We start from the raw sequence: 72,089 nt of genomic DNA on the forward strand, positions 1-72,089 counted from the left end.
AGGAACGATTGGGTAAATACAAATTGGAGCAGATGCGGGATGTGGATGGTGTGTGTATGATATTCACAGAGGAAATATGTGCAGCATGTGATGTGGTGTGTGGGGTGAAGAGAAAACTAAAGGGGGTGCAAGGAACAGTATGGTGGAATGAAGAGGTGAGACAGGCTGTGACACAAAAGAGGAAAGCATATAATGAATGGATGAGAAATAGGGGTGTAGAAGAAGTTGAGAGACGGAAGAGAGAGTTATATGTAGAAAGGAAGAGAGAGGTGAAAAGATTAGTAAGAGAGAGTAAGGAGTGAATGAGGAATTTGGAAGGAATTTGAGTGTTAAGTGGAGGGAATGTAAGAAAATGTTCTGGAAAGAGGCGAAGAGAGTCAGATAGGGTGGCAATGAAGTTAGGGGAGTGAAAGATTAAAACAGGAGATTATTAGTTGAGAAGGGAGAAAAAGTGAGCAGATGGAGAGGACACTTTAATGAACTGTTGAAAAAAGAGAATGAAAGTAATGCGAGTATAAGTGGCTGGTGAATGGCTGGGAGAAGGAGGGAGGTGAGAAGAGGGGAAGAAATCAGTAGGATGGAAGTTGTGCAAGCACTGAAGAAAGTCAAAATGGGGAAAGCCCCAAGGATTGATGGGGTGTGTGGTGAAATGGTGAAGCATGGGGGAGAGATATAGTAGAATGGATGTGGAAGATGTGCAGATTGGCTTGGGAGGAAGGTTAAGTCCCAGATGATTGGTAGTTAGGTATAATTATTCCCTTGTACAAAGGGAAAGGGGAAAAATAAGTGTATGTTAATAATAGGGGCATGTGTCTTCTCAGTGTAATAGGCAAAATGTACGGTAGGATACTTATTGACAGAGTTAGGGAAATAACAGAGGAATCAGTTGGAGAAGAACAAGGAGGCTTTAGGAAGGGAAGAGGTTGTGTTGATCAGATATTAATTCTTAGATCTTTAGTGGAAAAGTGTCTAGAGAAGGGAAACAAGTTGAATGCAGCCTTCATGGATTTGGAGAATGATATGACAGGGTGGATAGACAAGGATTGTGAAAAGTGTTAAGAATATAAGAGTAGATGGGAAGTTGTTGAATGCTGTGAAGAGTATGTATGAGGGTGCTAAGGCTGCAGTGAATGTGGATAGTGAACTGAGTGAATTTTTCTTTTTGAAGGTTGGGTTGAAACAGGGATGTGTCATGTCTCCATGGTTGTTGAATCTATATATGGATGGGGTTATAAACGAGATACAAGGTAGGGCAGTGGATGCTGGAGTGCCCCTAATGAGAGAGGGCAGTGTTTGGAAACTCCCTGTACTGTTGTTCGCTGATGATACTGTGTTGTTAAATGAAGACGAAGCGGAGCTGCAAGGCTTGGTGGATTAGTTTGGGAATGTGTAAGAAACGGAATCTAAAGGTGAATGTAGGAAAGAGTAAAGTTATGGTCTTCAAGAGAAGTGAAGTCAGTGAATGTACAGTTAGGTTAGATGATGAGTAAATGGAAAATAAGAGTACGTTTAAGTACTTGGGTAGTGTGATGAGTAAGGATGGAAGTTTGGAGGGTGAAGTGCTTGAAAGGGTACAACAAGGAAGAAAGGTTGCTAGTTCCTTGAAGGCAGTGATAAGAAACAGGGAAGTGAGAATAGAAGTGAAAAAGTTATTATATGACAGTATTGTAATACCAACTCTGACGTATGGAAGTGAAGCTAGGACGTTGTTGGAAGGACATAAGTAAAGAGTGAGAGCAGCGGAAATAAGTTATTAGAGGAGCCTATGGAGTCACATGGAGAGACAGACTGACAAATGAGGATGTGAAGGAGCGTTGTGGTGTGGATGTGGATGTGATAGGAAACATTAAGAGAAACACGCTGAGGTGGTTTGGCCATATGGAGCGGATGGAGATTGAGAGACTGACGACGAGAGTGTATGTGAGTGAGGTGGAGGGGGGAGAGAGGGAGGGGAAGGCCAAGGATAGGATGGAGGGATGGAATGGAGAGGTATATGAGTGAGGGCAGTGTGAACTGGGAGCGGGGCAGTGTAATGACGGGGGACAGGGTGACGTGGAAGCGATTTGTTTGTGGCCACCTCGTATAAGGGATTAAGGCTTCTGGCAATAGACAGATAGATAAATGTCTTCCTAACCTTGCGTTGCATTTCGCTACCTTTGTTCTAGCTCAGGTGTACGACACACACTTCTCATTACGAGCACGTGGGTCAGTTTTTCACTGTCTTTTCATATAAATCATTACCTAATCTATCACTTTTTATGAGATACACAGTGTATTTCACCACAAAAAAATGTAATTGCACCTGTTCCTAACCTCGGGTTGCATTTTGCTACCTTTGTGCTAGCTCAGGTGTACGAGACGTTATCTTTCTTATGAGCACATGGGTCAGTCTTTCACGTTATTTTCACATAATACATAGCCTTATCTATCATTATATGGGACACATAGTATATTTCACCAATAAAGTATAAATGCACGTGTTCCTAACCTCGCGTTGCATATCGCTACCTTTGTGCTAACTCAGATGTACGAAATGCACTCTTTCCTACGAACAGTTGGGTCAGTCTTTTACTGTCTTTCACATAAAACATAACCAAATCTATCACTATATGAGATACACAGTATATTACACCACAATAAGTACAAGGACGTGGCCCTTACCTGTGTGCTAAGGTGTAGCGGATGATGTTTCCCTTACCTGAAGACGTTCAAGAGTTTACGATTTTGTTTCACAATACACATAATCAAATCCATCATGTTATGAGACATGCAGTATATTTCACCACAACAGTACATGAACGTGCTCTATATATCACATCTGCGATATCTAAGGCATCGCAGACGATATTTTCTGATGAGCACGTGGAGCAGTGTTTACGTTCATCCACACAAGCATACGAGAAACATATCACCATAACACTCATGCTTTATTTCACACAGAAAGCATACAGAATAAATATAACAATATGATAAAATCAAATATACCTATAAACCTCCTCTATTTTATCCCCTCCTGACAACGGCGTGTAAGGCATATGTGACTCCTGCCCTAGCCAATATTTCATCACGTACACTCGTTGCACTATACTCCTATCTATTGCACAATAACACTATCTACCATATATCAGTATAAAACAAGGATTTCATCAACACCTTGGCAAATTTTCCATTCAAGACAACGCAGTGTCGTCAGGTGGTTCCCCCCCCCCCCGCTAAACAATTCACCATGTCCTTCCTCACTAGCTATTGCACACTATATTCACCTGATTCGCTGTCACTGTTGATCAATGTTGAATACTTATATTGGGTGCAGGGTAGAGGGAGTGTAGTTGGGAGATGCCAAAAAACAGGGTAGGCCTAGCACAATCTTTGTTGGGCTGATAACGGCCAGGAATGATTCACAAACATCTAATTCCCTATTCTAAACATCAAATCTAATCACAATAGTGCCCAAAAAGTAAACACAAGCCCTTGGGTATAGTGAAATATGACGCACACCTAGGACGGAGGTAGAGTATGATTTAAATGCCCTGCCTCGCGCTACCTTCTCCCTCGACAGTTGCCATGGAACTAATCAACCAGTCTGGGCTGCCGCACGTCTCAGGCCCTAAGGCTGCCAAGTCATTACTTTTGATGAGAAGCAAGAGAACTATGATGCCTCCAAAAATGATGCCGATCGACCAAAACCTGTTTCTCTGACGAAAGTTTTTATATTAAATGAAGACAAACGCGTCATCGAGTATAGTCGCAGCCACGCCCATAAGATGACAAATGTGTCATAGTGGGTGGAGGGGTTAAACTGCATGCAGAGCAATGAAAAGGTTAGTGTTATGTTTTTGAGATATTATACAATATGTCTTCAAGAAGAACTGTCTGTTTTCAGAGAATATAGGAATGTCATACACAGGGTCATACAGACAGATCTGACATCACAGGTGCCTGTAAGCTAGCTGATTATGAGAAAAACAGCTGAAAATATTGACAGAGATGGCTGGTTGAGAGCATAGCAACTCTAAACACCTACCAAATGATCTGGCAACAACCAATTTACATTTGTATACCATTACATTCGTTTTCTTTCATGCTCCCATTTTCTCTCTCTTATTATCCTTGATATCACAGCCTTTGCACGAGCCGGGGGCGGTGAAACTACCTCTCACATTCTCATTACCTTGGGTGACTCTACACTGAGCGACACAAGAAAGGTTTACTTGTTCACAAAGAAAATGTTTATGACATTGCATGTACTGCTCACATAATGCCTCTTAGGGATTAGGGACATTGGTCATCCTTGACTTAAATGTTGGGACTGAGTATCCTAGCTTCAGGTTCCTACGTTCCTGATGGGGGAAAAAGCACTGGAAAACAGACAGATAGCCTCTAGGCTATTAAGGTATCCATGACCAGACGTCAATCTGGTAAAATAAGAGGTGGCTGTGAATAATTCCGTGTGACATCTTGATGTAAATCGTAAAGAGAATGACACACAGCAGATGTGCTTAATGTGTTGCATACTGGCATACACAGATTTTTTGTTTTGAAGGGCTTTTTTATAATAATGAGTAACTGGATGAGTTGCTCCATCTATGCATTCAGCATCTGATCATTTATTGCCCCTCCAAAACAATAGCGGTACAGGTCTAAGCTACTCACTCCAGGCATAAGAAGATAGAGTGATCAGCCACCAGCCATGATGGGAGAGCCTTTTTGCTTAAGTAACTAATTTCTCTGGATTCCACAACATACTAAGTGATGGACACGTGGCTCATGCGGTAAAAATGAGACACATTCCTGTGAGATGGTCATGGTTTATTGCATGAATCATACAGGTTTCTTTCTCTTCAGTACACATGGAGTTATAATTATCAACCTTACAAGGAACATCAGCCCCAGTGAAGGTGTTTGGCTGTGTAGTCTTTGTTATGTACACTACCACCACCCATTACTCAGAACTTTGGAGCAAAATAGTTCAGCGGCCGTATTTATAAAGATTCCGAACCAATTTCTGCATGCAGAGGCATCTCTAGAAGCAGATATGCCCTTCAGTCACTCGCTAAGCATTTTCGGAAATAATCTACCCCATAACTTTAAAAGAGCCCTATGTTAGGGCCGTGTGCTCCAGCATAAGTTTAGTGCTGTTGTACATGTTTGATAGGCAAGTCTCCATATGTCTACTATGGTCATAGGGTGTTTAGGTTTTTCCAGCTCATTCACTTTCATGCTAATGCTAATATAATTATGAAGTGTTTGGTAGCTTTATTAGTGAAGGTAAATGTTTATTCTAAACAAGGAATATAATTTACAAGCCTGTGATCGTTTACAAATACGGCCCCAGATCTATAAAGCACATCAAGTACTGCAAGTATGCGGTGGATTGTCTGAGAAACAACTGTCAAGCATGTGATTATATAAACAATAGTTTAACAGTCATAAGTGCAAAACAGAAAAATTATTAGAAACTGAACAATGTGAAGTGAACTTAACCTAGTAGCAGGAGGAATAATAATCAGTTAAAGCTTTGTGTGGAACAATCTTAGTCTTCTGTCTGATAAATGAAAGCATCTTCCATACTAATATGGGCGCTCAGGGTGGCCTTTCAAACTGAAATAAAAACAAATAAAAATTATGGTTTGTAAACTACAGGAGGAATATAGTATGACAGAAAATACTACATATCAAGAAAATCCAGTCCCAGAAAATCCCTTGCGTGGTGATGAAGTCTGAGTCATCGCCGTTTAAAGAAAGATAATCGGTGACACATGCATCAAGTTATTGCATGTGCAAAATACTTTTTTTTACTAAATTTTCCTGTAGAACTCCCTGGCTTGTGGACATACGTAAATTCGGCAGCCTCTCCAAACCAATGACAAAGCACTTGCTCTTCACTCAGACGTGTGCCTAAGGCCACTTAAATAGGAGGTGGCTCATGGTCTTGTGAGCAGAATGTCCCAGTCCGAGTCATGAACCTGCCGAAATTGCAGCACTGAACCACGAGAGATGACTGGGAGTTTCGATTATTGAAAGTAAAAGTGTCTTTTCATCTACGCATAAATACGAATCTGCCAGACTGTTTTAGCCAGGCATTGGGCCCTATACTCCAGATAGGTAATTTGGTACTGGTGGACTCATTATTTGTCATATCGTAGTTTAAACATAATTATCATCTTCCTAACTCAACTTACCCTAATTTTCTTTGGCTTGAAAGATCCTGAGAATGACTATTTGCTTTTTAATTTATTTATTTTTCTATTTTATCAATCTAGTTATTTGGTGATGGCGGGCAATACACATTCTTGGGCGAATGCTTTGGCTTTTATGATTTACATCTGATCTACCCTCCTTCAAACTTTTATCATACCACTGTCATTCAACACTCCCTTCTGTTTCAATTGTTTGTGTGTGTGTGTGTGTGTGTGTGTGTGTGTGTGTGTGTGTGTGTGTGTGTGTGTGTGTGTGTGTGTGTGTGTGTGTGTGTGTGTGTGTGTGTATAATTTTAAAAGATGTCAATATTCCCATATCCACTACAATTGATATCCTACGTGTTACTCTAAACCCCAACCTAAGCTGGACAGCTTATATTAAATCCCTTGCTAAAAATGCTTCCAAAAAATTGGGGATTATGTACAGAGTTCGTGAGTTCTTCACTGACGAGCAGATGGCCACAATATACAAAAGTCATGTGCGTTCTCAGATCGAATACTGTTCACCACTGTGGAGTGGATGTGGAGCGGTTGCAATAAGGCAGTTGAACAAAATTCAAAATAAAGTCATTACATTAATCAATAATCCTGCCATCACGCAAGACCTTCCTCCATTATTAGTATGTAGAGATGTTGCTTCTTTAGCATTATTTTATAGATATTTTTACCGTAAGTGTTCAGACGAACTGGCTTCAATTGTTACTCCCCTTCACATTTTCTCCCGAAATACTCAAGCAGCTGGGAGAGCCCATGAACTCACACTCTCTCCCCCGCAATGCAGAACCTCTGCTTATCAAAATTCATTTATCCCCAGAACTACTACTCTCTGGATTTCACTTCCTGGGAGTTGATTCCCACAAACATTTAATCCACTTCAATTTAAATCCAGTTGTTATAAATATTTTATAAATGGAGAATGCCTTTAGGCACATGGACTTATTTTTTTATCGCTTTGTTTTTCCTTCCTCCATTCATTATCTATTAATATATCGATCTATCTATCTACCTATATCTATATCCATATCTATCTATATCTGTATCTATCTATCTCTATCTCTATCTATAACTATCTATCTATCTCTATCTATCTATCTCTATCTCTATCTATCTATCTATCTCTATCTATCTATATCTATCTATATCTATACCTATTTATCTATATCTATGTATATCTATCTAACTATATGTATATCTATCTACAGTATCTGTCTATATCTATCTATCTATCTATCTATATCTATATCTCTATCTATCTATATCTTTCTATCTCTATCTATCCATCTATATCTATCTATCTATCTATCTATCTATCTATCTATATATATATTTATTTATTTATCTGTCTATCTATATCTCTATCTATCTATCTATCTATATCTATATCTATCTGTTCTATGTATCTATATATTTATATCTATCTGTATCTATCTATATCTATTTCTCTCTCTCTCTCTCTCTCTCTCTCTCTCTCTCTCTCTTTCTCTCCACACAGTCTACTGTATATTGCCCTCCTCCTAACCTATAGTACCAATATCAACTCCAGTTCCAGTTTCACTGTCTGTGCCTCGTATCACTCCTGCTTTCCTCCTAACATGAGCCATATCATTGTCAGTTACCAATCACTTCTGTCATCATCTGTGTCTTGTATCTGTCCTACTTCCTTCTAATCCCAATGTGACTTTTCCTCTTTTCACTATGAGGTCTTATTCTCCTTTATTTTGGTGGTGCTTCTAAGTAATAACTTAGAAATGGAGTAACAGTATTTCTCATCACTGTTGTTGTTTTGGCCCCAGGCTTATCTGGACGTGAACCTCATGAAATGCATGTTGAAACCGCTTTTGTCCTTCACTCCACCATCCTTCTTTTTTACAGACAAGGAGGGAGCTGAGGGACACTTATCATACCCGGCCAACAAAGATTAGAGCCGCCAAGAAATATTTGTGACACCACGTGAAGGCCTCTTGTCCCAGAGACACTTTTCATACTTTTTGACAACTAAGAGACTCATGTAACTCACTCGAAACGCTCAGTGGAGTTTATAATACGTCCCGCATCCCCTTCGTCCAGTGACTGCAGTGCGGCCATCTCCAAGTCAGTCAGTGTGAACCCCCACACCTGATAAATAAGTTTGGAGACACGGTTAGTCCTCGTTTAAAATCGCATCTCTTTGCAGTCGCCCCTCTATATTTACGGATTCACCACTGGCGTGTCGAGTTATAAGCCTTGTATTGAATCATCCCAAAATACACATATATCAGCAGATTTTAACGTCTATTGAAGCTTTGGTGCATTATAAAGGGTTTTTAAGTAATCCCATAGTTAAACGAAAGCTGCCGGGGCCGTTCTGGAGGGCGTCGTTCGTTTTCGGATTTTCACCATTCATGGGCATCTTAAAAATGCATCGCCAGCGATTATTTGAGTTGACTCTACCAGTCTTGTTGTTATGCTGTTGATAAACTACCAACTATTTACCACTTAATGCAGTCATGGCTGTGGTAGATGTGAGTTCTGAAGGTCTGATAAAGGTTATACTGTGAACATTTTTGCTCTTTACCCTTTCCGTCAGATGATATGCTTTTAGAGTTTTGTTCAAAAGTGTCACCTAAACTGAACAGTATCTGAAAAATACTTAAATGACTGACAAAAATGTTCCAAGTCTTTTGACTCTAAAATCTTTATATACTGAGCATGAAATGCAATGTCTTGTACATAACACGGTAACGAATTAATGTGCCTTATTTTCAGTTGATCTGTAACTTTGAAAAATAAGGCATTTCAGGGCTTAATTTGGTATTGCCATAAATGCATCGTTATTACTGTAATTCTATGTATTGATGTGTTAATTTATTAACTATACTAGTTTTATGTAAAGCTGGCCCAGATTTTCGTCTTTCGCAGCTTATTTCACGCATTTCAGTGGGAGAAAAATGCATTGCTATGGCTCTACATTCTTTCCTGAGCAATTTCTCGTGACTTACTTAATATTCTAGTGCTAATATATTCCTACAGTTCAGCGGCCTAGCTAGCACAAAAAAAAGCACGGTAGTCCAACGACGTACTGTTCATTGAGAAAGTGATAACAAAACTCCATGTATTTGATCCCTTCACTACAAGGGTGTCATTAGATTTGTAGTCATGATAAGATTTTTTTTTTTTTTATCAGCTTAGGATTGGCTTTTTAAACTTCATTGCTAGAGTTGCCTTAGTACTGTCAGTAGCAGAGATCATTCCAAAGATATTTTAAAATTCTTCTGGTGACAGCTTAGTTATGATGAAAAGATATTGTCCTTAACAGAGGAAATGATGTGCTACAGAATTGCACGTCAGAATAAATACAGCCATAATTTTCCCCGACACTGTACTCCTTGCCAACCAGAATGTCCGTAGATTCACACCTGATATTCACCTCTAACTGCCTACGTCAATTTCCTGTTTACTGATTAATTTATGATTTGCACCACGGTATGCTTACTTTTATTCATAAATTTCATTTTAAGTTGATGGTGGCTAAGAAAATGCTGCTCTACTGACAAGCGGGCTGGAGCAGAGTATGGCAGAGTTCCTTACTGAGTAATATAAAACAGCTTGGGTGTGGTCAGATTATCATGAAAAGATATCACTCAACTGAAGAAAATACTCAGTGATATGCCACTGAATTACATACATCAATATTGGTCTTGATTCGAGTCGGGTTTGCAGACTTGGGAATGACGATGACGTTGAGCTGCAGCAGGTAGCGGATGAGCACCTGTGCCGGTGACAACTTATGGCGCTCAGCAATCAGCCCCACCACAGGGTCCTCCAGCGGCTGCTTCCTGTTGGCGGTCCCCGAGGGTCTGTCCAGAAAGTAAGGTTTGTAAAAGAAGCGTTTTTATCAATTATCTGCTTTTATTTATTAATTTATTAATTTATTGTCTCATCGGGTGTGAAGCAGCCCTGGGCTAATATAATCTGTCCTGGCATTTAAGGCTAGGGAGGCCAGACCCCTACCCCCTACATAGCATTATGTGGGCAGTAAATCCTAACCCTCCCTCGGTTGTAAAATCATCTGAGCCCTGTTCAGCTGAAGCGTCATAATCTACTGTACATTTCTGGGAAAGTGACAAACCTGCTGCCATTGATATTACTGGGTGATCGAAAAAACTCCAGTTACATCTTAGAGATCAAATCTTTTCAAGGCTCTCATGGAGAATCCTTGTCTTAGTTTGCCTTTCTTTCATGTTCCTTTCTTTTCCCTCACAAGTCCATAATATCCTACAGAAAAATTCTCTATTTTTGCAGCGTTGCAAACTACAAATAGCGTTGCCTGAGGCACTCAGGACAAAAAGCAGGATGTTCTCGTTATAAAGCACATCTCTGACCCTGTTGTCATTAAGTCTACAGTATTCTTCAGAAAATGGGCTCTTAACCCCTGCACTACTAACACTTCTAATCCATTCATGCTTCCACCAGATAATTTACTTAGTTCAAGACAGATTCTTTATACTGAAGGGAAGTATCACATTAACTTGCCTATTCCTTGCCAGGACGTTCTCCCAAGCTCTCTTAAAATCGAGTAGAGGTAGCGTGAGTAAAACCTACACCTCCCATCGTACTGAAGTTCCTAAGTTATTTTGCTGTTTATAATGTGCTCTGCCTGTCACTCTGCAGAGAGAGTACAGTTGTTGTTGTTGTTGACTCACGCTCATCTGAACATAAACTTGATGGCCTGTGTGCACATTAAGTTCAAGCTGCCCTTATCATATAATCCACCACCCTTCCTTCACAGGATAGGTAAGGAGCTGAGGCACATTTGTATAACCGGACCAGTTATTTCTGTGCCACTACGTGAAGGCGTCACTCTTCATCACCAAAACTGCAGTAAATCCTTCTTGTTATTCTAATTCTTATGCTAATATAATTTTAAGAGCTCATTCAGTTCGATGGCATAAGTTTTCCTTTCATTCATGCAGAGAGCTATAGAATTTTTGCAGCATAGGAAAAAGGTCTTGTACTGAAGAGATTATCCATCCTGTTTGAAAAATCTCTCTTACATTATACACAGAGTAATCTTCAGAAGGTATCCGGAATAAAATAAAAATTATTCCAGTAGAAAGTGGTTAAGGTTAAAGTATACAGCACTAGAATTTTCTTTACTGATAATCTACTGCTTGTTCTTGCGACTGATAGGCCGTTCGAACGGGAATGCATTGTAGTCTACGCGCTCTGGTTCGAGTCCAAGAGATGACCAGAGGTACTTATATTATGTAAACGTTACCAGGGGCGTAGGTTGGTCTCCAACCCTTAAATGATCTGGATTTAAAGGAACCTAGTCTCGGATCCCTACTCTGTGAATGGGGCAACATGGGATTTAGCAATTACTGTTTTATTTTTTCCTCTCTTTTTAGTATGGGCACAAATTCCATCAGTAATTTGCCGGAGAAAACTAAGAGTCAGGCTCCTATGACTCATGTGAACGATATCTACCACTATGTCAACACCCAGGTTCTTATGACTCGCTCTCAGGTAAATAAAATCGTTGGCGTTAGCTGGACTAAAATACTATAGGCTTCCCATCGCATAAAAGGGTTAAAATTAAGGCTGATGTGTAACGAGTAAAATAAATAGCTTGATACGGTGTTTTAATAATCCCAAGCCAAAGAGGATAAGAGAAAAAAACCTGGAGTGGTTAGGGGCAGCTCACAGACCAATACGCTCCGTCCCAAGCAGCCATCATGATAACACTCGAGACTCTTATCACATGCTTTCCTTATCTTTGGAGTTTTTCCCACGTTCCTTTGAGTAATTGTCAAACATGGTTTTCTGGGAAGCACGGCCACTTCAGACAGAGTTCCTTCTTTTAATATGTTTCTGAGTCCGCTTCTCTCCATGATTCCTAATGGCAAGATAGATAATAATGATTGGGTCAGACGCTGACGAGACTATTACCCATGGAATTTTAACATTATAGCCCATGTCCGTTCCTTAGGCAATTAGCACAAAATTTATTTACTTATTCATTCATATATACATGGGAGGAGGGGTATTAGTCAATCTCTGCTCTCATCATTCATGGCAAACTGAACCATGTAACAGCTAGCACTTCGTAGCACATGTTCTTTTGCTATTCATTATGAATATTACACATAATTTATATTTTCCTCTTTCATTACTTAGATCTGTTTAATATCTATAGAGCTTGCACTAATAATGTGGAATATGATATCAAGGTGCAATATACTGTATAACTAAATCGCCTAGAAAGAAATATTACGAAATTTGTACCAGAGAAAATACGGAATGAGCCTGGTTTGGAGGGATGTATTGTTCCAGACTGGCCACGAAGGCTGCGTCTTAGGCTTTGCTCACCTGTTACGCCACGCACTAGACCACTAAGGACGTCAAAAGCTAACGTTAATTCCACTGTTGTTAACTGTCAATATTTTCCTCCTTGAATGATCTACGAATAGTGTCTCATGAGAGGTACTGGTGGTCGACTGGTTTGGGATGCTGCCTGTGTCAGAAGTGACGGGAGTGTCGATCATTGGCTAAAATAGGGCTTAGTTTGATTACTTGAATTTAGTTATAGCGGCTTTTCTTTTACTTCCACCAAACATACTTCCACCGTACCAACCCAAATGCCATTAAATACTCCTCCGCATATACCAAATTACCGGTAATGCATGAGACAGCGCTAGAGCGTATTCAGTATGGACGGTGGGTGTTAGTGCTGAAGCGATTACAGTTGAGAAAATGCGCACGTAGAACTGGTGAGCCTCAGGGAAAGGGTTGTTACGCTTATGACCAAAGGCGGACACGATGAGAAAATTTTCGCCGATCAAAGACACTTGCCTCGTGAGGGCGCTAGATTACAACATACAGTATAAAATGACTTTGTTTTTTACACACACTGAATGATAAGATATTCCACCATTTCTTCTTCAGTACTGTGACTATTTTATCAATGTTACATTTTAACAATTGTATTCGGGTTTAAAAAGGCCTCAGGTAGTGAAAGGGTTAGAACCAATCAATATTTTCCTTTGGTTTCAAACGATTATCATCCTACTGAGAAGCAAGTCCCTGCATTTAATATCCAGCAGTTAAATCACACACACACACACACACACACACACACACACACACACACACACACACACACACACACACACACACACACACACACACACACACGCACGCACGCACGCACACACACACACACACACACACACACACACACACACACACACACACACACACACACACACACACACACACACACACACACACACACACACACACACACACACACACACACACACACATACTACAATGTTATATGTTGTGTCACCAGTGCTTGTCGTTGCTGCTGTTTCGGCTGTTCTTTGTGACCGTACCATCTAAATGGCTTAGGCAGTGCATGGGGACATGTACAGAGAAAGCAATAAGTATCTTCCCAAAGTGTGACGAATACATAGCGGAAAAGTTGAACCATCTGAAACACACACTAGTAGACACAGGGTTTTCATAATATTTCACCAATTGTTAATTTCCTTCAGACGGAACTGGGAAGATGGTTCTTTGACTACAGTCGTGGACATAAGTACCGATTTACTTCTTCACAATAAATAACTACACAACACTCAAAGACAGCATACCTCCGCCAATACCTATAGCAAACAACTCACATCACCACCAAAATTAATAAGCTCTTTGTTGGCCCATAACTCACATACCCACAAAATTTCACTGAAATCTATCTGTAACTCTTTTGTTCGCGGAGGTAACGAGGTACTGAACATTATTTTCTGAAACCCCGAAGTACGATCCTCGGAGCCAGAAAAACTCGTTGAGATATTCAGTTATGTAATATATTTTCCCACACGTACAGAAAGACGAGATGGCAGAGGGAGTTTCATGGATCGTTAGTGGGCCTCGTCAAAGTTGCTGAAGTCTATAGACAAGGAACAGAACTCTGAGGGACATAAGATGAGGCTTCATTAAAGTAGTTAATGTCTACGAGAATGAAGTATCTCGTGTTCGATAAATGTTAGTGAGTGACAGAAGGACAGGATGACAGTTCTGTCAGGACACTAAAATATCTTAACACACTACATAATAGCTAGTGACATACATGCTGTTAATATGTAATACAGAGATTTGAGGAAAATCGTGCCAAAATTCGAGAGAGCTGGAGGAAAGAGCAGTGGAGATTCTAGCTAGAGAATTTAGGCATGACTTTCCTCAAACCTCGGTATTAACATACTAACAGCATATACAGTATGTCACTAGCTGTTATGTAGTGTGTTATGATATTTTCGTGTCCTGACAGTTCGAGGTGGGAGTCTAAAGAGTGGATCAATATTCTTGTCTGTGATTGTGGACATTTAACTCACGGGCCCATGACCTTTGTTCTGCCGGGTGATCCCAGTGGACTGTAAGCTGTGATATAGATGTTGTGAGCCTTGCAGAACCCATGCAGCTCCTTTTGTTGCAGATACACGTGCATCTCAACCTGCAACGACACGGAGACGAACACTAGTCAGTGCGATGGGTCATATTGTCCAAAGTCTAAAGAATATACGTTTATTCCCTGCGGTCCTATGACTTCCTAGTTTTTCATAATCTGTTTTGATATGTCGTGTCCAAACAGTTTTACTTAGCTTAATATTTTACCTCTTCTGCTTCTCACATTCCTCGCTGGATAATATTCTTATGGTTCAAGAGGCTTGGCACGTTTGTTTGCTCATAGGTGTTTTTCCTTGATATGATGCAGTCAGGAAGGAAAGTGATGGACATATTTTGGATGTGAAACAGGCAGTATGATATTCATCCAGCTTTCTACACTACATTCAGGATCAGTAAATAGCTGACACTTCCTGCTGACTGTGGTGATGTAAGATGATGTATATAGTATGTTTATGTGATAGGAATATGAAGGACACAACAAAGGAGCCTGAGAGGGAAGGATATTCTGAGTGAAAGGCAGGAGGCAATGTTGACAGGGAAATGTTGGTGAAGTTTAGCTCGTGCTAGTAAATCTAATATACTATAGCACTAGCCGTGTGTGTGTGTGTGTGTGTGTGTGTGTGTGTGTGTGTGTATTTTGGGCAGCCGAAACTACACATTCAAATCGCACCAAAATTGGCACAAAAATTGCAAGAAATTCACTGATGTGAAAAAAAAAAAAAAACTTACTCCCATCACGATTGAAAAACTCTTACTATATTAAATGAGTGATCACATTTTGACCAAAAACACCGCTGCCCCATAGGATCTCTATAGAATTTTTTGCCCACAGCTATAACTAAAATATATTACAGAAGCACGAGAGCCCTCCACAGGAGCGAGTGCGAGGGGCCCGAAAGGCCCACGAGCACTTGTCTAATAATACAATAGCAGTAGCCGTGTGTGTGTGTGTGTGTGTGTGTGTGTGTGTGTGTGTGTGTCTGTGTATTTTGGACAACCGAAACTACACACTGAAATAGCAACAAAATTGGCAAAAAAATCGCAAAAAATTCGCTATTGTGAAAAAACTTAGTCCCATCTCAATTGAAAAACTTTTACTATATTTCATGAGCGATCAAAGTTTGACTAAAAAATGCTGCTCCCGGCATGAGTGCTTGAAACCGGGGTTGCGATCACCGTAGAGTTTTGGATGGCTTTCAGTCTAATATACTATAGCAGTAGCCGTGTGCCTGTGTGTGTGTGTGTATTTTGGGCAGCCGAAACTAGACATTCAAATCGCACCAAAATCGGCAAAAAAATCGCAAAAAATTCGCTGATGTTAAAGAACTTGGTCCCATCACGACTGAAAAACTTTTACTATATTTAAAGTACGAGAACGCAGAGCACGCAGAGCGAAAGCCCTCTGCAGGAGCAAGTGCTAGAGTGCCTGAAGGGTCCACGAGCACTTGCTCTGAATAGAGAGTAATTTATGTATATTTGGTGCAGCTGACCTGGTTGGTGGCTGGTGGTATTTTGGCGATGGCACAGATCCTCCTCATCTGTGGCACACTGAAGTTAGACACACCGATGGATTTGGCCAGGCCTATCTTAACCATCCTCTCCATCTCCTTCTCAAGAGAAAGAAATAATAATAATAATAATAATAATAATAATAATAATCATAATAATTTAATGGTGATGGTGATGATAATGGAAATAGTAATAAAAATAATAATAATGCTGATGCTGATGACGATGCTGATGCTGATGACGATGATGATCGTAGTAATAATAATAATAATAATAATAACAATAATAATAATAGTAACCATCCATCCATCCATCATCCAGTCCAATGTTGCCTCATGAGGAGAGGAAGAGCCAGGGTTAGGTAAGTTGGTCATGACATTTAAGATGAGAGAGACCAGCCTCACTCATCCCTGAGTGGCATTATGTAAGCGATAAACCCCAACCACCCCATGGATATAAACCAACACAGGCTCAGTCCGACTGGAGCTCCTTAATTACCCACTACACTACCACGTGCAGTAATCTGATTTTCAGGTTACCACCCAGCGTTGTAAATGGTTTCCTGGTGTACGGGAAGCCATTTGGCTTGTCACGCAGTGTAAAGTCACCCAAAGGCAGGAGGAAGATGAAAGAATGAAGGAAAGAAAGAAGAAGAAGGAAGGATGAGAGAAAAGGGAAGACACTCAAAGCAGCGCGACATCGAGTGAGTGGATGGTGAGCGTCCCCACCTACCAACATAAGAACAACAACAACAACAACAACAACAACAACAACAACAACAATAATAATAATAATAATAATAATAATAATAATAACAATAATATTAATAATGAACAATAATAACAACAAATAAATTGAAAAGTAATATGTACATTTCCAAACTCTAATGTCTCTCCATGTTATTGGAGCACTTATGGTACTCTTCAAATTATTAAACCTAAGGTGCTAAACAGTGGCAGGAAAAACGTAAGGGCCGTTATAGCATAAATAATGTTCATCTTGAGAGAGTAAACCATGAAAAAGACTTTGAAGTTATAATAATATGTGATCTAAAAGCAAGACAACAGTGTCCAGAGGCTGTTAAAAACGCCAATAAACTGACTGGATTCAGAGGTAGAGCATCCACATAAATCAGAAAATATCATCCTCACCTTGTATAATTAATTAGTATACCTACACGTAAAGTACTGCGTCTAGTTCTGGTCACAATATTAATAAAAATTGATATGGAAAACACTGAAAGAGTACACTAAAGGGTTACAAAAATGATACCATGATTGAAAAATAAACCACATGAGGAACGTTTGGAAGAGATGAATCTGTTTACCTAAGCCCGACTACGAGGGGATTTAATTCAAGTACACAAAATCTTCACGGGACATGATAATATGACTGTTGAAAAGTGCATCACGGTAGAGCGGTCGAAATTGACGAATTATACTTATTGGTGATGAACATAAAATCGTTGGCAAGCTTTTTTACCACACGAAGCTGAGAACAATTTCAATTGAATTATAAATATAGGGAAGAAGTTGCCTCCTTATGTTGTTAACTGTGATTCAGTACTAACATTTAAAAACCGCATAGATACGCATGTGTCTTCTAATCCCCAGCTTAGCATGTTCACTTCTGATTCATACATTTATGAATTAAGATGTCATGCAATTCATAACTATGGAGGACGTAGCATTAAATGTAGAACAACATCTTCCTTAAGTTGACTAGATATGTTTCCCTTGCAGGTTAAACAGCATCGAATATGATATCGTTTCATCCTTACCCAAGAATATTCTATGACAGTTTTTGGATGCTGCATGGTATACAGTACCTTCTGACTAGTTCATGTCAGTCTCTGCTGGTGGGTTTGGTGGGTTGAGCTTTCCTGCTTTGCTATCATTGTCTTTGACAATGAAAAGTGACGTTTGTTATAACCTATTCCGTTATAAACAGCCCCCAAAGAACCAGTAAGTTACGTCAGTAATAACCTATCCCGTTATAAACAGCCCCCAAAGAACCAAAAGGTCTATTGCTGTTTGCTTTCTTTTGTACTCTTACATAATATTCTAAAAACTATGTTGAGCACCCTAAGTCGCACAACTTGGTCTTTGAAGACATTGTTAACTGCTGTTATTTATCGTCATGAAGTGGATCAGTACTTATGTCCTCAACCGCATCATCATCAACAATACAGTCGTAACTCCCACATAACATACTGACTACTGATTGCATTTAATGATCTTGGCAGCGTAAGATCAAAGGACATTCCTAACGTATCGCAAGGATGACAATTATGATAGGGATAAACATATATATATATATATGTACCACACATATGAGGTAGGTTGTAATTATTGTGATGATAAAATTCATCCCCATCATCATCATCCAGATCATAAGTATCACTTTAAGGTCGAAGTATCTGTATAAATTATCAACTGATTTCTCATACAAAGCAAGGATACCCGTAAATCATCACTACCATCGCAAATCCTAAACCCCGTAAGAGATGGAGTCAAGTATGGCTAAAAAAAAAAAAATAAATAAAAAAAAATAAATAAAACAAGCAATATAAATTAACGGAAAAAATACATTATCAATGGAAAACTCGAAGGTCCAAATTCACTATCACTTTTAAGACCACTGTTTACGAGTATATAACATATGAACCTAGTATCAGGGCTTATCTGCATCATCCACTGACAGAGAAGTTATCTGATATATTTATCTCTTATCAGCTCTTCAGAAATAATAAAAAACTGCTTGCTTTGGCCTTGCCCCAGGACTTTCCATCTCACTTGATAGATTACATGTTTATCTAGCACGTCAAGTCCTCAAGAAATTATCGCGTTTTTTCTGTCATATAAAGAGTTGCCGGAGAAGTATATCGGTCTCCTGCCCTTAATAAATCTGGGGTTGTAAAGGATCCTAACCTGTTTCTCTAATGAAGAATTTTCCAAGGCAAGTAACAATTTCGATATCCTTAATTTGTCTCATTATTATTCACATCACTGTCATTATAAAGTGTTTAATCTCCATATGAGCCAAGACAAACGTAAACTCATGGAATCTTAAGCATAACATTTAATTAGAGCGTTTTTTAATTCGGCGAGTGATGAAGCTAAAGGTGATGAAGACTGTGACGATTATGATGACAAGGATTTTGATGATTAAAATAGTAGTAGCAGCAGTAGTAGTAGTAGTAGTAGTAGTAGTAGTAGTAGCAGTAGCAGTTGCATCCCCAGGCAACAAGAGGACTATAAACTTAAGTTAACCTTCATCTGCAGTCCACCATCATCCTTTTGATGGATAGGGAGGGAAGTGAGAGATGTTTGTGGCCAAGCAGCTGAGCCACCTGGTCATATCGGTGTCACCACGTGAAGGCGATTTGTTTCGTACAGTACCAGTTAACACTGCTGCATAATCTATTTATATCACATTAATTCCAGAACACTATACTCCGTGCACTGTAACTTGGCCGTACTTTTCATTCTTTTGCTGCTTATTTCACGTAGCTCGGTGGCGGAAAAAGATAATAATGTCGCTCTACATCCTCTCTGTTGTACTCTTCGTGACTCGCATCATATTCTAGTGTTATTCTCGTTTTACATCTCAGTAATCAAGATGGAAGGATGGCAATTTCTGGTTAAGGGAAAGTGAACAGAGTATAACATCAAAAAAAACACACCAGCGGATGCTTTGGTAAAGAGTAACGAACACATCGATAAGCAAGGGGCGCTGCGGACGTTCCAAAATCATTTATAATACAACGAAAAGATTGTGAAGGTTATACCGAAGTAAAAAATATCGAGAATCATGAAGACAAAATGTAAGACAGCGCTAATGATAAGGATAGAGATGGTAATGACTCTCTCTCTCTCTCTCTCTCTCTCTCTCTCTCTCTCTCTCTCTCTCTCGTACTGACCTTCCAGATAGCGATATGGTCAGTGCCGTAGTCCAAAATAAATTTCTGGTTCTCATCCGTTGGTATGAAGTCGTCGTCGTCCTTGCTCTGTAAGTACAATATATATATATACTATATATATATATATATATATATATATATATATATATATATATATATATATATATATATATATATATATATAATGTGGAAAGAAATATGTCTGTTGAAACAAAAAACACATATGGAAGAGATACGCATAGCTGACAAACAGGAATAATTTCACATGTTGCAAGTAACCAAATACCAAAGAGCTATGTCTGCATGAAAGAGAACAGAAATATATAGAAAAACTATACGTGAAGGAAAGGCAGGTATAAATGAAGAAAAGATGTGCTGTCTGAGACAAAATTTCGCTATTTCACTGCGTCTGCTTTGAAATTAAGGCTTGTCTTTGATTTTCTTTTATGATCCATCCAACCAAAGAAAACAATTTATGGTCAGAAGACATTCCACGCCTTTCTCAGCATGGAAATAATGGCCAGCGACCAAAACTGAGTACAAGGGGAACTTCAAATACAAGCGTCTCCATACGTATACGATTCCTTACACACACACACACACACACACACACACACATATTACATATATATATATCCGCAATAGATCTTCCTCTTGGGAACCTTAGTCTTGTCAGGAAAAGTAGTACCAACGTTGTGATATACAGCATCTTTATTAATCCAAACGTTTCGGAGACAGTCTCCATCATCAGTGGATCTAAAAGTTTAAAAGACAACGGTCATCGATCAGTGTCAGGAGAAATATAAAACCTGTGTACAAAACATAAACTTAAAGAAGAAAAAATAAAAAGAGGGAAGCGATATAAAAAGAGGTAAAGTATAGAATTAATATGTTTAATCCTTGCAAAATCAGAATATCAGGACAAAGGCTAACTATGCTAAACATATATAAAAAAAATATATAAAAAAAGGAAGAAAAAGGGTAAGAGTTGACCTACTAAAGTAGTTACTGCGTGAATAGTGGGGTAGCGCTAGTCAAGTTATTGAGACTGGGTCATATTTTATGAATCAGGATAGATTCGGCAGTCATGAGGTTAGAGAAGGACTGACATGAGATTAGTATCCGAAACACTTTTATGCATGGTCGTGGAGAGTGAGGTTGTGTGCTGCCGACCTCTCCTCTAGCTTCCTAGGGCTGCCTCACCGGCAATTAGCTTTTTTTTTTTTTCACCCTTCTGGTGTGCGTTAGGCTAGCTAGTTTCTCACTTTCCTCCCCTCCCTGTTAGTTTGAAACAGTAGGTGTCTGTTCCTGTGTACTGAGATTACCTTTGCTTGCTACCCACGGAGGGTCCCCCCCACTGATCGCTCTGGGGCGTGAATTGACACGGTCGGGCATCCCTGGAGTGGTTTGAGAGGGCAATTTCAGCCACAGGTGTTTGGTCCCGGTGTGTTTTGTCCCTTGCTCGTTTTCTTCCTACTTCCCACTTCCCCCGTTAGGGGAGGGTGGTTACTATGTCCGACGCCCATGCCGCCTTCCCCCCTTTAGGGGGGGAGGTGGTCCTGACGAACCTAGGACTGTACCACGGACTGACCGCCCCCTGACTGAATGGCCCCTGACTGAACGGCCCCAGACTCGTACCGATCTGGACATTAATGTAAATAATGCACAGTTTGTTACTCTCCATGCTCTCGGTTCCACTCCCTTGAGCAGTATCAATCCTTTCACCATCAAGAAAGTGATTGATTACTGTGCTGGGGATTTGGAACAGGTGAAAAAACTTGCAAATGGAGACCTCCTCATCAAAACCTTCAACTCCTCCCAGGTAAAAGATTTGATGAAACTTCGTAAGTTCCATGAATATGATGTCGAGCCGAAGATCCCGCACGCCATGAATTCCTGCAAAGATGTTATCACCTGCAGGGATCTTATGGTTATGGAAGAGGACGAGATCATAAGGGAACTTGCTCAACAGGATGTAATCAATGCCCGATTTATAACCAGATTTTCTGAAGGCATGAGGATGAAGACTGCCACTATTGTCTTGTCTTTTGGAAAAGTTTCACTCCCAGACCAAGTCAAAGTTGGATACAAAATTATTAACGTAAGACCTTATATCCCTAATCCACTTCGTTGTCTAAGGTGTCAATTGTACGGGCACAGCGATAAGACTTGTCGGGCTTCCCAGTCAGTGTGTAGCAAATGTGGAACATAGGGACATGATGCTGAACACTGCACACCGGAGACGGTATGTTGTTTTCACTGCAAGAGCGCACACTCCACTTCCTCTAGCGATTGTCCCAAGTGGAAGGAGGAGAAGGAGGTCTGCGTAGTGAAAGCAACTGAGGGCATTTCCTACTATGAAGCAAGGAAAAAGGTGAAGGAGTTGCATGCAACTCCCACGCCGAATAGGTCCTATGCTTTGGGGGTACTATCCCGTTCCGTGATGTGTTCTCTTGAAACACAGACTGACCCTGAACCTGTTCCACTTGACACACACTCTACCTCTCCATCTGAGCCTCCTATCCAATCCACCTCTCAAACTGACACCCCTGTTGCACCTTGCTACTCTCAGGCTGCTGCTGCCTCTCAGTCAGTAAAGCCTAAAGAGAAGTCTGACAACTCTAGTAAGAGTAATATGACCAACCTTACGAAACAGCCACGTCCTCATGTCCTTCCTGCTCCTAGTCCAGCGAGGGAGAGAAGAGTTAGCTCTTCCTCGGGGTGCTCTGGGAGCCTAGTTATTGATGAGCAACATATGGAGGTTTCCATTAGTAAGCACCGGGATAGGTCCCCCGGTAGCCACTCGTCCGGCGGCGGGTGGCATAAAAAAGCTAAGCACACTGGCCCCTCTCGTAAATCTTAAACCGCCACATTCACTGTGTTACAATGGAATTGTAGGACTCTTGGGAATAGAGTCCACAATATAGCAATTTTGCTATCTCAACACTGGCCAGACGTTGTTTGTTTACAGGAGACGCGCTTGCTGGATCACCCTGGTCCTCCACAGTTCAAACACTACCATTCGTATAGAAGATATGATGGTCACGGAGTTGCCATATACATACACAAATCACACACACAAACAGAAGTGGTTCTAAATTCTACTTTGGAAGCTGTCACGTGCAGAGTAAAAATTAATAATACGTATCTGTCTATTTGTTATATCTACTGTCCTCCCCATGGTCCCATTATTAGTGATGCTTTCACTTCCCTAACCCATCAACCTCCGGGTCGAAAATTAATTTTAGGCGATTTTAATTAACGCCCATCACTGTCAATGGGGAAGCTTGAGGAGTGATGGTAGGGGGGAGTAAATAGCCGACCTAATATTACAGTCAAACCTCTGTCTTCTAAACCATGGTAGAGCAACTCGTGTAGATGACCGCACTGGCAACATGTCATGTATAGATCTGTCCTTGTCATCTCCCGATATATACACCAACATCTCTTGGGACCCATATGACAATTCAATGGGTAGCGATCATTTTCCAATCTTTCTTTCTTATACACACGACGATTCTCCTCCTCCTCCACCATCTTAATTTAACTTTAAGAAAGCAGATTGGGGGTACTACTCAAGGGTCGCCAATCTAGATATATCGGGAGATAACATTGATGAGAAAGTTGCACACCTACAGACTTCCATTATACACGCAGCTGAGGCTGCTATTCCCAAGACATCTACAATTCCAAACAAGCGTAGAGTTTCGTGGTGGACACCAGATTGCCGACAAGCACTCACAAAGCGCAATAGAAGATACAGGATTTTTGAGAAACAGCCAACAGAATCAAACTTTATTGCTTACACAGCAGCTAAGGCTTAGGCAAGGAGGACAATTAAAGCAACAAAACGACTGGCGTAGTTTTGTGTCCATGGTGAATCGCTCCACCCCACTAAGTTAGGTCTGGTCCACCATAAATATACTAAACAACAAGTACACCCAGTCACCGATCACCACACTTGAGGTGGCCGGAATGTCATTGACGATCCCGTGGACATTGCCAATACTATTGCTTACCATTTTGCCCAGGTAAGCAGCTCAGCCAACTATGATCCTTGCTTTCTCCACCATAAGCGTACGGCTGAGCTGCAAAATTTCGACTTCGCCACTGAAGACGGAGATACCAGCTACAACTCCAAATTTACATTAGATGAACTTCTTGCAATTAAATCCTGTAAAGGCTCCAGTCCCGGTCCATCCATCATTACGTACGGTATGATTCAGCATCTTACTCAGGCCAACCTGAGTAAGCTGTTAGCAGTGTACAGTGAGATTTGGGAGTCTTGCACGTTCCCAAACTCATGGCACTACGCGCATGTCATAGCGATACCTCGCCGGGATGGTTGCCTTACGAGTCCCAGTTCGTTTTGACCTATTGTGTTGACTGACTGTCTATGTAAGGTCTTTGAACATATGGTTAATAAAAGGTTACTTTTTGTTTTAGAGTCGAAGGGTGTGTTAAATGATCAACAGAGAGGATTCCGTAAATACATGTCCACTTTGGATCATTTAGTGCACCTGGAGCATTGCATAGCCGAGGCTTTTGCCAATCGCGAATTCATGGTAGGAATTTTTCTGGATAATCATAAGGCTTATGATACGACCTGGCGAAACGAAATACCAAGTAAACTCTATGCTGATGGTTTAAGAGGTAATTTGCCCATTTTCCTTCAGAACTTCCTTACTGACAGAACCTTTTCTGTCAGGTTACCCTGTAATGTAACTTCGGACATATTTGTCCAAGAGAACGGGGTACCACAAGGAAGTGTGCTTAGCCCTACTTTGTTCAGCGTTGCCATTAATGACATTCTGTCGTTTGCGTCCATCCCCAGGACGATCAGATACTCATACTGTGCTGATGACTGTGCAGTTTGGCACTCTTCCCGCAATGCACAGTCCTCGGCAGAGCAGATTCAAGTGGCGCTTGAATCTGTTCAGCGTTGGGCCCTGGAGTGGGGATTTAAATTTTCCGTCCCTAAGTGTGTCGGTGTTGTTTTTACTCGTAAACTTAACGTACCTCCTTTGCACTTGACTTTAGACAATCAGCTGATACCTTTTCAAAATTCAGTAAGATTCCTGGGTCTATATTTTGACAGTAGGCTCAGTTGAAAAACGCATATTAATCATTTGCTTGTTTCTTGTAATAAAAAAGTAAACATTCTCAAGTTTCTTTCTGGTACAGCGTGGGGAGCAGACAGAACGTCTTTATTGATGGTGTATAAGGCCCTTATCCGTTATAAGCTTGACTATGGCTCACAAGTGCATGGGTCGGCATCGGATGCTGTACTCCGTAGACTTGATGTGCTTCAGAACGTGTGCTTGCGTATATATCTCGGAGCCCTTCGATGTACTCGTTTGGAGCGGTTGGAAGTGGAGGCTAATGTGCCTCCCCTCCGTTTACGATGTGACCACCTGCTATTTTCTTACGGTATCACCACCCACCGGAAACGCTCACTTGGCCTTCCAAGTTGTCAGATCCTCCTACAGTGGGAATACCTGCTGTATGCGGCCCTCAAGCCGGTGGCTGTGAGGCTTCACTTCCTCTGTGAGGTGTTAGGGTATGACCTTTCTAATGGGGATCTGGTTTTAACATCAAAAATAGCGCCCTGGTAGTCTCTTGCTACCACTTTTAATACTGACTGGCTCCCCGTTGCAAAGTACAAGGCGCCGGAGGTGGAGGCACGACAGTTGTTCCGGATGATCCTCATTAGACACCTAGCATCATTTCACTTGTACACCGATGGTTCTAAGATGGATGAATGTGTGGGTGCGAGTGTGTGGTCTATGGAGTTCCGGATCCGTTTTCACTTGCCCTCCCATAAATCTGTATTCACTGCCGAATTATTTGCCAAAGATTAAGCTATAGACTTTGCTTTGCGTTCAGATCACAGCAGTTTTGTCATTTTTTCGGACTTTAAGTCAGCCCTTCAGGCAATTCATGTAGGACTGATGCACATGATGTCCTGGGCCGCATTATCAATAAACTGCACACATGTGCTAAATCCTTCTCTCTAATCTGGGTGCCTGGTCATTGCGGTATTTAATGCAATGAGCAGGCTGATGTACTAGCTAAATCGGCTGTAGAACTCAAGGAGACTTGGGACGTTCCTCGTGAGCTACAGTCTAGTCTCCCTTTCGGAAAGAAATCAATTAATCTTCTGTGGTAAAGTCAGTGGACCGACTTAGCAATTCCATCTGTCAAAAGGACCATGTGTGACTCGTCCAGTTCCTCCCGAGGAAACAGACGGGAGGAGGTCACTTTAGCCCGCCTCTGCATGAATTACACCCTATTGACACATATGTTACCATATATTAACAGACAATTTCCACCGCGTTGTACCACGTGTGATGCTGTGTTATTTATTAGTCACATCCTTTTGTACTGCAGTAGGTATGCTAGGGAATGTACTTCTCTGACTGCCTACTGTATAAAGAAAGAAAAAGGGTAGGAGTTGACCTGCTAAAGTAGTTACTGCGTGAATAGTGGGGTAGCGCTAGTCGAGTTATTGAGACTGGGTCATATTTTATGAATCAGGATAGATTCGGCAGTGATGAGGGCAAAGCAGGACTGACATGAGGTTATTTTTTAATTTTTTTTTTCTGGCCTATCGACCATTGGGGCCAAACCTCTGGTCATTAAGGTCATATATGTATATATATACATATACACATATACACATATATACAGTACACACACACACACACACACACACACACACACACACACACACATATATATATATATATATATATATATATATATATATATATATACACACACACACACACTGCCATGCATAAATACAGACACTTTCATGCACACGTATACTCTGTCCAGAAAGTATCGGTTCAAAATATGGATTAAATATTATGACACGTAATGAGGGAAACTGAAAATTGCGGTTCTGTCCTCCCACACGCAGGGATCTCAGACGACAGATGACTGCTATATCACATTCCTCTTGTGTCCTTTATAATGACTTAGGAATGCCGTAAATGTTATAATATATACAGGTAATAACGGGCATTCACTACCACATGGTCGGATCATTCCGGATGGCATCGGACCCACAGTGCACCCATACTTTCTGGAGCGAGTGTATATATATATATATATATATATATATATATATATATATATATATATATATATATATATATATATATATATATATATATATATATATATATATATATATATATAAATAACTTTTATTTCATTTGTTTTTTTGTATATTTATTTTTATTATTATTTATTTTTTAAATTTTTTTACTTTACATTATTCATAAACATGAATACCTAATCTAAAGACCCTAAAATTAATCACCTAACACACAAATCGCTAACCTATACTAAATCCTAGAGACAAATAGTTAGACCTACACTAATGGTAAAAATACCTCGACTAACAGAACACCATCGACTGCAGATATGTAATGCCTTTGTACATTACATACCTGCACTCATCACCTGGTGACTGTCAGTCGAGGCACAATCTAATATAGGGGACATCAATATATGAAAGGGAACCATACGAGTCAGGAACATTTCCATATACGTCAGCTGTCGACCCTAATTAGGACAACTTAATCAAGATGGTACAATATATTTACCTAGAATGTACAAAAAGTGAAGAACCTTGCCCAACATACCACCATCGACTGCAAGTGCCCAATACCTTTCTATATTGCACACTTGTACTCATCAACTGGTGACTGTCAGGTGAGGAACGGGGTTTAATGTAGGGGACATCATTATTAGAAATAGATCAGTGGGAGGAGGAACTATTTCAAATATGTCAACTGTCAACCCTAATTAATAGTACAATAAATGCATATTTACAATCGATAAAAACCAAAACCATATAGTAAAAAAGTCACATCACTCTGATCAGTCCGGTTTGTCTCAAGAAAGCCATCAATTTATCAGTCATAACAATGTCCCCATCACCCAGGATGGTGGAAAGGGTGAAGGGGACGTCTGCTGCGCCGCAGTAATTAAAAAGTGAAGCGCGTTCACGAATAAATCGCCGGCAGCACAGGATATGACTGATAGATAACACCGCATCACGGATGTCACAGTACGGTGGGAATCGTTTTTCCATATAAGGTTTCATGTGCGTAAGCATGGTGGCATTAAGCCGTAATCGTCCCAACACTTTTTCTTCCAGGCGACTGGGACGTTTGGCAGTGTCCCAGTCGCCCAGGTACGGCTTACATATTCGAATATTCAGTCTGGTCCACTGATCTTGCCACAGAAGATTTATTGATTTCTTTCCGAGAGAGAGACTCGACCGTAGATCACGAGGAACGTCCCAAGTCTCCTGGAGCTCTACAGTCGACTGTGCAAGTAAGTCAGCCTGCTCATTCCCATAGATGTGACAATGACCAGGCACCCAGATCAGCGTGAATGACTTGTTGCATGAATGCAACTTATTAACAATGCAGCCTTGGATCTCGTGTGAATCCGCAGTGCAAGATGCAATTGTCTGAAGGGCTGATTTTGAATCTGAAAATATGACAAATGAGTCATGCCTAGATTTGAGAGCATAGTCTATGGCTTTGTCAACAGCAAAAAGTTCGGAGGTAAACACAGATGTATGAGTCGGCAACCGATACCTGAGGGCACATTCAGTCGACCACACACTAGCACCCACACATTCACTCGACTTGGAACCGTCAGTGTACAATTGGTGGGACCCCAAGTGACGAATGATGATGTTACGAAACAAGTGGTGAACCTCCACCTCTGGTGCCTTGGTCTTTGGTGCTGGGAGCCATGATATATCAACAGTAGAGCTGGGTGGCTCCCAAGACGCTATATTTTTAAACACCAACTTGTCACAGTCACTGAGGTCCACACCAAGCTCCTGAGTTAGTAAATGGAGGCGAACGGCAAGTGTCCGACGCACCCCCCGCAGATGATGGTGGTATTGATGCGGGGGGGGTACAGGCTACATTGCCGATATTACTTTTCCTCGATGTTCTGAGGCCATAGGACCAAGCCAGGTGGTCACAGCGAATATGGAGGGGAGGCACATTCGCCTCCACTTCCATACGAGCTACACGAGTACACCGGAAGGCTCCAAGACACATTCGTAAAAATTTATTCTGCAACACATCCAGTCCTTTCAGTGTGGCATCTGATGCCCAGCTATACACCTGTGCGCCATAGTTAGCTTCGATCGAATAAGGGACTTAAACACCTTTATCAAAGATATTCTGTCGGCACCCCATGTAGTACCCGCTAGGTACTTGAGGACATTTAATGGTTTATCACAATGAGCAATCAAATTATTAACATGAATATTGAAGTTCAAATGACGATCAAAATGTATTTCCAAAAACTTTACAGAATTTTTAAAAGGTACCACCTGATTATCCAAAGTTAAGCACAAATTAGGTACATTACGAGTCGTTAAAAACTACAGCGGCACACTTAGGGACGGAAAACTTAAATTCCCACTGCAAGGCCCATTGGTGGACGGAATCAAGGGCTGCTTGAATCCGCCCAGCCGAAAATTGTGCATTATGGGAAGAGTACCATATTGCACAATCGTCAGCATAGAGCGAGTATTTGAGATTCCTCGAGATGGGAGCTGATAACAGAATATCATTGATCATAATGCTAAATAAAATGGGACTAAGCACACTTCCCTGCGGCACCCCATTTTCCTGGATAAATATATCCGATGTTATGTTATGGGGCAATTGGACAGAGAAAGTCCTGTCCCTTAAGAAATTTTAAATAAAAATAGGCAAATTTCCTCAAACAATAAGCATAGAGCTTCATTAGTATACCGTGTTGCCATGTCATGTCATAGGCCTTATGGATGTCCAAGAACACCCCCTATCATGAATTCGTTATTGGCAAATGCCTCTGCTATACAATGCTCCAAATTCATTAAATAATCTAGTGAACTTCTGTATTTATGGAAGCCACATTGTTGAACATTTAACAAATTCTTCGACTCTAAAACAAAAAGAAGCCTATTGTTTACCATTCGTTCCATGACCTTACGTAGATAAGAAGTCAACACAATAGGACGAAATGAAGCGGAATTCATAAGGCGACCAGCCACTTTGGGTATTGGTATGATGTGCGCAAAGTGCCATGAGTTTGGGAACGTTCGAGACGCCCAAATCTCATTGTACAATACTAACACCTTAATCAGGTTGTCCTGATTAAGATGCTGGATCATACCGTACGTGATGGTGTCTGGTCCAGGGCTGGTGTCTTTACAGGATTTAAGGGCAAGGAGTAGTTCATCTAGCATAAACTCTTCGTTGTAAGGGGAGTCTACGTCTTCTGTGGCAAAGTCGATTAACTGTAGCTCAGCCATCCACTTATGATGTTGGAAACGCTGGTCATAATTGGCTGAGCTACTTACATGAGAAAAACTTCTGGTGAGGATGTTAGCAACGTCCACGGGCTCGTCACAGATGGCGTTGTTCATCTGCAGGGTGGTAACAAGGAAGTATGGGCCTTTATTATTTAGTATTCTTATACTGGACCAGACTTTACTTAATGGTGTAGTACGAGTCACTGGACACAAAGAACCGCCAGGAGTCACGTTTGGCCTTTCTTATTATTCTCCTTGCCTCAGCCTATGCCTGTTTGTATGCAATGAAATTTTCCTCAGTGGGCTGGCTATCAAAAATCCTGTATCTCCTATTGCGTTTCCTTAATGCTTGTCGGCAATCCGGCGTTCACCAATGTGCTGTATGCTTCTCATGAACTGTAGAAGTCTTGGGAATAGCAGCCTCAGCTGCATGTAATATGGATTTGGTTAAATTTTCGACCTTAACATCTATGGTCTCCCCAGATACATTTAAATTGGCGATCCTTGAGAAAGATCCCCAATCTGCTTTCTTATAGTTAAATTTTGGAGGTGGAGGGTCCGAAATGATGTTGCATGTATAAGAAAGACAGATGGGTAAATGATCACTTCCCAAGGAATTGTCATAAGGATCCCACGAGAAATCTTGATGTATACCAGGGGAGGGTAAAGATAAGTCAATGGCCGAAAAGTTACCAGTACGATCATCTGCACGAGTCGCTCTACCATCGTTCAGAAGACAGAGGCTGGACTGTAGTATTAGGTCGGCTACTTGCTCCCCACGACCATCGATCCTCAAGCTACCCCATTGATAGTGATGGGCATTAAAGTCGCCCAACAGTAACTTATTTCCAGGAAGATGTTCCAGTAATGAATTTAAAGCATCACTATCAATGAGGCCATGTGGAGGACAGTACAGAGAGCAAATAGACAGATACGTGTTATTAAATTTTACTCTGCACACGACAGCTTCCAGAGTAGAATTTAGAATCACTTCCATTTGTGGGTGTGATTTGTGGGTGTATATGGGAACTTCGTGACCTTCATATCTTCTCTAAGAGTGGTAGTGTTTGAAATGTGGAGGATCAGGATGATCCTCCAGGCACGTCTCCTGTAAACAAACAACTTCTGGCCCTGTGTAGGGATACCAATATTGCTAGATTTGGTAATTTATTTCCAACACCTCTACAATTTCACTGTAATATAGTGAAGGTGACGGTTTAAGATTTTCTTTGGGGGCCAGCATGCCTCATCTTTTTTTGTTTCCTGCCAGCAGGTGAGCGACTACCGGGGTACCTATCCCCGTGCTTGTTGATGGAAACCTCCATATTTTCATCAATAACTAGGCTCCCAGCCTCCCCTGAGGAAGATTTAACCTTTCTCTCCCTCGCTGGAGTAGGAACCGGAAGAACATGACATGACTGTTTCGTGAAGGTGGTCATGTTATTCTTAGTAGGCTTGTCAGAGTTCACTTTAGGCCGTACTCATGGAGAGGCAGCAGCAGCCTGAGAATATGTGGAAGCCTTAGGGATGTCAGTGAGAGAGTTGGAGTGGACAGGAGGGAGAGATGGAGAGGTACTGTGAGTGGCAGGAGGGAGAAGGACAAGGTCAGTTTGCGTTTCGACAGAGCACGTCACAGGACGGGACATTACCGGCGAAGCGTAGGACCTATTCGGGGTGGGAGTTGCATGCACCTCCTTCACCTTTTTCCTAGCTTCGTAGAAGGAAATACCCTCAGTTCCCTTCACTGTGCAGACCTCCTTCTCCTCCTGCCACTTGGGACAATCCCTAGGGGAAGTGGAGTGAGTACCCTTGCAGTGTAAGCAACATAATGTCTCGGATTTGCAATGTTCTGCATCATGACCCTGGCTTGCACACTTGCCACACACTGGCTGGGAAGCCCGACAAGTCTTTGCACCATGCCCATACTGCTGGCATTTCAAGCAACGCAAAGGGTTAGGGATGTAAGGCCGAACGTGAATGATTTCGTAACTAACTTTGACATAACTAGGAAGTGAAGCTTTGCCAAATATCAAGATAATAGTTGCTGTCTTCGTCCTTGTGCCTTCTGAGTAACGAGTGATGAATTTAGTATCAGTTACATCTTGCTGCGCCAATTCACTTACAATCTCGTCCTCGCTCATCACCATGAGATCCCTGCAAGTGACGACACCCTTGCAGGAATTCATGGAGACTGGGATTTTCGATTTGACATCGTAACATTGGAATTTGCGCAGTTTCAGCAAATCTTTCACCTGTGCCGAGTTTACAGTTTTGACCAGGAGATCTCTGTTAACAAGTTTTTTTACTTGTTTGATTTCTCCCACACAGTGGTCAATCACTTTCTTGATAAGGAAGGGATTGAGACTGGACAGGGGAGTGGAACCTAGAGCATGAATTGTCATGTAGGTTGCATTCCCTACAGGAACTTCAAGTGGGGCTTGAGTCTGGTGTCCGTCAGTCTGGGGGAGGTCAGTCATGTCAAACCTATTGTCGGCAGGACCACATCCTCCCTCCCTGAAGGGGGGGAGAGGCAGCAGGGGCGTCCGCCATAGTAACCACTTCCCCTTCATGGGGGAAGTGGGAAGAAAGAGAAAAAACAAGCAAAGGACAGAGCACTTGGGGATGACACACCTAGTCTAAGATTACCCTCTCAAACCACTCTCGGGAGGACGCGCCTGTGTACTGTATAACTCACCTCAGAGTGATGAGTGGGGGGTACACTCCAGAGGCGAATAACCAAAGACAATCTCAGTAAGTAGATATAGATACCTACTATATTAAGGACAGGGAGGAATATTAGAACTAGCTAACCTAACTTTTATTCACGCTATATACAAAACCAATGCCGGCGAGGCAGCCCTGAAAGCTAGAAGCGAGCCAGAAAAACACATCTGTACTCCCCATGACCATGCATGAAAAGTACGCCATGAGGTTAGCATCCGAACGCACTTTTATGCATGGTCATGGAGAGTGAGGTTGTGTGCTTCTGAGCTCTCCTCTAGCTTCCTAGGGCTGCCTCACCAGCAGTAAGTTTTTTTTTTCACCTTTCTGGTGTGCGTTAGGCTAGCTAGTTTCTCACTTTCCTCCCCTCCCTGATAGCTAGGAACAGTAGATGTCTGTTCCTATATCCTGAGATTACCTTTGCTTGCTGCCCAAGGAGGGTCCCCCTCACTAATCACTCTGGGGCGAGAATTGACACAGTCGGGCATCCCTGGAGTGGTTTGAGAGGGCAATTTCAGCCACAGGTGTTTGGTCCCGGTGTGTTTTGTCTCTTGCTAGTTTTCGTCCTTCTTCTTACTTCCACTATTAGGAGGGGGTGGTTACTATGTCGGACGCCCTTGCCGCCTCCCCCCCTTCAGGGGGGGAGGTGGTCCTGACGAACCTAGGACTGTACTATGGACTGACTGCCTCCTGACTGAATGGCCCCAGACTCGTACCGATCTGGACATTAGTGTAAATAATGCACAGTTTGTCACGCTCGATGCTCTCAGTTCCACACCCTTGAGCACTATCAATCCTTTCATCATCAAGAAAGTGATTGATTACTGTGCTGGGGAGGTGGAACAGGTGAAAAAACTTGCAAATGGAGACCTCCTCATCAAAACCTTCAACTCCTCCCATGTAAAAGATTTGATGAAACTACGTAAGTTCCATGAATATGATGTCGAGCCGAAGATCCTTCATGCCATGAATTCCTGCAAAGGTGTCATCACCTGCAGGGATCTCATGGTTATGGAAGAGGACGAGATCATATGGGTACTTGCTCAACAGGACGTAATCAATGCCCGATTTATGATCAGATTTTCCGAAGGTGTGAGGACGAGGACTGCCACTATTGTCTTGACATTTGGCAAAGTTTCACTTTCAGACCAGGTCAAAGTTCGCTACGAAATTGTTTACGTAAGGCCATACGTCCACAATCCACTTCGTTGTCTATGGTGTCAATTGTATGGGCACGGTGATAAGACTTGTCAGGCTTCCCAGTCAGTGTGTGGCAAATGTGGAACACAGGGACATGATGCTGAACACTGCACACCGGAGACGATAAGTTGTTTTCACTGCAAGGGCGCACACTCCACTTCCTCTAGGGATTGTCCGAAGTGGAAGGAGGAGAAGGAGGTCTGCGTAGTGAAAGCAACTGAGGGCATTTCCTACTATGAAGCTAGGAAAAAGGTGAAGGAGTTCCATGCAACTCCCACGCCGAACAGGTCCTATGCTTCGGCAGTAATGTCCCATCCCATGATGTGTTCTGTTGAAACACAGACTGACACTGAACCTGTTCCTCTTGACACACACTCTACCTCTCCTTGTGAGCATCCTGTCCAAACCATCTCTCAAACTTACAACCCTGTTGCACCTTACTACTCTCAGGCTGCTGCTGCCTCTCAGTCAGTAAAGCCTAAACAGAAGTCTGACAACTCTAGTAAGAGTAATATGACCACCCTTACGAAACAGCATACGTCCTCATGTCCTTCCTGCTCCTGGTCCAGAGAGGGAGAAAAAGTTTAGTTCTTTCTCGGGGGGCTCTGGGAGCCTAGTTATTGATGATCAATGTATGGAGGTTTCCATTAGTAAGCACCGGGATAGGTCCCCTGGTAGACACTCGCCTGGCAGCGGGCGGTATAAGAAAGCTAAGCACACTGACCCCTCTCGTAAATCTTAAACCACCACATTCACTGGGTTACAGTGGAATTGTAGGACTCTTGGGAATAAATTCCACAATATAGCAATTTTGCAATCTATACACAGGCCTGACATTTGTTTACAGGAGATGCACTTGGTGGATCACCCTGATCTTCCCCAGTTCAAACACTACCATTTGTATTGAAGATATGATGGTCACGGAGTCGCCATATACACCCACAAATCACACCCACAAATGGAAGTGATTCTAAGTTCTACTTTGGAAGCTGTCGCGTGCAGAGTAAAATTTAATAACATGTATCTGTCTATTTGCTCTATCTACTGTCCTCCCCGTGGTCCCATTGATGATGATGTGTTCACTTTACTACTCCATCAACTTCTGGGTCATAAATTAATTTTAGGCGATTTTAAAGCCCATCACTGTCAATGGGGAAACTTGAGAAGTGATGGTAGGAGGGAACAAGTAGCCGACCTCATACTGCAGTCAAACCTCTGTCTTCTAAACAATGGTAGAGCGACTCGTGTAGACGACTGCACTGGTAACATGTCATGTATAGATCTGTCCTTGTCATCTCCCGATATACACACTAACATCTCTTGGGACCCATATGATGACTCGATGGGTAACGATCATTCTCCAATCTGTCTTTCTTATACACACAATGATTCTTGGCCTCCTCCACCACCTAAATTTAACTTTAAGAAAGCAGATTGGGGGTATACTCACTGGTCACCAAGCTATACATATCAGGAGATGACATTGATGAGAAAGTTTCATACCTACAGACTTCCATTATATATGCAGCTGAGGCTGCTATTCCCAAGACATCTACAATTCCAAACAAGCGTAGAGTTTCATGGTGGACACCAGATTGCCGACAAGCACTCACTAAGCTCAATAGGAGATACAGGATTTTTGAGAAACAGCCAACAGAATCAAACTTTATTGCCTACAAAGCAGCTAAGGCTGAGGCAAGGAGGACAATTAAAGCGGCAAAAAGGAATAACTGGCATAGTTTTGTGTCCACAGTGAATCGCTCCACCCCACTAAGTCAGGTCTGGTCCACCATAATTGTACTTAACAACAAGTACACCCAGTCACCAATCACCACATCTTAGGTGGCCAGGAATGTCACTGACGATCCAGTGGACATTGCCAATACTATCGCCAACCATTTTGCCCAGATAAGCAGCTCAGCCAACTACGATCCCCGCTTTCTCCACCATAAGCGTACGGCTGAGCTGCAAAACTTAGACTTTGCCACGAAAGACAGAGATACCAGCTACAACTCTGAATTTACATTAGATAAACTTCTCCTTGCCCTTAAATCCTGTAAAGGCTCCAGTCCCGGTCCATCCACCATTCCGTACGGTATGATTCAGCATCTTACTCTGGACAACCTGAGTAAACTGTTAGTGGTGTACAATGAGATTTGGGCATCTTGCATGTTCCCAAACTCATGGCACTATGCGCATCTCATACCAATCCCTCACCAGGAAGGTCGCATTACGAGTCCCAGCTCATTTTGACCAATTATGCTGACTGACTGTGTATGTAAGGTCTTTGAACGTATGGTCAATAAAAGGTTACTTTTTGTTTTAGAGTCGAAGGGTGTGCTAAATGATCAACAGAGTGGTTTCCATTTAATACGGTGTCCACTTTGGATCATTTAGTGCACCTGGAGCATTGCATAGCCGAGGCTTTTGCCAATTGTGAATTCATGATAGGAATTTTTCTGGATATTCATAAGGCTTATGATATGACCTGATGAAACAGAATACTATGTAAACTCTATGCTTATGGTTTAAGAGGTAATTTGCCCATTTTCCTTTAGAACTTCCTTACTGACAGGACTTTTTCTGTCAGGTTACCCTGTAATATAACTTCGGACATATTTGTCCAAGAGAACGGTGTACCACAAGGAAGTGTGCTTAGTCCTACTTTGTTCAGCGTTGCCATTAATGACATTCTGTCGTCCGCTTCTGTCCCCAGGACGCTTAGATACTCACTCTATGCTGATGATTGTGCAGTGTGGCACTCTTCCCGCAATGCACAATCCTCGGCACAGCAAATTCAACTGTCACTTGAATCTGTTCAGCGTTGGGCCCTGGAGTGGGGATTTAAATTTTCCGTCCCTAAGTGTGTCGGTGTTGTTTTTACTCAGAAACTTAACGTACCTCCTTTGCATTTAACTTTAGATAATCAGCCGATACCTTTTCAAAATTCACTCAGATTCCTGGGTCTACATTTTGACAGTAGGCTCAGTTGGAGAACACATATTAATCAAGTGCTTCCTTCTTGTGGTAAAAAAGTTAATGTCCTTAAGTTTCTGGTAAGTCGTGGAGAGCAGACAGATGTATTTATTGATGGTGTATAAGTCCCTTATCCGTTCTAAGCTTGACTATGGGTCACAGGTGTATGGGTCGGCATCGGATGCTGTCCTCCGTAGACTGGATGTGCTTCAGAACGTGTGCTTGCTCATATGTCTCGGAGCCCTTCGATGTACTTGTGTGGAGCGGTTGCAAGTGGAGGCTAATGTGCCTCCCCTCTGTCTATGACGTGACCACCCGTTATTTTCTTATTTATCACTACCCACCGTAAACGCTCACTTGGCCTTCCGACTTGTCAGATCCTCCTACAATGGGAATACCTGCTGTATGCGGCCCCCAAGCCGGTTGCTGTGAGGCTTCCCTTCCTTTGTGAGGTGTTAGGGTATGACCTTTCCAATGGGGATCAGGGTTTAACATCAAAAATAGCGCCCTGGGAGTCACTTGCTACCACGTTCAACACTGACTGGCTCCCCATTGCAAAGTACAAGGCGCCGGAGGTGGAGGTATGACAGTTATTCCGGATGATCCTCATTAGGCACCTAGCATCATTCCACTTGTACACCGATGGCTCTAAGATGGATGAATGTGTGGGTGCGAGTGTGTGGTCTACGGAGTGACACATCCGTTTTTGCTTGCCCCCCCATACGTCTGTATTCACTGCAGAATTATTTGCCATAGATCAAGCTATAGACTTTGTTTTGCATTCAGATCACAGCAGTTTTGTCATTTTTTTGGACTCTAAGTCAGCCCTTCAGGCAATTCATTCATGTAGGACTGATTCACATGATGTCCTGGGCCACAATATGAATAAGCTGCACACATGTGCTAAATCCTTCTCTCTGATCTGGGTGCCTGGTCATTGCGGTATTTACGGCATTGAACAGGCTGACGTACTAGCTAAATCGGCTGTAGAACTCGAGGAGACTTGGAACGTTCCTTGTGAGCTAGAGTCTAGTCTCTCTTTCGGAAAGAAATCAATTAATCTTCTGTGGCAAAGTCAGTGGACCGACTGGCAATTCCTTCAGTCAAAAAGACCATATGTGACTGGTCCAGCTCCTCCCGAGGAAACAGGCAGGAGGAGGTCGCTTTAGCCCACCTCCGCATGAATTCCACCCTATTGACACATATGTTACCATACATTAACAGACAATTTCCACCGCGTTGTACCACCTGTGACGCTGTGTTATCTATTAGTCACATCCTTTTGTACTGCAGTAGGTATGCTGGGGAACGTACCTCTCTGGCTGCCTACTGTAGGACAAATGCACTGCTTTTCACACTTGATTCTGTCTTGGGTGATGGGGACGTTGGTGTGACAAATAAATTGATGACTCTCCTGAAAGAGACCAGATTACTCAAAAAGTTGTGATTTATTTTAAGAACTTGGTTGTGGTTTCCGTATTTATTATAATTATTAATATATATATATTTTTTTGTATATAGGGATATGGTTTTTGTACATATGTAAATACGTCAATACACTTTTATAGATTTGTGAACCGCAGGAGGAAGTTACATTTATATAAATGTGTTTTTTTTTTCTTTTGTTCAGGACTAGTAAATTTGTAATTGTTCTTTTTATGTATTTTTTACATAAATTTGATAATTATTTGATTATTTTGTAGTAGTATAGTAATGAGTCTACATGTGATGTATAGATGGAAGTATTTGTCCTGGTACTATCCATGTATACTGATGTATTCTTTATTACTTATTATCTTTCATAATCATGAATAATAACTTTTTATTGGTATGAAATAGATGCAAATATTTCATATCATTATTATGGCTTTCATGATTATCGATTCTTGTTGGCCTAATGCCCTTTCAGGGTGATGGCCATTATATATATATATATATATATATATATATATATATATATATATATATATATATATATATATATATATATATATATATATATATATATATAAAGTATCTGAAAATCTGCAGAAGAGAAAGGGTTATCAGAAAGGTGGGAGTGCTCTCTGACAGAAGAATAAGAGGGTTTAGAGAGGACCCTTCCAGTCCGGGTGGATTTACCTTGGTGCTCAGGAATTCGGTGGAGCAGGCAACGTGAGGTCGACCCCACGTATCTAGCAGGACAGCTAGAACATGAAAATAAATAAACCACATTGGACCGGAGATTAGTATGAAAACAAGATGAATGCTTAAGAAAGCTACCCATAGTGTTTTTGTTTAAGATTATCTTAAAATTTGTTTGTGGATAACAATCACGGAGAAGTTTGTTTAGTGTTTTCTTAATTTCGTAACTTAATGAACCTAAGTATGGGAACTTGATATACAAACATTCGTTATCTACAGTGTGAACAGACCTGATTGAGGAAAACTTTGAATTTAAAAACCTGCTTAATAGTTTCTCGAAAACACTGATGGGGTACTTATTATTGGCAAATAGGTTCTTAAGAAACAAATTTCGGAGTGGAAAGTAATGTCAGAGGAACAACAATTGTACGCTCTGTTGAACAACGTTGTAATACTGTTGATCTTAAAACTGTACGGGATGTAACTGAGGAAGTTTGTGCCTAGGCCAGTGAAAGTAGGTTTCCCGTAAACAAACGTGCATAAATGAGAGGAGTGATTGTTAACTAGAATGTCCCGGAACGGAAGGCGTTTATCTTTTCAGCTTCATGAGTGAATTTTATATTGGGATGTTGGGAGTTTATATAATCCATAAACTTATGAATATCAGCAGGGTTTTTAAATTCAACGAAAGTATCGTCCATGTACCTTCGGTAAAAAATGGGTTTAAAATCAGTGGGACAATTATTAAGCCAAGTTTGTTCATGGTGGCAAAGAGAAGCTTTAGCATATGAAGGACCTAGTGGTGATCCCATCGCCACTCCATCTGTTTGAGTAAAAAGTTTTCCATTAACTGTAAACAGAGATTGGTGGGTTGCTATCTCCAACAGGTTTAAAAGATTTTCTGTCCAAGCCAACTGAGGTGAGAGTAGAAATACTGGTGATATCTTTGATGAACTGAGTAGTTTCATGCAAGGGAACATTCGTGAAAAAGGATTCTACATCAAAGCTAGCCAGGGTGACAGTGTGATCAAATCGCAGAGAAGTGACTTCCTTGACAACCTGCAGAATTTTGAACCGTATATTTATTTGTACATAGGGAAATGATCAGGGGAACCAAAAATTTTGCTGTGTTATAATTGAAGGTACCAATAGATGAAATGATGGGTCTTAATGGTGTATTAGGTTTATGAACTTTGGGGAGACCATAGAGATAACCAGGAACTGAGCCAGAAGCATACAGACTATTAGTCGTACTGTCACCTACTTTATCTTTAATACTAAGTAGTAAAGATAAAGAAGGTGATAGTACGACTTAGTTACGATATTAGGAAAACACTAAACAAACTTCTCCGTGATTGTTATCCACAAATAAATTATAAGATAATCTTAAACAAAAACACTATGGGTAGCTTTCTTAAGCATTCATCTTGTTTTCATACTAATCTCCGGTCCAATGTGGTTTATTTATTTTCATGTTCTAGCTGTCCTGCTAGATACGTGGGGTCGACCTCACGTTGCCTGCTCCACCGAATTCCTGAGCACCAAGGTAAATCCACCCGGACTGGAAGGTTCCTCTCTAAACCCTCTTATTCTTCTGTCAGAGAGCACTCCCACCTTTCTGATAACCCTTTCTCTTCTGCAGATTTTCAGATACTTTTTTTTTTTTTTTTTAATGGCCATCACCCTGAAGGGACGTTAGGCCAGCAAGAATCGATAATCATGAAAGCCAAAATAATGATATGAAATATTTGCATCTATTTCATACCAATATTAAGTTATTATTCATGATTATGAAACACAATAAGTAATAAAGAATACATCAGTATACATGGATAGTACCAGGACAAATACTTCCATCTATACATCACATGTAAACTCATTACTATACTACTACAAAAATAATCAAATAATTATCAAATTGATATATTAAAAAAATAAAAAATAATAAAAGGAATAATTACAAATTTACTGGTCCTGAACAAAAGAAAAACAAAAATACGCATTTATATAAATGTAACCTCCCCCTGCGGTTCACAAATATATAAAAGTGTATTGACGGATTTACATATGTACAGAAACCATATCCCCATATACAATATATATATATATATATATATATATATATATATATATATATATATATATATATATAGATAGATAGATAGATAGATAGATAGATAGATAGATGGATTGATAGATAGATAGATATAGATATATAGATAGATAGATAGATATGTATATATATATATATATATATATATATATATATATATATATATATATATATATATATATATATATACATATATATATATATATATATACATATATATATATATATATATATATATATATATATATATATATATATATATATATATATATATATATATATATATATATATATTATATCTATCTAATAAATAAGAAAACCACAACCAAGTTCATAAATAAATCACAACTCTCTGAGTAATCTGGTTTCTATCAGGAAAGTCATCAATTTATTAGTCACACCAACGTCCCCATCTCCCAAGACAGAATCAAGTGTGAAAGGGAGCGCATTTGTCCTACAGTAGGCAGTCAGAGAAGTACGTTCCCTAGCATACCTACTGCAGTACAAAAGGATGTGACTAATAGATAACACCGCATCACAGGTGGTACATCGCTGTGGAAATTGTCTGTTAATATATGGTAACATATGTGTCAATAGGGTGTAATTCATGCGGAGACGGGCTAAAGCGACCTCCTCCAGTCTGTTTCCTCGGGAGGAACTGGACGAGTCACACATGGTCCTTTTGACAGATGGAATTGCTAAGTCGGTCCACTGACTTTACCACAGAAGATTAATTGATTTCTTTCCGAAAGAGAGACTAGACTGCAGCTCACGAGGAACGTCCCAAGTCTCCTTGAGTTCTACAGCCGATTTAGCTAGTACATCAGCCTGCTCATTGCATTAAATACCGCAATGACCAGGCACCCAGATCAGAGAGAAGGATTTAGCACACGTGTGCAGCTTATTGATAATGCGGCCCAGGACCTCATGTGCATCAGTCCTACATGAATTGCCTGAAGGGCTGACTTAGAGTTCGAAAAAATGACAAAACTGCTGTGATCTGAACGCAAAGCAAAGTCTATAGCATGATCTATGGCAAATAATTCGGTAGTGAATACAGATGTACAGGGAGGCAAGCGGAAACGGATCCGGAACTCCGTAGACCACACACTCGCACCCACACATTCATCCATCTTAGAGCCATCGGTGTACAAGTGGAATGATGCTACGTGTCTAATGAAGATCATCCGAAAGAACTGTCGTACCTCCACCTCCGGCGCCTTGTACTTTGCAACGGGGAGCCAGTCAGTATTAAATGTGATAGCAAGAGACTCCCAGGGCGCTATTTTTGATGTTAAAACCTGATCCCCATTAGAAAGGTCGTACCCTAACACCTCACAGAGGAAGTGAAGCCTCACAGCCATCGGCTTGAGGGCCGCATACAGCAGGTATTCCCACTGTAAGAGCATCTGACAACTTGGAAGGCCAAGTGAGCGTTTACGGTGGGTGGTGATACCGTAAGAAAATAGCAGGGGATCACATCATAAACGGAGGGGAGGCACATTAGCCTCCACTTCCAACCGCTCCACACGAGTACATCGAAGGGCTCCGAGATATATAGAGAAGCACACGTTCTGAAGCACATCAAGTCTACGGAGTACAGCATCCGATGCCGACCCATACACTTGTGAGCCATAGTCAAGCTTAGAACGGATTAGGGCCTTATACACCGTCAATAAAGACGTTCTGTCTACCCACGATTTACCGGAAAGAAACTTGAGGATGTTTACTTTTTTATTATAAGAAACAAGCAAATGATTAATATGTGTTCTTCAACTGAGCCTACTGTAAAAATATAGACCCAGGAATTTTACTGAATTTTGAAAGGGTATCGGCTGATTGTCGAAAGTCAAGTGCAAAGGAGGTACGTTAAGTTTACGAGTAAAAACAATACCGACACACTTAGGGATGGAAAATTTAAATCCCCACTCCAGGGCCCAACGCTGAACAGATTCAAGCGCCAGTTGAATCTGCTCTGCCGAGGACTGTGCATTGTGGGAAGAGTGGCACACTGCACAATCATCAGCATAGTATGAGTATCTAATCGTCCTGGGGACGGAAGCAGACGACAGAATGTCATTAATGGGAATGCTGAACAAAGTAGGGCTAAGACAACTTAACTGTGGTACCCCGTTCTCTTGGACAAATATGTCCGAAGTTACATTACAGGGTAACCTGACAGAAAACGTTCTGTCAGTAAGGAAGTTCTGAAGGAAAATGGGCAAATTACCTCTTAAACCATAAGCATAGAGTTTACGTAGTATTCCGTTTCGCCAGGTCATATCATAAGCCTTATGATTATCCAGAAAAATTATTATCATGAATTCGCGATTGGCCAAAGCCTCGGCTATGCAATGCTCCAGGTGCAATAAATGATCCAAAGTGGACATGTATTTACGGAATCCACTCTGTTGATCATATAACACATCCTTCGACTCTAAAACAAAAAGTAACCTTTTATTAACCATATGTTCAGAGACCGTACATAGACAGTCAACGCAATAGGTCGAAACGAACTGGGACTCGTAATGCAACCATCCCGGCGAGGTATCGCTATGACATGCGCGTAGTGCCATGAGTTTGGGAACGTGCGAGACTCCCAAATCTCATTGTACACCGCTAACAGCTTACTCAGGTTGGCCTGAGTAAGATGCTGAATCATACCGTACGTAATGATGGATGGACCGGGACTAGAGCCTTTACAGGATTTAAGGGCAAGAAGTTCATCTAATGTAAATTTGGAGTTGTAGCTGGTATCTCCGTCTTCAGTGGCAAAGTCGAAATTTTGCAGCTCAGCCGTACGCTTATGGTGGAGAAAGCGAGGATCATAGTTGGCTGAGCTGCTTACCTGGGCAAAATGGTCAGCAATAGTATTGGCAATGTCCACGGGATCGTCAATGACATTCTGGCCACCTCAAGTGTGGTGATCGGTGACTGGGTGTACTTGTTGTTTAGTATATTTATGGTGGACCAGACCTAACTCAGTGGGGTGGAGCGATTCACCGTGGACACAAAACTACGCCAGTTATTCCGTTTTGCTGCTTTAATTTTCCTCCTTGCCTCAGCCTTAGCTGCTTTGTAGGCAATAAAGTTTGATTCTGTTGGCTGTTTCTCAAAAATCCTGTATCTCCTATTGCACTTTGTGAGTGCTTGTCGGCAATCTGGTGTCCACCACGAAACTCTACGCTTGTTTGGAATTGTAGATGTCTTGGGAATAGCAGCCTCAGCTGCGTGTATAATGGAAGTCTGTAGGTGTGCAACTTTCTCATCAATGTTATCTCCCGATATATCTAGATTGGCGACCCTTGAGTAGTACCCCCAATCTGCTTTCTTAAAGTTAAATTTAGATGGTGGAGGAGGACGAGAATCGTCGCGTGTATAAGAAAGAAAGATTGGAAAATGATTGCTACCCATCGAGTTGTCATATGGGTCCCAAGAGATGTTAGTGTGTATATCGGGAGATGACAAGGACAGATCTATACATGACATGTTGCCAGTGCGGTCATCTACACGAGTCGCTCTACCATTGTTTAGAAGACAGAGGTTTGACTGTAATATGATGTCAGCTATTTGCTCTCCCCTACCATCACTCCTCAAGCTTCCCCATTGACAGCGATGGGCGTTAATTAAAATCGCCTAAAATTAATTTTTGACCCGGAAGTTGATGGGTTAGGGAAGTGAAAGCATCACTAATAATGGGACCACAGGGAGGACAGTAGAGAGAACAAATAGACAGATATATATTATTAAATTTTACTCTGCACGCCACAGCTTCCAAAGTAGAATTTAGAACCACTTCTGTTTGTGTGTGTGATTTGTGTATGTATATGGCAACTCCGTGACCATCATATCTTCTATACGAATGGTAGTGTTTGAACTGTGGAGGATCAGGGTGATCCAGCAAGCGCATCTCCTGTAAACAAACAACGTCTGGCCTGCGTTTAGATAGCAAAATTGCTATATTGTGGACTCTATTCCCAAGAGTCCTACAATTCCATTGTAACACAGTGAATGTGGCGGTTTAAGATTTACGAGAGGAGCCAGTGTGCTTAGCTTTTTTATGCCACCCGGCGCTGGACGAGTGGCTACCGGGGGACCTATCCCGGTGCTTACTAACGGAAACCTCCACATGTTGCTCATCAATAACTAGGCTCCCAGAGCCCCCCGAGGAAGAGCTAACTCTTCTCTCCCTCGCTGGACCAGGAGCAGGAAGGACATGAGGACGTGGCTGTTTCGTAAGGGTGGTCATATTACTCTTACTAGAGTTGTCAGACTTCTCTTTAGGCTTTACTGACTGAGAGGCAGCAGCAGCCTGAAAGTAGCAAGGTGCAACAGGGGTGTCAGTTTGAGAGGTGGATTGGATAGGAGGCTCAGATGGAGAGGTAGAGTTTGTGTCAAGTGAAACAGGTTCAGGGTCAGTCTGTGTTTCAAGAGAACACATCACGGAACGGGACAGTACCGCCAAAGCATAGGACCTATTCGGTGTGGGAGTTGCATGCAACTCCTTCACCTTTTTCCTAGCTTCATAGTAGGAAATGCCCTCAGTTGCTTTCACTACGCAGACCTCCTTCTCCTCCTTCCACTTGGGACAATCCCTAGAGGAAGTGGAGTATGCGCCCTTGCAGTGAAAACAACGTACCGTCCCCGGTGTGCAGTGTTCAGCATCATCTCCCTATGTTCCACATTTGCCACACACTGACTGGGAAGCCCGACAAGTCTTATCGCCGTGCCCGTACAATTGACACCTTAGACAACAAAGTGGACTAAGATTATAAGGTCTTACGTTAATAATTTCGTATCCAACTTTGACATGGTCTGGGAGTGAAACTTTTCCAAAAGACAAGACAATAGTGGCAGTCTTCATCCTCATGCCTTCAAAAAATCTGGTTATAAATCGGGCATTGATTACATCATGTTGAGCAAGTTCCCGTATGATCTCGTCCTCTTCCATAACCATAAGATCCCTGCAGGTGATAACACCTTTGCAGAAATTCATGGCTTGCGGGATCCTCGAATCGACATCACATTCATGGAACTTACGAAGTTTCATCAAATCTTTTACCCGGGAGGAGTTGAAGATTTTGATGAGGAGGTCTCCATTTGCAAGTTTTTTCACCTGTTCCAAGTCCCCAGCACAGTAATCAATCACTTTCTTGATGATGAAAGGATTGATACTGCTCAAGGGAGTGGAACCGAGAGCATGGAGAGTGACAAACTGTGCATTTTTTACATTAATGTCCAGATCGGTACGAGTCTGGGGCCGTTCAGTCAGGGGGCGGTCAGTCCGTGGTACAGTCCTAGGTTCGTCAGGACCACCTCCCCCCCTAAAGAGGGGGGAGGCGGCAGGGGCGTCCGACATAGTAACCACCCCCCCTAACGGGGGAAGTGGGAAGAAGAGAACGAGCAAGGGACAAAACACACCAGGACCAAACACCTGTGGCTGAAATTGCCCTCTCAAACCACTCCAGGGATGCCCGACCGTGTTAATTCATGCCCCAGAGCGATCAGTGGGGGGGACCCTCCGTGGGCAGCAAGCAAAGGTTATCTCAGTACACAGGAACAGAGACCTACTGTTGCAAACTAACAGGGAGGGGAGGAAAGTGAGAAACTAGCTAGCCTAACACACACCAGAAGGGTGAAAAAAAAAAAAAAGCTAATTGCCGGTGAGGCAGCCCTAGTAAGCTAGAGGAGAGGCCAGCAGCACACAACCTCACTCTCCACGACCATGCATAAAAGTGTTTCGGATACGAATCTCATCTCAGTCCCGCTCTGACCTCATCACAGCCTAATCTATCCTGATTCATAAAATATGACCCAGTCTCAATAACTCGACTAGCGCTACCCCACTATTCACGCAGTAACTACTTTAGCAGGTCAACTCCTTCCCTTTTTCTTTCTTTTTACAGTAGGCAGCCAGAGAAGTACGTTCCCTAGCATACCTCCTGCAGTACAAAAGGATGTGATTAATACATAACACCGCATCACACGTGGTACAACGCGGTGGAAATTGTCTGTTAATATATGGTAACATATGTGTCAATAGGGTGTAATTCATGCGGAGGCGGGCTAAAGCGACCTCCTCCCGTCTGTTTCCTCGGAAGGAACTGGACCAGTCACACATGGTCCTTTTGACAGACGGAATTCCTAAGTCGGTCCACTGACTTTACCACAGAAGATTAATTGATTTCTTTCTGAAAGAGAGACTAGACTGTAGCTCACGAGGAACATCCCAAGTCTCCTTGAGTTCTACAGCCGATTTAGCTAGTACATCAGCCTGCTCATTGCCGCAGATACCGCAATGACCAGGCACCCAGATCAGAGAGAAGGATTTAGCACATGTGTGCAGCTTATTGATAATGCGGCCCAGGACATCATGTGCATCAGTCCTACATGAATTGCCTGAAGGGCTGACTTAGAGTCCGAAAAAATGACAAAACTGCTGTGATCTGAACGCAAAGCAAAGTCTATAGCTTGATCTATGGCAAATAATTCGGCAGTGAATACAGATGTATGGGGGGGGCAAGTGAAAACGGATGCGGCACTCCGTCGACCACACACTCGCACCCACACATTCATCCATCTTAGAGCCATCGGTGTACAAGTGGAATGATGCTAGGTGTCTAATGAGGATCATCCGGAACAACTGTCGTACCTCCACCTCCGGCGCCTTGTACTTTGCAACGGGGAGCCAGTCAGTATTAAATGTGGTAGCAAGAGACTTCCAGGGCGCTATTTTTGATGTTAAAACCAGATCACCATTAGAAAGGTTGTACCCTAACTCCTCACAGAGGAAGTGAAGCCTCACAGCCACCGGCTTGAGGGCCGCATACAGCAGGTATTCCCACTGTAGGAGCATCTGACAAGTTGGAAGGCCAAGTGAGCCTTTACAGTGGGTGGTGATACCGTAAGAAAATAGCAGGTGGTCACATCGTAAACGAAGGGGAGGCACATTAGCCTCCACTTCCAACCGTTGCACACGAGTACATCGAAGGGCTCCGAGATATATAGGCAAGCACACGTTTTGAAGCACATCAAGTCTACGGAGTACAGCATCCGATGCCGACCCATACACTTGTGAGCCATAGTCAAGCTTAGAACAGATAAGGGACTTATACACCATCAATAAAGACGTTCTGTCTGCTCCCCACGATTTACAGGAAGCTTGAGGATGTTTACTTTTTTATTACAAGAAACAAGCAAATGATTAATATGTGTTCTTCAACTGAGCCTACTGTAAAAATAAAGACCCAGGAATCTTACTGAATTTGGAAAGGTATCGGATGATTGTCTAAAGTCAAATGCAAAGGAGGTACGTTAAGTTTACAAGTAAAAACAACACCGACACACTTAGGGACGGAAAATTTAAATCCCCACTCCAGGGCCCAACGCTGAACAGATTCAAGCGCCAGTTGAATCTGCTCTGCTGAGAACTGTGCATTGTGGGAAGAGTCCCACACTGCACAGTCATCAGCATAGTATGAGTATCTAATCGTCCTGGGGATGGAAGTAGACGAGAGAATATCATTAACCCCTACACCGTGGGCATGTTTACCGATGTTTTGCGTGTGCCGCAGGGTTATTCGAGCTCCGACAGACTCTCAAAAAATATTTGCCAAAAATCAGTTATTAGTCCTAAAATATTAAAATTATATATGATTATGGCACATACCTTCAACTTTCTCCTGGAATGTTTGTTGAGCCTTCGTCCGTTACCGTAGGACTTGTGGAGACCTCTGAAGTTGGGTAACGAAGTCTCAATTTTACACTTCCCGACAACCCGTAATATGATTACCACAGCCAGATATTAACACTATAAACACTACTCTATGATTTCCATGTAGTTTGGGATCCATACTCCAAAAAAAAAAAAAACACTGTGAAAGCAATGAAAATTATGAGCGCGTCTGACCGCCGCACTTGCGCTAGTTCGCTCTTGGTACTCTGTCATTTATTATTCATAAAACCCGTCACACTTTATATTTCTATTACTATATAACACTTATATATATCTACAGTCTTTATCCATAAGTTTCCTTCACTAGTATTAGTTTATTGTCACTGTAGGGATTTAATTTCTTTCAGTAAAATACGTAGCGTTCACTTTCTCGTCTTGTATACTAGCATTGAGAGTGAATGTCACTTTCACCTTCACTCTCATAACTCATAGTATTCAGACATGCTAGAGTGAAACTTTCACTTTCATTACTCCTAGGGTATATACTCGTATTCTTATAATACTACTCATTTACATTTCTATTTACGTTCTCTATTTTATTTACGTTATTTACATTTCTATTTCAATTACACTGTGATATGCACTGTCACTTGAAGTAACTTATAAAACTATTTTCCATTGTTCACGTATATTTACATTCATTACTTTCACTTGCTGTTTACACATTATTTACACATTATTTACAATACCACTTGCACTGTTTTACTCAATAGAAAGATCGTGGTCACTCTTTTATCAATTGTCAGCCCTTTACCTCTTTCCACATGAGGTTTAGTAGGGGGTAAAGGTCACAGGGCCCTTTGCATGGGCATGAAAAAGGCCCTGAAGTCAGCAAGAGGAACAGACGCGTACCTCCTCTTTGAAAGATGAGAGAACTGATAAGGGAGGGCCGGCCCGGGTAGAGGCCTACTTAGGGGATATTCAGTACTACCAACATAGCTCTTGAAACAGCTATGTATTTCACTGAAATGATTGGCAGGAAATCTAGACAATACATTATAAATTAGGTAGTTCCAGGTGAATGTAAATATCACTTAGGCTTCTCCCTTCCCTCTTTATATGTATATTTATCACGAAAATAGATTATATGGCATATTTCAAGGGAAAAAAAAAGCGAAAATTAGCGAACGAGTGCACTTGAGGTGTTGTCAGGTGATAATTAGCCAAATCCAGGTGTATGGCACTCTCACCTACCTTATTTATTTCTTGTATATATTATTTGGTATAAGAACAGGGCATAGGGCTTATTTCAACAGATGAAATCAGTGAAAAATTCCAGGGAAGATTTACTTAGCGTAGCACGGCCGGGCAGGCGAGAGGATAGGGTAATGGAGGGGGGTTAGGGAGGGGAGTCAAGAATGGGGAGAAATGGCTAAATTGTCAACAATGGATGGGAGTACAGATGAGATTAGGAGTGCTGACTAGTGTTAGACATTCGCAGTACTAATAGATGATACAAGCCTCCACTTGGAAGCCTGGGTGAATTCAAAATAACACAGAATCACAAAAGAGATGCCTTGCAGTATGATCCCTTGCTCTCAAGCATCACGAAAGTGACGCCCCGCGGTTAAGGAGTTAATGGCAACGCTGAACAAAGTAGGGCTAAGCACACTTCCTTGTGGTACCCCGTTCTCTTGGACAAATATGTCTGAATTTACATTACAGGGTAACCTGACAGAAAACGTTCTGTCAGTAAGGAAGTTCTGAAGGAAAATGGGTAAATTACCTCTTAAACCATAAGAATAGAGTTTATGTAGTATTCCGTTTCACCAGGTCGTATCATAAGCCTTATGATTATCCACAAAAATTCCTATCATAAATTCGCGATTGGCCAAAGCCTCGGCTATGCAATGCTCCAGGTGCACTAAATGATCCAAAGTGGACATGTATTTACGGAATCCACTCTGTTGATCATTTAACACACCCATCGACTCTAAAACTAAAAGTAACCTTTTATTAACAATATGTTCAAAGACTTTACATGGACAGTCAGTCAATGCAATAGGTCGAAACGAACTGGGACTCGTAAGGCAACCATCTTGGCGAGGTATCGTTATGACATGCGCGTAGTGCCATGAGTTTGGGAACGTGCGAGACTCCCAAATCTCATTGTACACCGCTAACAGCTTACTCAGGTTGGCCTGAGTAAGATGCTGAGTCATACCGTACGTAATGATGGATGGACCGGGACTGGAGCCTTTACAGGATTTAAGGGCAAGAAGTTCATCTAATGTAAATTTGGAGTTGTAGCTGGTATCTCCGTCTTCAGTGGCGAAGTTGAAATTTTGCAGCTCAGCCGTACGCTTATGGTTGAGAAAGCGAGGATCATGGTTGGCTGAGCTGCTTACCGGGGCAAGATAGTCAGCAATAGTATTGGCAATGTCCACGGGATCGTCAATGACATTCCGGCCACCTCAAGTGTGGTGATCGGTGACCAGGTGTACTTGTTGTTTAGTATATTTATGGTGGACCAGACCTAACTCAGTGGGGTGGAGCGATTCACCGTGGACACAAAACTATGCCAGTTATTCCGTTTTGCTGCTTTAATTGTCCTCCTTGCCTCAGCCTTAGCTGCTTTGTAGGCAATAAAGTTTGATTCTGTTGGCTGTTTCTCAAAATTCCTGTATCTCCTATTGCGCTTTGTGAGTGCTTGTCGGCAATCTGGTGTCCACCACGAAACTCTACGCTTGTTTGGAATTGTAGATGTCTTGGGAATAGCAGCCTCAGCTGCGTGTATAATGGAAGTCTGTAGGCGTGCAACTTTCTCATCAATGTTATCTCCCGATATATCTAGATTGGCGACCCTTGAGTAGTACCCCCAATCTGCTTTCTTAAAGTTAAATTTAGATGGTGGAGGAGGACGAGAATCGTCGCGTTTATAAGAAAGAAAGATTGGAAAATGATCGCTACCCATCGAGTTGTCATATGGGTCCCAAGAGATGTTAGTGTGTATATCGGGAGATGACAAAGACAGATCTAAACATGACATGTTGCCAGTGCGGTCATCTACACGAGTCGCTCTACCATTGTTTAGAAGACAGAGGTTTGACTGTAATATGATGTCAGCTATTTGCTCTCCCCTACCATCACTCCTCAAGCTTCCCCATTGACAGCGATGGGCGTTAATTAAAATCGCCTAAAATTAATTTTTGACCCGGAAGTTGATGGGTTAGGGAAGTGAAAGCATCACTAATAATGGGACCACAGGGAGGACAGTAGATAGAACAAATAGACAGATACATATAATTACATTTTACTCTGCACGCCACAGCTTCCAAAGTAGAATTTAGAACCAATTCTCTTTGTGTGTGTGATTTATGTATGTATATGGCAACTCCGTGACCATCATATCTTCTATACGAATGGTAGTGTTTGAACTGTGGAGGATCAGGGTGATCCAGCAAGTGCATCTCCTGTAAACAAACAACGTCTGGCCTGTGTTTAGATAGCAAAATTGGTATATTGTGGACTCTATTCCCTAGCGTCCTGCAATTCCATTGTAACACAGTGAATGTGGCGGTTTAAGATTTACGAGAGGGGCCAGTGTGCTTATCTTTTTTATGCCACCCGCCGCCGGACGAGTGGCTACCGGGGGACCTATCCCGGTGCTTACTAACGGAAACCTCCATATGCTGCTCATCAATAACTAGGCTCCCAGAGCCCCCCGAGGAAGAGCTAACTCTCTCTCCCTCGCTGGACCAGGAGCAGGAAGGACATGAGGACGTGGCTGTTTCGTAAGGGTGGTTATATTACTCTTACTAGAGATGTCAGACTTCTGTTTAGGCTTTGCTGACTGAGAGGCAGCAGCGGCCTGAGAGTAGCAAGGTGAAACAGGGGTGTCAGTTTGAGAGGTGGATTGGATAGGAGGCTCAGATGGAGAGGTAGAGTGTGTGTCAAGTGGAACAGGTTCAGGGTCAGTCTGTGTTTCAACAGAACACATCACGGAACGGGACAGTACCGCCGAAGCATAGGACCTATTCGGCGTGGGAGTTGCATGGAACTCCTTCACCTTTTTCCTAGCTTCATAGTAGGAAATGCCCTCAGTTGTTTTCACTACGCAGACCTCCTTCTCCTCCTTCCACTTGGGACAATCCCTAGAGGAAGTGGAGTGTGCGCCCTTGCAGTGAAAACAACGTACCGTCTCCGGTGTGCAGTGTTCAGCATCATGTCCCTATGTTCCACATTTGCCACACACTGACTGGGAAGCCCGACAAGTCTTATCGCCGTGCCTTTAAAATTGACACCTTAGACAACAAAGTGGACTAAGATTATAAGGTCTTACGTTAATAATTTGGTATCAAACTTTGACATGGTCTGGGAGTGAAACTTTTCCAAAAGACAAGACAATAGTGGCAGTCTTCATCCTCATGCCTTCAGAAAATCTGGTTATAAATCGGGCATTGATTACATCCTGTTGAGCAAGTTCCCGTATGATCTCGTCCTCTTCCATAACCATAAGATCCCTGCAGGTGATAACACCTTCGCAGGAATTCATGGCGTGCGGGATCTTCGCCTCGACATCATATTCATGGAACTTACGAAGTTTCATCAAATCTTTTACCTTGGAGGAGTTGAAGGTTTTGATAAGGAGGTCTCCATTTGCAAGTTTTTTCACCAGTTCCAAATCCGCAGCACAGTAATCAATCACTTTCTTGATGATGAAAGGATTGATACTGCTCAAGGAAGTGGAACCGAGAGCATGGAGAGTGACAAACTGTGCATTATTTACATTAATGTCCAGATCGGTACGAGTCTGGGGCCGTTCAGTCAGAGGCCATTCAGTCAGGGGGCGGTCAGTCCGTGGTACAGTCCTAGGTTCGTCAGGACCACCTCCTCCCCTAAAGGGGGGGGAGGCGGCAGGGGCGTTTGACATAGTAATCACCCCCCCCTAACGGGGGAAGTGGGAAGAAGGAAGAAAATGAGCAAGGGACAAAACACACCGGGACCAAACACCTGTGGCTGAAATTGCCCTCTCAAACCACTCCAGGGAGGCCCGACCGTGTTAATTCATGCCCCAGAGCGATCAGTGGGGGGACCCTCCGTGGGCAGCAAGCAAAGGTAATCTCAGTACACAGGAACAGACACCTACTCTTCCAAACTAACAGGGAGGAGAGGAAAGTGAGAAACTAGCTAGCCTAACGCACACCAGAAGGGTGAAAAAAAAAAAGCTAATTGCCGGTGACGCAGCCCTAGGAAGCTAGAGGAGAGGTCAGCAGCACACAACCTCACTCTCCACGACCATGCATAAAAGTGTTTCGGATACTAATCTCATGTCAGTCCAGCTCTGACCTCATCACTGCCGAATCTATCCTGATTCATAAAATATGACCCAGTCTCAATAACTCGACTAGCGCTACCCCACTATTCACGCAGTAACTACTTTAGCAAATCAACTCCTACCCTTTTTCTTTCTTTATACAGTAGGCAGCCAGAGTAGTACATTCCCTAGCATACCTACTGCAGTACAAAAGGATGTGACTAATAGATAACACCGCATCACAGGTGGTAGAACGTGGTGGAAATTGTCTGTTAATATATGGTAACATATGTGTCAATAGGGTGTAATTCATGCGGAGGAGGGCTAAAGCGACCTCCTCCCATCTGTGTCCTCGGGAGGAACTATACCAGTCACACATGGTCCTTTTGACAGATGGAATTGGTAAGTCGGTCCACTGACTTTACCACAGAAGATTAATTGATTTCTTTCCGAAAGAGAGACTAGATTGTAGCTCACGAGGAACGTCCCAAGTCTCCTTGAGTTCTACATCCGATTTAGCTAGTACATCAGCCTGCTCATTGCCGTAAAGACCGCAATGACCATGCACCCAAATCAGAGAGAAGGATTTAGCACATGTGTGCAGCTTATTGATAATGCGGCCCAGGACCTCATGTGCATCAGTCCTACATGAATTGCCTGAAGGGCTGACTTAGTGTCCGAAAAAATGACAAAACTGCTGTGATCTGAATGCAAAGCAAAGTCTATAGCCTGATCTATGGCAAATAATTTGGCAGTGAATACAGATGTATGGGGGGGGCCAGTGAAAACGGATGCGGCACTCCGTAGACCACACACTCGCACCCACACATTTATCCATCTTAGAGCCATTGGTGTACAAGTGGAATGGTGCTAGGTGTCTAATGAGGATCATCCGGAACAACTGTCGTACCTCCACCTCCGGCGCCTTGTACTTTGCAACGGGGAGCCAGTCAGTATTAAATGTGGTAGCAAGAGACTCCCAGGGCGCTATTTTTGATGTTAAAACCAGATCCCCATTAGAAAGGTCGTACCCTAACACCTCACAGAGGAAGTGAAGCCTCACAGCCACCGGCTTGAGGGCCGCATACAGCAGGTATTCCCACTGTAGGAGGATCTGACAAGTTGGAAGGCCAAGTGAGCGTTTATGATGGGTGGTGATACCGTAAGAAAATAGCAGGTGGCCACATCGTAAATGGAGGGGAGGCACATTAGCCTCCACTTCCAACCGCTCCACACGAGTACATCGAAGGGCTCCGAGATATATAGAGAAGCACACGTTCTGAAGCACATCAAGTCTACGGAGTACAGCATCCGATGCCGACCCATACACTTGTGAGCCATAGTCAAGCTTATAACGGATAAGGGCCTTATACACCATCAATAAAGACGTTCTGTCTGCTCCCCACGATTTACCGGAAAGAAACTTGATTATGTTTACTTTTTTATTACAATAAATAAGCAAATGATTAATATGTGTTCTTTGAGCCTACTGTCAAAATATAGACCCAGGAACCTTACTGAATTTTGAAAAGGTATCGGCTGATTATCTAAAGTCAAGTGCAAGGGAGGTACGTTAAGTTTACGAGTAAAAACAACACCGACACACTTAGGGACGGCAAATTTAAATCCCCACTCCAGGGCCCAACGCTGAACAGATTCAAGCGCCAGTTCAATCTGCTCTTCTGAGGACTGTGCATTGCGGGATGAGTGCCACACTGCACAGTCATAAGCACAGTATGAGTATCTAATCATCCTGGGGACGGAAGCAAACGACAGAATGTCATTAATGGCAACGCTGAACGAAGTAGGGCTAAGCACACTTCCTTGTGGTACCCCGTTCTCTTGGACAAATATGTCCGAAGTTACATTACAAGGTAACCTGACAGAAAACGTTCTGTCAGTAAGGAAGTTCTGAAGGAAAATGGGCAAATTACCTCTTAAACCATAAGCATAGAGTTTACGTAGTATTCCGTTTCGCCAGGTCGTATCATAAGCCTTATGATTATCCAGAAAAATTCCTATCATGAATTCGCGATTGGCCAAAGCCTCGGCTATGCAATGCTCCAGGTGTACTAAATGATCCAAAGTGGACATGTATTTACGGAATCCACTCTCTTCATCATTTAACACACCCTTCGACTCTAAAACAAAAAGTAACCTTTTATTGACCATTTGTTCAAAGAACTTACATAGACAGTCAGTCAACGCAATAGGTCAAAACGAACTGGGACTCGTAAGGCAGCCATCCCAGCGAGGTATCGCTATGACATGTGCGTAGTGCCATGAGTTTGGGAACGTGCGAGACTCCCAAATCTCATTGTACACCGCTAACAGTTTACTCAGGTTGCCCTGAGTAAGATGCTGAATCATACCGTACATAATGATGGATGGACCGGGACTGGAGCCTTTACAGGATTTAAGGGCAAGAAGTTCATCTAATGTAAATTTGGAGTTGTAGCTGGTATCTCCGTCTTCAGTGGCGAAGTGGAAATTTTGCAGCTCAGCCGTACGTTTACGGTGGAGAAAGCAAGGATCATAGTTGGCTGAGCTGCTTACCTGGGCAAAATGGCCAGCAATAGTATTGGCAATGTCCACGGGATCGTCAATGACATTCCGGCCACCTCAAGTGTGGTGATCGGTGACCAGGTGTACTTGTTGTTTGGTATATTTATGGTGGACCAGACCTAACTCAGTGGGGTGGAGCGATTCACCATGGACAAAAAACTACGCCAGTTATTCCCTTTTGCTGCTTTAATTTTCCTCCTTGCCTCAGCCTTAGCTGCTTTGTAGGCAATAAAGTTTGATTCTGTTGGCTGTTTCTCAAAAATCCTGTATCTCCTATTGCGCTTTGTGAGTGCTTGTCGGCAATCTGGTTTACACCACGAAACTCTACGCTTGTTTGGAATTGTAGATGTCTTGGGAATAGCAGCCTCAGCTGCATGTATAATGGAAGTCTGTAGGTGTGCAACTTTCTCATCAATGTTATCTCCCGATATATCTAGATTGGCGACCCCCAATCTGCTTTCTTAAAGTTAAAAATAGATGGTGGAGGAGGACGAGAATCGTCGCGTGTAATGATCGCTACCCATCGAGTTGTCATACGGGTCCCAAGGGATGTTAGTGTGTATATCGGGAGATGACAAGGACAGATCTATACATGACATATTGCCAGTGCGGTCATCTACACGAGTCGCTCTACCATTGTTTAGAAGACAGAGGTTTGACTGTAATATTAGGTTGGCTATTTACTCCCCCCTACCATCACTCCTCAAGCTTCCTCATTGACAGTGATGGGCGTTAATTAAAATCGCCTAAAATTAATTTTCGACCCGGAAGTTGATGGGTTAGGGAAGTGAAAGCATCACTAATAATGGGACCACGGGGAGGACAGTAGATAGAACAAATAGACAGATACATATTATTAAATTTTGCTCTGCAAGCGACAGCGTCCAAAGTAGAATTTAGTACCACTTCTGTTTGTGTGTGTGATTTGTGTATGTATATGGCAACTCTGTGACCATCATATCTTCTATACGAATGGTAGTGTTTGAACTGTGGAGGATCAGGGTGATCCAACAAGCGCGTCTCCTGTAAACTAACAACGTCTGGCCTGTGTTTAGATAGCAAAATTGCTATATTGTGGACTCTATTCCCAAGAGTCCTACAATTCCATTGTAACACAGTGAATGTGGCGGTTTAAGATTTACGAGAGGGGCCAGTGGGCATATGCCATCCGCCGCTGGACGAGTGGCTACCGGGGGACCTCTCCCGGTGCTTACTAAAGGAAACCTCCATATTTTTCTCATCAATAACTAGGCTCCCAGAGCCCCCCGAGGAAGAGCTAACTCTTCTCTCCCTCGCTGGACCAGGAGCAGGAAGGACATGAGGACGTGGCTCTTTCGTAAGGGTGGTCATTTTACTCTTACTAGAGTTGTCAGACTTCTCTTTAGGCTTTACTGACTGAGAGGCAGCAGCAGCCTGAGAGTAGCAAGGTGCAACAGGGGTGTCAGTTTGAGAGGTGGATTGGATAGGAGGCTCAGATGGAGAGGTAGAGTGTGTGTCAAGTGGAACAGGTTCAGGGTCAGTCTGTGTTTCAACAGAACACATCACGGAACGGGACAGTACAGCCGAAGCATAGGACCTATTCGGTGTGGGAGTTGCATGGAACTCCTTCACCTTTTTCCTAGCTTCATAGTAGGAAGTGCCCTCAGTTGTTTTCACTACGCAGACCTCCTTCTCCTGCTTCCACTTGGGACAATCCCTAGAGGAAGTGGAGTGTGCGCCCTTGCAGTGAAAACAACGTGCCGTCTCCGGTGTGCAGTGTTCAGCATCATGTCCCTATGTTCCACATTTGCCACACACTGACTGGGAAGCCCGACAAGTCTTATCGCCGTGCCCGTACAATTGACACCTTAGACAACAAAGTGGATTAGGGATATAAGGTCTTACGTTAATAATTTCGTATCCAACTTTGACATGGTCTGGGAGTGAAACTTTTCCAAAAGACAAGACAATAGTGGCAGTCTTCATCCTCGTGCCTTCAGAAAATCTGGTTATAAATCGGGCATTGATTACATCCTGTTGAGCAAGGTCCCGTATGATCTCATCCTCTTCCATAACCATGAGATCCCTGCAGGTGATGACACCTTTGCAGGAATTCGTGGCGTGCGGGATCTTCGGCTCGACATCATATTCATGGAACTTACGAAGTTTCATCAAATATTTTACCTGGGAGGAGTTGAAGGTTTTGATGAGGAGGTCTCCATTTGCAATTTTTTTCACCTGTTCCCAATCCCCAGCACAGTAATCAATCACTTTCTTGATGATGAAAGGATTGATACTGCTCAAGGGAGTGGAACCGAGAGCATGGAGAGTGACAAACTGTGCATTATTTACATTAATGTCCAGATCGGTACGAGTCTGGGGCCGTTCAGTCAGAGGCCGTTCAGTCTGGGGGCGGTCAGTCCGTGGTACAGTCCTAGGTTCGTCAGGACCACCTCCCCCCCTAAAGGGGGGGGAGGCTGCAGGGGCGTCCGACATAGTAACCACCCCCCCCTAACGGGGAAAGTGGGAAGAAGGAAGAGAACGAGCAAGGGACAAAACACACCGGGACCAAACACCTGTGGCTGAAATTGCCCTCTCAAACCACTCCAGGGAGGCCCGACCGTGTTAATTCACGCCCCAGAGCGATCAATGGGGGAACCCTCCGTGGGCAGCAAGCAAAGGTAATCTCAGTACACAGGAACAGACACCTACTGTTTCAAACTAACAGGGAGGGGAGGAAAGTGAGAAACTAGCTAGCCTAACGCACACCACAAGGGTGAAAAAAAAAAAAGCTAATTGCCGGTGAGGCAGCCCTAGTAAGCTAGAGGAGAGGTCAGCAGCACACAACCTCACTCTCCACGACCATGCATAAAAGTGTTTCGGATACTAATCTCATGTCAGTTCTACTCTGACCTCATCAATGCCGAATCTATCCTGATTCATAAAATATGACCCAGTCTCAATAACTTGACTAGCGCTACCCCACTATTCACGCAGTAACTACTTTAGTAGGTCAACTCCTTCCCTTTTTCTTTCTTTTTACAGTAGGCAGCCAGAGAAGTACGTTCCCTAGCATACCTACTGCAGTACAAAAGGATGTGACTAATAGATAACTCCGCATCACACGTGGTACAACGCGGTGGAAATTGTCTGTTAATATATGGTAACATATGTGTCAATAGGGTGTAATTCATGCTGAGGCGGGCTAAAGTGACCTCCTCCCGTCTGTTTCCTTGGGAGGAACTGGACCAGTCACACATGGTCCTTTTGACAGATGGAATTGCTAAGTCGGTCCACTGACTTTACCACAGAAGATTAATTGATTTCTTTCCGAAAGAGGGACTAGATTGTAACTCACGAGGAACGTCCCAAGTCTCCTTGAGTTCTACAGCCGATTTAGGTAGTACGTCAGCCTGCTCATTCCCGTAAATACCGCAATGACCAGGCACCCAGAAAAGAGAGAAGGATTTAGCACATGTGTGCAGCTTATTGATAATGCGGCCCAGGACCTCATGTGCATCAGTCCTACATGAATTGCCTGAAGGGCTGACTTAGAGTTCGAAAAAATGACAAAACTGCTGTGATCTGAACGCAAAGCAAAGTCTATAGCTTGATCTATGGCAAATATTTCGGCAGTGAATACAGATGTATGGGGGGGCAAGTGAAAACGGATGCGGCACTCCGTAGACCACACACTCGCACCCACACATTCATCCATCTTAGAGCCATCGGTGTACAAGTGGAATGATGCTAGGTGTCTAATGAGGATCATCCGGAACAACTGTCGTACCTCCACCTCCGGCGCCTTGTACTTTGCAACGGGGAGCCAGTCAGTATTAAATGTGGTAGCAAGAGACTCCCAGGGCGCTATTTTTGATGTTAAAACCAGATCCCTATTAGAAAGGTCATACCCTAACACCTCACAGAGGAAGTGAAGCCTCACAGCCACTGGCTTGAGGGCCGCATACAGCAGGTATTCCCACTGTAGGAGGATCTGACAAGTTGGAAGGCCAAGTGAGCGTTTACGGTGGGTGGTGATACCGTAAGAAAATAGCAGGTGGTCACATCGTAAACGGAGGGGAGGCACATTAGACTCCACTTCCAACTGCTCCACACGAGTACATCGAAGGGCTCCGAGATATATACGCAAGCACACGTTCTGAAGCACATCAAGTCTACGGAGTACAGCATCCGATGCCGATCCATACACTTGTGAGCCATAGTCAAGCTTATAACGGATAAGGGCCTTATACACCATCAATAAAGACGTTCTGTCTGCTCCCCACGATTTACCGGAAAGACACTTGAGGATGTTTACTTTTTTATCACAAGAAACAAGCAAATGATTAATATGTGTTCTTCAACTGAGCCTACTGTCAAAATATAGACCAAGGAATCTTACTGAATTTTGAAAAGGTATCGGCTGATTGTCTAAAGTCAAGTGCAAAGGAGGTACGTTAAGTTTACGAGTAAAAACAACACTGACACACTTAGGGATGGAAAATTTAAATCCCCACTCCAGGGCCCAACGCTGAACAGATTCAAGCGCTAGTTGAATCTGCTCTGCCGAGGACTGTGTATTGAGGGATGAGTGCCACACTGCACAGTCATCAGCACAGTATGAGTATCTAATCGTCCTGGGGACGGAAGCAGACGACAGAATGTCATTAACCCCTACACCGTGGGCATGTTTACCGATGTTTTGCGTGTGCCGCAGGGTTATTCGAGCTCCGACAGACTCTCAAAAAATATTTGCCAAAAATCAGTTATTAGTCCTAGAATATTAAAATTATATATGATTATGGCACATACCTTCAACTTTCTCCTGGAATGTTTGTTGAGCCTTCGTCCGTTACCGTAGGACTTGTGGAGACCTCTGAAGTTGGGTAACGAAGTCTCAATTTTACACTTCCCGACAACCCGTAATATGATTACCACAGCCAGATATTAACACTATAAACACTACTCTATGATTTCCATGTAGTTTGGGATCCATACTCCAAAAAAAAAAAACACTGTGAAAGCAATGAAAATTATGAGCGCGTCTGACCGCCGCACTTGCGCTAGTTCGCTCTTGGTACTCTGTCATTTATTATTCATAAAACCCGTCACACTTTATATTTCTATTACTATATAACACTTATATATATCTACAGTCTTTATCCATAAGTTTCCTTCACTAGTATTAGTTTATTGTCACTGTAGGGATTTAATTTCTTTCAGTAAAATACGTAGCGTTCACTTTCTCGTTTTGTATACTAGCATTGAGAGTGAATGTCACTTTCACCTTCACTCTCATAACTCATAGTATTCAGACATGCTAGAGTGAAACTTTCACTTTCATTACTCCTAGGGTATATACTCGTATTCTTATAATACTACTCATTTACATTTCTATTTACGTTCTCTATTTTATTTACGTTATTTACATTTCTATTTTAATTACACTGTGATATGCACTGTCACTTGAAGTAACTTATAAAACTATTTTCCATTGTTCACGTATATTTACATTCATTACTTTCACTTGCTGTTTACACATTATTTACACATTATTTACAATACCACTTGCACTGTTTTACTCAATAGAAAGATCGTAGTCACTCTTTTATCAATTGTCAGCCCTTTACCTCTTTCCACATGAGGTTTAGTAGGGGGTAAAGGTCACAGGGCCCTTTGCATGGGCATGAAAAAGGCCCTGAAGTCAGCAAGAGGAACAGACGCGTACCTCCTCTTTGAAAGATGAGAGAACTGATAAGGGAGGGCCGGCCCGGGTAGAGGCCTACTTAGGGGATATTCAGTACTACCAACATAGCTCTTGAAACAGCTATGTATTTCACTGAAATGATTGGCAGGAAATCTAGACAATACATTATAAATTAGGTAGTTCCAGGTGAATGTAAATATCACTTAGGCTTCTCCCTTCCCTCTTTATATGTATATTTATCACGAAAATAGATTATATGGCATATTTCAAGGGAAAAAAAAAGCGAAAATTAGCGAACGAGTGCACTTGAGGTGTTGTCAGGTGATAATTAGCCAAATCCAGGTGTATGGCACTCTCACTTACCTTATTTATTTCTTGTATATATTATTTGGTATAAGAATAGGGCATAGGGCTTATTTCAACAGATGAAATCAGTGAAAAATTCCAGGGAAGATTTACTTAGCGTAGCACGGCCGGGCAGGCGAGAGGATAGGGTAATGGAGAGGGGGTAGGGAGGGGAGTCAAGAATGGGGAGAAATGGCTAAATTGTCAACAATGGATGGGAGTACAGATGAGATTAGGAGTGCTGACTAGTGTTAGACATTCGCAGTACTAATAGATGATACAAGCCTCCACTTGGAAGCCTGGGTGAATTCAAAATAACACAGAATCACAAAAGAGATGCCTTGCAGTATGATCCCTTGCTCTCAAGCATCACGAAAGTGACGCCCCGCGGTTAAGGAGTTAATGGCAACGCTGAACAAAGTAGGGCTAAGCACACTTCCTTGTGGTACCCCATTCTCTTGGACAAATATGTCCGAAGTTACATTACAGGGTAACCTGACAGAAAACATTCTGTCAGTAAGGAAATTCTGAAGGAAAATGGGCAAATTACCTCTTAAACCATAAGCATAGAGTTTACGTAGTATTCCGTTTCACCAGGTCGTATCATAAGCCTTATGATTATCCAGAAAAATTCCTATCATGAATTCGCGATTGGCCAAAGCCTCGGCTATGCAATGCTCCAGGTGCACTAAATGATCCAAAGTGGACATATATTTACGGAATCCACTCTGTTGATCATTTAACACACCCTTCGACTCTAAAACAAAAAGTAACCTTTTATTGACCATATGTTCAAAGACCTTACATAGACAGTCAGTCAACGCAATAGGTCGAAACGAACTGGGACTCGTAAGAGAACCATCGCAGCGAGGTATCGCTATGACATGCGCGTAGTGCCATGAGTTTGGGAACGTGCGAGACTCCCAAATCTCATTGTACACCACTAACAGCTTACTAAGGTTGGCCTGACTAAGATGCTGAATCATACCGTACGTAATGATGGATGGACCGGGACTGGAGCCTTTACAAGATTTAAGGGCAAGAAGTTCATCTGATGTAAATTTGGAGTTGTAGCTGGTATCTCCGTCTTCAGTGGCGAAGTCGAAATTTTGCAGCTCAGCCGTACGCTTATGGTGGAGAAAGCGAGAATCATAATTGGCTGAGCTGCTTATCTGGGCAAAATGGTCAGCAATAGTATTGGCAATGTCCACGGGATCGTCAATGACATTCCGGCCACCTCAAGTGTGGTGATCGGTGACCGGGTGTACTTGTTCTTTAGTATATTTATGGTGGACCAGACCTAACTCAGTGGGGTGGAGCGATTCAACGTGGACACAAAACTACGCCAGTTATTCCGTTTTGCTGCTTTAATTGTCCTCCTTGCCTCAGCCTTAGCTACTTTGTAGGCAATAAAGTTTGATTCTGTTGGCTGTTTCTCAAAAATCCTGTATCTCCTATTGCGCTTTGTGAGTGCTTGTCGGCAATCTGGTGTCCACCACGAAACTCTACGCTTGTTTGGAATTATAGATGTCTTGGGAATAGCAGCCTCAGCTGCGTGTATAATGGAAATCTGTAGGTGTGCAACTTTCTCATCAATGTTATCTCCCGATATATCGATTGGCGGCCCTTGAGTAGTACCCCCAATCTGCTTTCTTAAAGTTAAATTTAGATGGTGGAGGAGGACGAGAATCGTCGGGTGTATAAGAAAGAAAGATTGGAAAATGATCGCTACCCATCGAGTTGTCATATGGGTCCCAAGAGATGTTAGTGTGTATATCGGGACATGACAAGGACAGATCTATACATGACATGTTGCCAGTGCAGTCATCTACACGAGTCGCTTTACCATTGTTTAGAAGACAGAGGTTTGACTGTAATATTAGGTCAGCCATTTGCTCCCCTCTACCATCACTCCTCAAGCTTCCCCACTGACAGTAATGGGCGTAATTAAAATCTCCTAATATTAATTTTCAACCCGGAAGTTGATGGGTTAGGGAAGTGAAAGCATCACTAATAATGGGACCACAGGGAGGACAGTAGATAGAACAAATAGACAGATACATATTATTAAAATTTACTCTGCACACGATAGCTTCCAAAGTAGAATTTAGAACCACTTCTGTCTGAGTGTGTGATTTGTGTATGTATATGGCAACTCCGTGACCATCATATCTTCTATACGAATGGTAGTGTTTGAACTGTGGAGGATCAGGGTGATCCAGCAAGCGCATCTCCTGTAAACAAACAACGTCTGGCCTGTGTTTAGATTGCAAAATTGCTATATTGTGGACTCTATTCCCAAGAGTCCTACAATTCCATTGTAACACAGTGAATGTGGCGGTTTAAGATTTACGAGAGGGGCCAATGTGCTTAGCTTTTTCATGCCACCCGCCGCCGGACGAGTGGCTACCGGGGGACCTATCCCAGTGCTTACTAAAGGAAACCTCCATATGTTGCTCATCAATAACTAGGCTCCCAGAGCCCCCCGAGGAAGAGCTAACTCTTCTCTCCCTCGCTGGACCAGGAGCAGAAAGGACATGAGGACGTGGCTGTTTCATAAGGGTGGTCATATTACTCTTACTAGAGTTGTCAGACTTCTCTTTAGGCTTTACTGACTGAGAGGCAGCAGCAGCCTGAGAGTAGCAAGGTGCAACAGGGGTGTCAGTTTGAGAGGTGGATTGCACAGGAGGCTCAGATGGAGAGGTAGAGTGTGTGTCAAGTGGAACAGGTTCAGGGTCAGTCTGTGTTTCAAGAGAACACATGACGGAACGGGACAGTACCGCCGAAGCATAGGACCTATTCGGCGTGGGAGTTGCATGCAACTCCTTCACCTTTTTCCTAGCTTCATAGTAGGAAATACCCTCAGTTGCTTTCACTTCGCAGACCTCCTCCTGCTTCCACTTGGGACAATCACTAGAGGAAATGGAGTGTGCGCCCTTGCAGTGAAAACGTACCGTCTCCGGTGTGCAGTGTTCAGCATCATGTCCCTATGTTCCACATTTGCCACACACTGACTGGAAAGCCTGACAAGTCTTATCGCCGAGCCCATACAATTGGCACCTTAGACAACAAAGTGGATTAGGGATATAAGGTCTTACGTTAATAATTTCGTATCCAACTTTGACATGGTCTGGGAGTGAAACTTTTCCAAAAGACAAGACAATAGTGGCAGTCTTCATCCTCATGCCTTCAGAAAATCTGGTTATAAATTGGGCATTGATTACATCCTGTTGAGCAAGTTCCCATATGATCTCATCCTCTTCCATAATCATAAGATCCCTGCAGGTGATAACACCTTTGCAGGAATTCGTGGCGTGCTGGATCTTCGGCTCGACATCATATTCATGGAACTTACGAAGTTTCATCAAATCTTTCACCTGGGAGGAGTTGAAGGTTTTGATGAGGAGGTCTCCATTTGCAAGTTTTTTCACCTGTTCCAAATCCTCAGCACAGTAATCAATCACTTTCTTGATGATGAAAGGATTGATACTGCTCAAGGGAGTGGAACCGAGAGCATGGAGAGTGACAAACTGTGCATTATTTACATTAATGTCCAGATCGGTACGAGTCTGGGGCCGTTCAGTCAGGGGCCGTTCAGTCAGGGGGCGGTCAGTCCGTGGTACAGTCCTAAATTCGTCAGGACCATCTCTCCCCCTAAAGGGGGGGGAAAGGCGGCAGGGGCGTCCGACATAGTAACCCCCCCCCAATGGGGGAAGTGGGAAGAAGGAAGAAAACGAGCAAGGGACAAAACACACAGGGACCAAACACCTGTGGCTGAAATTGCCCTCTCAAACCACTCCAGGGAGGCCCGACCGTGTTAATTCACGCCCCAGAGCGATCAGTGGGGGGTACCCTCCGTGGGCAGCAAGCAAAGGTAATCTCAGTACACAGGAACAGACACCTACTGTTTCAAACTAATACGGAGGGGAGGAAAGTGAGAAACTAGCTAGCCTAACACACACCAGAAGGGTGAAAAAAAAAAGCTAATTGCTGGTGAGGCAGCCCTAGGTAGCTAGAGGAGAGGTCACCAGCACTCAACCTCACTCTCCACGACCATGCATAAAAGTGTTTCGGATACTAATCTCATGTCAGTTCTGCTCTGACCACATCACTGCCGAATCTATTCTGATTCATAAAATATGACCCAGTCTCAATAACTTGACTAGCGCTACCCCACTATTCACGCATTAACTACTTTAGTAGGTCATCTCCTTCCCTTTTTCTTTCTCTATACAGTAGGCAGCCAGAGAAGTACATTCCCTAGCATACCTACTGCAGTACAAAAGGATGTGACTAATAAATAACACAGCATCACAGGTGGTACAATGCGGTGGAAATTGTCTGTTAATATATGGTAACATATGTGTCAATAGGGTGTAATTCATGCGGAGGTGAGCTAAAGTGACCTCCTCCCGTCTGTTTCCTTGGGAGGAACTGGACGAGTCACACATGGTCCTTTTGACAGATGGAATTGCTACGTCGGTCCACTGACTTTACCACAGAAGATTAATTGATTTCTTTCCGAAAGAGAGACTACACTGTAGCTCACGAGGAACGTCCCAAGTCTCCTTGAGTTCTACAGCCGATTTAGCTAGTACGTCAGCCTGTTCAATGCCGTAAATACCGCAATGACCATGCACCCAGATCAGACTGATGGATTTAGCACATGTGTGCAGCTTATTGATAATGCGGCCCAGGACCTAATGTGCATCAGTCCTACATGAATTGCATGATTGGCTGACTTAGAGTTCGAAAAAATGACAAAACTGCTGTGATCTGAATGGAAAGCAAAGTCTATAGCTTGATCTATGGCAAATAATTCGTCAGAGAATACAGATGTTTGGGGGGGCAAATGAAAACCGATGCGGCACTCCGTAGACCACACACTCGCACCCACACATTCATCCATCTTAGAGCCATCGGTGTACAAGTGGAATGATGCTAGGTGTCTAATGAGGATCATCTGGAACAACTGTCGTACCTCCACCTCCGGCGCCTTGTACTTTGCAACGGGGAGCCAGTCAGTATTAAATGTGGTAGCAAGAGACTCCCAGGGCGCTATTTTTGATGTTAAAACCAGATCCCCATTAGAAAGGTCGTACCCTAACACCTCACAGAGGAAGTGAAGCCTCACAGCCACCGGCTTGAGGGCCGCATACAGCAGGTATTCCCACTGTAGGAGGATCTGACAAGTTGGAAGGCCAAGTGAGCGTTTACGGTGGGTGGTGATACCGTAAGAAAATAGCAGGTGGTCACATCGTAAACGGAGGGGAGGCACATTAGCCTCCACTTCCAACCGCTCCACACGAGTACATCGAAGGGCTCCGAGATATATACGCAAGCACACGTTCTGAAGCACATCAAGTCTACGGAGTACACCATCCGATGCCGACCCATACACTTGTGAGCCATAGTCAAGCTTAGAACGGATAAGGGCCTTATACACCATCAATAAAGACGTTCTGTCTGTTTCCCATGATTTACCAGAAAGAAACTTGAGGATGTTTACTTTTTTATTACAAGAAACAAGCAAATGATTAATATGTGTTCTTCAACTGAGCCTACTGTAAAAATATAGACCCAGGAATCTTACTGAATTTTGAAAAGGTATCGGATGATTGTCTAAAGTCAAATGCAAAGGAGGTACGTTAAGTTTACAAGTAAAAACAACACCGACACACTTAGGGACGGAAAATTTAAATCCCCACTCCAGGGCCCAACGCTGAACAGATTCAAGCGCCAGTTGAATCTGCTCTTCTGAGGACTGTGCATTGCGGGAAGAGTGCCAAACTGCACAGTCATCAGCATAGTATGAGTATCTAATCGTCCTGGGGATGGAAGTAGACGAGAGAATATCATTAATGGCAACGCTGAACAAAGTAGGGCTAAGCACACTTCCTTGTGGTACCCCGTTCTCTTGGACAAATATGTCTGAATTTACATTACAGGGTAACCTGACAGAAAACGTTCTGTCAGTAAGGAAGTTCTGAAGGAAAATGGGCAAATTATCTCTTAAACCATAAGCATAGAGTTTACGTAGTATTCCATTTTGCCAGGTCGTATCATAAGCCTTATGATTATCCAGAAAAATTCCAATCATGAATTCATGATTGGCAAAAGCCTCGGCTATGCAATGCTCCAGGTGCACTAAATGTTCCAAAGTGGACATGTATTTACGGAATCCACTCTGTTGATCATTTAACACACCCTTCGACTCTAAAACAAAAAGTAACCTTTTATTGACCATATGTTTAAAGACCTTACATAGACACTCAGTGAACACAATAGTTCGAAACGAACTGGGACTCGTAAGGCAACCATCCCGGCGAGGTATCGCTATGACATGCGCATAGTGCCATGAGTTTGGGAACGTGCGAGACTCCCAAATCTTATTGTACACCGCTAACAGCTTACTGAAATTGGCCTGAGTAAGATGCTGAATCATACCGTACGTAATGATGGATGGACCGGGACTGGAGCATTTGCAGGATTTAAAGGCAAGAAGTTCATCTAATGTAAATTTGGAGTTGTAGCTGGTATCTCCATTTTCAGTGGCGAACTCAAAATTTTGTAGCTCAGCCGTACGCTTATGGTGGAGAAAGAGAGGATCATAGTTGGCTGAGCTGCTTACCTGGGCAAAATGGTCAGCATTAGTATTGGCAATGTCCACGGGGTCATCAATGACATTCCGGCCACCTCAAGTGTTGTGATCGGTGACTGGGTGTACTTGTTGTTTAGTATATTTATGATGGACCAGACCTAACTCAGTGGGGTGGAGCGATTCACCGTGGACAAAAAACTACGCCAGTTATTCCCTTTTGCTGCCTTAATTGTCCTCCTTGCCTCAGCCTTAGCTGCTTTGTAGGCAATAAAGTTTGATTCTGTTGGCTGTTTCTCAAAATTCCTGTATCTCCTATTGCGCTTTGTGAGTGCTTGTCGGCAATCTGGTGTCCACCAAGAAACTCTATGCTTGTTTGGAATTGTAGATGTCTTGGGAATAGCAGCCTCAGCTGCGTGTATAATGGAAGTCTGTAGGTGTGCAACTTTCTCATCAATGTTATCTCCCGATATATCTAGATTGGCGACACTTGAGTAGTACCCCCAATCTGCTTTCTTAAAGTTAAATTTAGATGGTGGAGGAGGACGAGAATCGTCGCGTGTATAAGAAAGAAAGATTGGAAAATGATCGCTACCCATCGAGTTGTCATATGGGTCCCAAGAGATGTTAGTGTGTATATCGGGAGATGACAAGGACAGATCTATACATGACATGTTGCCAGTGCAGTCATCTACACGGGTCGCTCTACCATTGTTTAGAAGACAAAGGTTTGACTGTAATATTAGGTCGGTTATTTGCTCCCCTCTACCATCACTCCTCAAGCTTCCCCATTGACAGTGATGGGCGATAATTAAAATCGCCTAAAATTAATTTTCGACCCGGAAGTTGATGGGTTAGGGAAGTGAAAGCATCACTAATAATGGGACCACGGGGAGGACAGTAGATAGAACAAATAGACTGATACATATTATTAAATTTTACTCTGCACGCGACAACTTCCAAAGTAGAATTTAGAACCACTTCTGTTTGTGTGTGTGATTTGTGTATGTATATGGCAACTCTGTGACCATCATATCTTCTATACGAATTGTAGTGTTTGAACTGTGGAGGATCAGGGTGATCCAGCAAGCGCGTCTCCTGTAAACAAACAACGTCTGGCCTGCGTTTAGATAGCATAATTGCTATATTGTGGACTCTATTCCCAAGAGTCCTACAATTCCATTGTAACACAGTGAATGTGGCGGTTTAAGATTTACGAGAGGGGCCAGTGTGCTTAGCTTTTTTATGCCACCCACCGCCGGACGAGTGGCTACCAGGGTACCTATCCCGGTGCTTACTAACGGAAACCACCATATGTTGCTCATCAACAACTAGGCTCCCAGAGCCCCCCGAGGAAGAGCTAACTCTTCTCTCCCTCGCTGGACCAGGAGCAGGAAGGACATGAGGATGTGGCTGTCTCGTAAGGGTGGTCATATTACTCTTACTAGAGTTGTCAGACTTCTCTTTAGGCTTTACTGACTGAGAGGCAGCAGCAGCCTGAGAGTAGCAAGGTGCAACTGGGGTGTCAGTTTGAGAGGTGGATTGGATAGGAGGCTCAGATGGAGAGGTAGAGTGTGTGTCAAGTGGAACAGGTTCAGGGTCAGTCTGTGTTTCAACAGAACACATCACGGAACGGGACAGTACCGCCGAAGCATAGGACCTATTCGGCGTGGGAGTTGCATGCAACTCCTTCAACTTTTTCCTAGCTTCATAGTAATGCCCTTAGTTGCTTTCACTATGCAGACCTCCTTCTCCTCCTTCCACTTGAGACAATCCCTAGAGGAAGTGGAGTGTGCGCCCTTGCAGTGAAAACAACGTACCGTCTCCGGTGTGCAGTGTTCAGCATCATGTCCCTATGTTCCACATTTGCCACACACTGACTGGGAAGCCCGACAAGTCTTATCGCCGTGCCCGTACAATTGACACCTTAGACAACGAAGTGGATTAGGGATATAAGGTTTTACATAAATAATTTCGTATCCAACTTTGACATGGTCTGGGAGTGAAACTTTTCCAAAAGACAAGACAATAGTGGCAGTCTTCATCCTCATGCCTTCAGAAAATCTGGTTATAAATCGGGCATTGATTACATCCTGTTGAGCAAGTTCCCGTATGATCTCGTCCTCTTCCATAACTATAAGATCCCTGCAGGTGATAACACCTTTGCAGGAATTCATGGCGTGCGGGATCTTCGGCTCGACATCATATTCATGGAACTTACGAAGTTTCATCAAATCTTTTACCTGGGAGGAGTTGAAGGTTTTGATGAGGAGGTCTCCATTTGCAAGTTTTTTCACCTGTTCCAAATCCCCAGCACAGTAATCAATCACTTTCTTGATGATGAA

At 42.6% G+C, this 72,089-nt stretch overlaps 1 protein-coding gene across 1 annotated transcript; it reads right to left on the bottom strand.

Moving 5' to 3' along the window:
• Positions 1–5,445: 5,445 nt before the first annotated feature.
• On the bottom strand, positions 5,446–20,159 carry LOC145408680 (aldo-keto reductase 1B-like). The gene is made up of 6 exons (XM_080279357.1): positions 20,080–20,159; positions 16,139–16,255; positions 14,576–14,694; positions 9,865–10,036; positions 8,218–8,315; positions 5,446–5,601 (listed from the first exon to the last, which is right to left on the bottom strand). The coding sequence occupies exons 2-6, from the start codon at positions 16,250–16,252 to the stop codon at positions 5,571–5,573; spliced, it is 534 nt and encodes a 177-aa protein (XP_080135483.1). The 5' UTR covers positions 16,253–16,255; positions 20,080–20,159; the 3' UTR covers positions 5,446–5,570.
• Positions 20,160–72,089: the final 51,930 nt, after the last annotated feature.

The sequence above is a fragment of the Coenobita brevimanus genome, chromosome 78 (genome assembly GCF_032717465.1).
Source record: "Coenobita brevimanus isolate Jiangsu-jjx chromosome 78, ASM3271746v2, whole genome shotgun sequence".
Lineage (NCBI taxonomy): Eukaryota > Metazoa > Arthropoda > Malacostraca > Decapoda > Coenobitidae > Coenobita > Coenobita brevimanus.

Excerpts from the sequence above, each read along its gene's own strand:
- LOC145408680 (XM_080279357.1), bottom strand. The coding sequence starts at position 16,252 with ATGGAGAGGATGGTTAAGATAGGCCTGGCCAAATCCATCGGTGTGTCT. Across the intron at positions 14,695-16,138 it reads TACCACCAGCCACCAACCAG|GTTGAGATGCACGTGTATCT; the intron begins GTCAGCTGCACC and ends GTGTCGTTGCAG. Across the intron at positions 10,037-14,575 it reads AGAACAAAGGTCATGGGCCC|ACCCTCGGGGACCGCCAACA; the intron begins GTGAGTTAAATG and ends CTTTCTGGACAG.